The following is a 71,494-nucleotide window of genomic DNA, read 5'->3' on the forward strand; positions in this document are numbered from 1 at the left end:
GAATGTGTTTACATTGCAGCTACTAAAATGTGTTTACATACCTGTTTTGAATGGAACCTCCATCGTCGTGAGGATGGCTAAATAAATTTTTGCTTTTGAATGAGAACAAACATTTTCTGGAAAACAGGGATTGCACTCTGCATTCACTATAACACCAATATCATCAGAAAAATAAGTCTGAACATTAGAGTGTACAAACAGACATATATTCATATTTGAGTACATACCAAGTGCACACACATACTGAAGGCTTGCTGAACTGCATGATTACATTCTTGCTCACCAGTTTGATAAACAAGGACTAAATGGAGAGCTTTGGCTCCTCTTCAGACTCAGTAACTTTTGAGTTTCTATCATGATTTATGAATTTTGTCTTTTATATCCTGCTCTGGCAAACTGTGATGCTCAGGTAATCCTATTACTGCTCTTTTTATTTCCTTGTCTGATTACAGTTGTCAGTCCAGGGGCTTGAATTCTGCCTTCTTCAATTTTAAAATTATAGGGAAAAAAAGGTGCAGGGATATTAGAAATCCATTTAGCTAACCAATGCATCAATTTTTGGCATCATAACTAGTCTTCAAGTGACTTAAAAAACTCTATCTCCACAGGTCAAGTCTGTTCTGTAAACTGGGTAGACTTTCTGAAGGTGTCCAGTACTGCAGGCATCCCAATCTGCTCAGCAAAACCCCCTCACTGCATCCTGACCTTGCTGCTGGAAATGTTTCCCAATAACCATTAGGAACAACTAATCCAGACACCATTACTGTATGTGCTGCTCCATGGACATGGAGAACTGACCATTCCCTTCTTTTCCACTGCAGCTTTTTACATATTCAAAGGCCAATAGCCCATTTCCACTCTGTCCTTATGCTAAGCAATCCCAGTTTGTTCTTTCCTTGTAGGTTATGACTGATATAGATTTTTTTTTTAATTAGCAACTGTTCATTTCCTCTGTGCTTGAACTCAGACTTGTAATCAGAGTTTCTACCAGCAGACAGGAAAGGCACACAGATGAGTGTCTTCAGATTCCACCTCTTAGAGCTGAGATTTACCCCTCTGATATTTGTAAAAGCTGAGAAAAGCAGCAGGGGACCTGAAGTGGGATCAGCTGAAGAGGGGAATAATCAGTTATTGAATAAAGTGTGGTGTCTGCAGGTCATTGAACAGTGATCATAATGGCTCTTCATCCACAGTTAATTGTTACCTGCATTTAGATTGTCCTTTGCCCTCCCTGCTCAGTTGCATTGTACTATGCATATACATTTTTTACTGAAGCATTAACAATATTGTGAGGAACAGGATGGGCAGAGCAACTCAACATTTGTCAAGTTGCATGAAATAGTATCTAGAGTGTTTAATAAAATGATAGGCGGAGTCCATTTACTGTCTCAGAGTTTTGAAGAAAGGAAGTTTTTGTTTCTCAAGGTGAGCCATAGACTGTCTTTTGTGTGCATTGAGTATCCGTGAGATCCTGTCTTGTACAGAAAAAAAGTTCCTCTTTTATATGTAGGGGCTTTCACACTCTAGATCATCACCAAGGCTGACCCCCTGGCCCTTCCTTGTGCCCAGCACTGGACAAGTCTTTTCATTTTTAGCAATATTTTAATAACCAACAAATGGAACCGAAGTTTATTTCTGGGCTGGTCAGAAGCTCTGTGTCACAGCAGAAGCAGCAGCTGTAGGCAGTCACCTCCCAAAACCAAAATGCTGATGAGTCTTCAGACCTTGTCCTTGGGAATATTTAATTTTTGTCATCATATTGTAGAGGAATTGACCTGCTGGGCTGTGAGGGCTGGTGCAGAGGGAGGGAAGTGGCACAGCCCACAGGGGCTGACCAAATTCAGAGTCCTCCTCTCAATTACTCTACACCCAAACACCATCCTGACAGAGATCTTCTGGGTAAGCACAGAAGACAATCAATAGAGTAAGAAAACATTAATATATTCGTTTTCTAGATGGGGAGCTGGCTCATGGGCATGTAGATATCTATTCCAAAGCCACAACTTAATTTTCTGCTTATTAGCCCAGTGCTCTGACCACAAAATTGCTCTGGGTGTGAAAGTTCCCATAATGGTGAACCATCAGAAAACAGGGTCAAACCCTCATTTGCCTGATAAAAAGGAATGTCTGCAGGTTGGGAAGGCAGCTGTGGGGCTTGGAGAGCTGCTTTTGCAGTCAAAGGTGTCAAACAGTCTGGTCACTCAGAGTGACACTCAAATCCTTCATCACACCCTCCATCTTTCCTGTCCCCCATCCCTCTCAGTGCCAGCTTCAGTGCCAGCTGTCATTTTGCAGGATCACTCCCATAAAAAGGCCAAGGGATAAAGTGACAGGAATGATGCTCAGTCTGAATGGAGAAGTCCGTACTGATGGCAAGACAAATGTCCTAAAAGTGAAAACAGATATCAGAAATCCCGTTCTCCACCATGACAGATTAAATGATTCTGTGGTTCACTTAAAAAAAAAAAAAGTTGGATGCTGCAGACTATTCAAATCTGACACCATCACAACCACCTGAGTTAGTTTTGTAGGACCAGCTGTGAAAACTGACCATGGGCTTCCCCCTGGAAGTGAATGACAGAGAGTGCTGGACCTGTGTGAAGATCACCACACTGCAGAATGTTGGCTGTGGACTCACATTCTCTGGGCAGCTTTCAGAGTTTCTTCTCTAGTTTTTCATGTTCTGCATACTGAAATATCACTTGGAAGATGATGAATATGAACAAAAAATATACCAAAGGTATCTAGTCTATTTTTTGCATACTTTAAAATTAAAATTACAGGAAACCATGCAAAAGCAATTACCTTTTAATACATGATTCCCATCTTGCTGTCTGATGAAGAATCTGCTAAAGGCACCCTGCTCCATCTGCACAGCACAAGGCTTTTGCTGGGCATAAGCTACATCCCATTCTGGGATGGACAGCCAAAAATCATAGCATGCTTGGAAAAGGAGGAGAAGAAAACTGAAGTGATCTGGATCTAGGGAGTTCTGAACACCCTAATTTCTGCATGAGTAGATTTTCATATTTAATCTACAGAAGATTTTCCCTCCAGCAACAGCCACCACACAGAGGGGGACAGACACCTGCATGAGAAGAAACTTAGATGGGTACACACATTTTGGAACACCTCAGGGTTCCACTGTCTGAAGTAGCAGAGGATGTGGTGACTGCCACAGATGTGGAATCCAGCTCAGCTCCATTGGCACTGGGTGTGAGGACTGCACATGGCCCATGCTGCCTAATTACGAGTTCACCATCTGCAAACTTTCCCCAATATTTTGTATGAAGGAAACATTTTAACAAATGGGGATTATAGTGCAATTCCCTGGGCAGGAAGGGAGGCAGTGCAGAGCTGGAGGCAGCAGGCTCTTTATCCAGGCAGGTGAATCCAGGAGAGCTGTTCCCAGCCTCGGAGCAGAGGGTGAATCTCAGGGAAGATCAGGAGCAATGTTATCTAAAGCACCCTGCTGCCAATGCCTCCTTTCCCTCTCTGCTCTGAGAATTCCCTCCATACCCTCTGAGCTGGGCACTGTGAGCACTTACACACTCTCAATGCTGAATTTCCCCTGAGCTGACTGAGGCTTTGCCAAATGGGATTTTGTTCCCTTTTGGTGGTTTTTCTGTTAGCTTTACAGCGGGGATGTCACATCTTTTCTTTAGCTGGGCGTGTTACACTTGATTGCATTAAGGTGTATCTGATGGCACTAACACAGAGCAAGATTCAAAGCCTTGCAACATGTTCCAGCACAGACAGCATTATGAACTTACACACAGCTCTGTTTAGATCTCATATCGAATATCCTCTGGCATCAGATCTGAAATTCATTCTGTATGGCAACCAAAGAAACGCTCTATCTGTCTGAATAACAAAAAATGAAGAGAGAAAGAGCTTTGCTGTATCACCAGCTCCAATCTGGACAAATGGCAAACATCCCAACAGACAGGCAGCCCCATTGCTGCAAGCCCTGTGCTGTTCCCACAGCCCCCTCCCTCTCCCCACAACTTCTTTTCTTCTCTCCTGCCTGGGCTCCCTTTTTTCCATAGAGAGCTTTCCAGTCATCCTAACCCTGGAGTGTCTTTCCACCTTCTTGCAGATGACAATGGTCTTGTCCATGTCCTTCCACAGGTCTGGATGGTGATGGGATGTCTCTGCCTGTCCTTTACCCAACAGGGTTACAGTGAGACCATTAGCTTAGGCACAGGCAGCAAATTTGGTAAATCCAAACTCCTCTGTGCGTTCACAGTGTGTGAAATTATTATCTTCCCCCATTAAAAATTTTCCAGCTTTGGAAGGAGACCAGGATTATACTTCACTGAGCTGGTGTGTGCCTGTATGGACATTTTACATAATACCATTAGCCCCCAGAGTTCCCTGAACTCTCTCCAGACCTTCCCAATGGGATTCTCTGGTGTGGAAGGTGACGTGTAGATGTAAAACATCATTGTTGGCCTGTCTGTAAGTGTACAGTGGAGCATTACAATTTTGTGTTATAGCTCCTGAGCACCATTTCAGACAGCATGTTAAAGGAGCTGGGTCATTGCTTTGATAGCTCTGACTGTGAATTGCTCAGGGCTGCTCAAGCATGCGACCCCTCCGTGAGCCCCTCTGTGCTTGGCAGTGCCACTGGTCCCACACCACGGCTCCTCCAGCCACACCTCCCACCATGGAGCTCCATGTGCCTGCCCTCCCCAAGGAGCAGACCCAGCTGCCTGGTTTGCTGAGACCTTGTGTTCCTCTGACTCTCCTGAGAGGGTCCCAGCTGTCGGGGGTGGCTGCTGATCTCCCCTCCAGCCCCTCCTCCCCTACAACCTGGGGACCCTCACAAGAGTGGTACAAAACTCTTGGAGCATTTTGTAATTAGGAACTAGTTGACTTCTGATTGTGATGGCATGGGTTGTAACACCTGTATTGTCTCACCCTTCATATGAGACTGAAAATGGAGTCAAAGGTTTTAAAACACCTCTCAGTTGCCCCATCTCTGGGTCAGAAAAGGGCAAAATCGGACAGGGACCGGCAGAGGCCAGCTGAGCACTGAGTGTTTGTGGGCATCCAGCTCCAGCTGAGCAGGGATCATTTCTCCCTCCACCCTCACCAAGGGCAGTGCAGAGGCCAAAAGGGGACAGGAATGCACAGCCAGAGCTTTCTGGCAGCCACTTTGAGTGTAGATTAACTCAGTGCTTGCCCCCTTGCTAACTCCAAGCACCTTGGACCTCCCTGCTGCCCCAAGAGGCTCCCCCTTGTCCTGGGGCTGTATTTGGAGATGTTTTCCACATCCTCATGGCCCCACTGAAGGAGGAATTACAGCCATGGGTCAAGCTGTGCCAGCACCTCAACCGAGCCTGTCCAGGCATTGCTGAGGGCAGTGCTGTGTATCAGAGAGCTGCATAAACCAGAAAGTTTGGAGAACCCCAAGAGGAGGTAAAAGAAAGCCCTGTTAAATCATTGCTTTTCAAAGAACCTACCCTGCAGCTAGCTAACTGATCCTGTCAGATCTTTCCTAAGTCAGATAAGAAAAATAATCTGGCAGTAGTCATCAAAGGCAGAATGATGCATTAAAAAGTCCATTGTGAGGAGACCTTGGAATCAAAGGTAGAGGGTTTGCAGGCAAGACTGGTGGGACCCACAAGCACCAGCCACATGGAAATTTCCACTCCCTGTTGTAGGAAGCAGGTTTGCCTCGCTGCCTTTGACTGAGAGCTGCTTTCCCATTGACAGCAGACACCTCCTGACCTCCCTGTCTCACAAGGTGACTCATTTCCAGGGAAAGAGGGATAAAGAAAGGAAAGGCCATTAAGGCAATAGTCAATCCTTTGCTATTGTTTCAGCTTAGTGGGAAACAAGTGAAGGCTACATAAAGGTAAAGACAAGAGTCTTGATTTATCCTGATAATCCTTTCCCAAACTCCTCCTCTTGGTCCTGTTGGGACATGGCTGGGCCATCAGAGTGGTGATCTGAGCCAGATTGCCTGCTCTTGTTCTGACTTTTCATGACAATACAAAAAATAACCAACAACAACTACATGGTGATTTAAACCACTAACTTGCCCTCACACTCCCTTCTGAGGCTGATAAACAGGATATCACTACCTGCATTTACAGTCTGTGAAAATGGGATAGAATTGTTCCATGGGATAAAATTGTTCCATGAGATGCTTTATCCCTTGAAGCTGTGTGGTTCTCACCTGTGCACGTGTCTAAGCAGCAATGCCTGAGACAAAACTGGCCAAGGAAGATTGGGGTGCTCTCATTGAAGGCCTGAAGTGAAAAGAATCCAGGACAGAGCAGCAGAAATGGGAGCTCTGCAAACACAAGGTGTTGCCATAGGATGCAGCTCGTGTCTTGCCGGAGTGCCCATAAGCCAGAGATCTTGTCTCACTTTGCCATATGTCACACACTGTGCATAAATCAGGTTGGTTTTGGCTGCCTGCTACTCCTCTTATAATCTCTTGTGTATCTTTCCATGTGTAATTATGAGTCAAGCCCTTGGAGGAGAGGGAAAGTCATTAAATGTCTTGCTGGCATTTCCTTTGAGAAGAAAGTGCATCTGCCACTGGAGATGCTGGAGGAAGATGTGGGAAAAGGAGAAATACAAAGAGGTAGAGAAGCTACACCTCCAGGTTAAAATCCAAAGGTAAGGAAGCAGCTTTTGATTCCATTCACGACCTGTTTGGAACTCAGCTCCCATGAAGAAAAACCAAACCAAACAAACCACATGTCATGAAAAGCCACCACCAGTGGGGAGGAGAGAGGTTACAGATAATGGTCCATCCTCTCCTTCCCTCTGTCATGTTGGTGTTATCTTGGCTGCTGAACAATCTAAGATGACAATAACACTTTCTGCTTTGCATTTCATTCATCTCTGCTTTGCACTTGTGTCAGAATGCCAGATTCCCATTCCCAGCCTAAGGACAGGGTTTGTGGACATCACCTGTGGAGTGATACTGGACCTTCTAGGCCAGGCTGTGAGGGGTCCCTGCTGCTCCATGAGGGTGTGATGCAAACATGGGGATGAATAATTCAGGGCACATGTGTCAAAGCCATAAAAAGGTGTATTAGAGGCTCCTATGAAATTTAGCTAGGGTTATACACATACTGTAGTTCCTGTATCTGTGCCATTACAGGGTTTGAGTCCTTTGGTTCCATGCTGAACAAGAAAAGCTGAGGAGAGGCAGCTCATGGTGCTGATGTCCCAGATGTCACAGTGGGTAAATGTTGTGGGCAGTGCCTGAGGAGCTCTCCTGCTCCTGGACTGGTTGTCAGGTGTTCCAGTGGTTTTCCAAGGGAAAGGAAGAGGAACAGCCACATCAGTTGTGGATAGATAGTCAGGAGTCACCTTGCCTAATTGCAGATGTCTGTATGGAAGGTGTCTGCTCCTGAGCTGCCAGGCAGGGCCTATTTCATCAGTCAGATGCAGATATTGAATTAAAGAGGCTCTGAGAAATCCAGTTTCTCTCCCCTGATGAGAAGAGGAGCCTGGGGCTGGCTCAGATGGAGCAAGGGGCTGGGCAGACACCTGCCTGGGATCAGCTGAGTGTCACCCACTGGGCCCCTGAGCACACTGCACCTTGGTGGGTGCTCCAGCAGCAGAAATAATTTTCAGGGAAAAGGAGTCTCCATGTGTAGCAGGGACTGCTCAAGAAGCCTCCCTGGCTTTATCTGGTGTCCACACCAGATAAACAGGATATTGCTGTTTACATGTTGCCACAGAGCACCAGCACAGTTCCACAGTGCCTGGAGCTGGCAAGGTCCCACCTGCAGGGCAGACTGCAGGGACAGAAGCTGCAGAGGCTGCCAAGGGCCATTGGCATGAGCAGCTGCTCTCAGCCAGAGCAGGGGATTGCTTGTAAATGCCACATCCTGGAAACAGAAACTTTCCTTCACACAGGGTTCATGTTTACATTTTTCCACAAATATTTAAGTCCCTTTAAAAGTTGGTTTGGTCTTATCTTGCTTATCTTTTCTCACCACAAAATTTTCATGAGTAGTTATTAACTTAAAAAGCATTTTTAATTTTTTTTTTCCTAAGGGGGAAAAATTCAAAATTAAAATCAAACATTTTGGCTTAAAGTACCATTTAGTGCATTAGAACACTAAGATTTTGGGAAAAAAGTATTGAAAATATGTCTACATGCTGATGCTTTCAATTTATGAACATTTTTCAGGATATAATTTCCAGGAAAATGATGGTATTTTAGCTCTTCATTAAAGTTTTAGGAATAAATAACTGAAACAAGAGAATATCCTGCAAGTGGGAAATTCTGGTTTCTAAAGAGGTGTGTTCATGATTGAACCAACTATTGTGCAGAAAGCCATAGTCTGATTTGTGTAATGACCCTCACAAATACTATTGAGAGATCTAGTGTATTTCTACATAATTACAATCAAATAGTGACTATTCTCCATCATTCATAATGTCTTTCATTATGCTCTCAAAAGAGCTTGTAGCATTTATTAAACTAAAATGCTCTCACCCTCTGCTCCTTTTAAATATCTGTAGCTATTTTAAACTCCTGAGGGAAGGGATTTAAATTGTCAAAAGAAAAAAAAAGGATTTTAAAATAAAACAATTATTCCAACAGCTGCTGTTCATATTAATCAAGAATAGTTTCTTAGCTGAGTTTTTGTTTACCAAACTCACTTTTCCTTGCTCCATGCTAATTATGAGGATTGCTAGACTATGTATTTGGAGGTTTTGTTTGATTGTTTGTTTCCAAACAAGGTTAAAGTATCTTTGAGAACACTTGATAATGAAAAATTACCACCTCACCTTCTTACCTAAGTCACTGACACCTCTTTGCAGCATGCCTTGCTTTTTTACTCATTTCCACTCAGCAGGGCCCAGACATAAGACTAGAGCCCAACAAAAGAGCATTTAGCCAATGTTTTTTATGGCATTTCATCTTTAAAAACTCCAGAACTCAGCCTGAAGATGTTAAAACATGAGAGTTTTAGAGGTTTATTGTGTAATTACTTTTGCTCCGTAATCAGGGTAGAGTTACTTCAACATTATTCTACATGAGCATACGTGGGAAAATCATTCTAGAAGTGTCTTAATATCTAAGAGGAATATTGTCTTTACCATCATGCAATGAATCAGGGAAAACTTCAAACTTGATAAGAGTCACGTGGAGATTTTCCTTAATCTGGTTTTATATTATGTGATGCTTAGCAGGACATTTCTAGATCCCCCCTCAGGAGCATTAATTAGAACAAATGCAATTAGTCTATGGCATCCTTATTAAGAAAGAATTCTTACATTAATCAGTAGAAGTTTTGCTGAATTAAAGGATTGTCCCAGGTCTTGCCATAAGATAATACTGAGTTGGCACAGGAGCCAGAAAGGATTTAGAGGACAGAGCCAGGAAAATCTGCTGAACCACAGGAGGCTTGAACAGAAACTTGAGTTTTTAGCACCATCTTTATCCTGGGGTAGATCTTGTGTGCCATGGTTGACTTCAGATGCCTTCAGAGGAGTTTGTCATGGAGCTCATCTGCTCATGGAGGGCTCATCTGTACCAGCCAACAGGATGAGCTGAAAATTCCAACACAGGTGGGACTGTGACCTTCTGGGAGCTCCAAAAAAAAGGCATTTCTGGCCAGGTATCAGGACTCTGAATGTTGAGCTCTTTCCTGCACAGTTCCTGGGTTGCTGCAGGAAAATGCCAGGTGAGTGCACCCACTTTGCCTTTTGAGCTTGCACTGTGACCTGGCCAGGGCTCACCACAGGCTGTCAGGGAGGTCACACTTGCTGTAAATCTATTTTCATGAGCATTGAGACCCAAATTAGAAAAGGGAGAGCAGATACTCAGCATGTAGAGAGGGGTGCTGGCACACTGCTCTGTCCCATCTTCCCCCACAGAGCAGCACATGCAAGGTTGCCCTGAGTCTTGTGAATCTCATGAGAATTTATGAGGACACAGCTCTGCCTACCACAGCATCACCTGGGCTGGAGGGGACCACAGGACAACTCTGGTCCAACCTCCTGCTCCAGCCAGGCTCAGTGCTGAATTCAGACCATCTTATCCAGCAGTACTGTAACCAACAGGGCTGCAAGAAGATGGGGTAAGTTAAAAAATTGGGGTCTGGTAACTACCCTGCAGTTGGGATGCAGTTCAGCTTTCCCTGAGAGCATGCCTCTCTCTCTCTTCCTGCCTTCCAGGCAGATACATTTTTTATTAAGGAGGTGGCCTGACTCCAGCAGTGTGATCCCTGTGATAGGCACTTGCCCTGAGGGTGCCAGGATTGCCCTGAACAGAATTTTTGGGGCTGAGGGCTGAGCTTGCACTGCTTTCCTGTTCTCTCAGCACAAACAGCTCTTCTCTGCCATTTCCCTCGGAGCCCAGCAAAGAGCAGGAGGAAACTCATCAATCCGATGGTTCCATCCAGCTTGGAAAACCAATGCATGGAAAAACTTAGGTGAGAAAGACTGGTTTTGCTCCCAGAGTAAGGTTCTTGGGATCTCCTTGTGGGATTAAGAAAAGCAACTTTGTGCACGTGTGTGAACCCTACAGTGGAGGATCCCATTCCCCAAAAGGGTTAATGCACCCTCTCTTTTACCCCAGTAGCTTCATGGTCCTAACAACTTTCATTGTGAAGTGGGTGCAGGTGTGGGCTATGCTTTGTTGATCACAATCCCTTTTGCAGAGGAAGCTTTGAATATGTTTGACATAATCAGCTCACAGCCTTTGCCCGCACTCTTTCATAAACAGGCCATTTTCACATCCTTTTCATGGGATCCGACAAGCGGAAAAATAATTAATGTTACCTCAGCCTAACAGTGACCCAGCTTTGATTCAAAAGGACGGCATGTTGCATAAACTAACCATTTAATTGAGTGATAGAAAAAGCCCACATGTATCAATTCTGCCTTCACCTATTATGATTACTGGGGCTTTGCGAGGATTGTGCTCCCTCGGTCATAAAGCAGAGCTTAAATTCAAGCCCATGAAGTGGTTTCAGGAGGACTGATTGAGCATGAGCTGGGGATTATCTGTGTTTGTGGTGGCAGGAGATGGGAGCAGGGGAAGATGTGGGTGCCCAGCCACCGTGGCGCATGTTCAGGTTGTGCCCAGGTTATGTCAGGTGTCCTTGTGGGAACTGACAGTGGCCAGATGTTAGCCAGCCACAGGACATTTGGGATGCTGGTGACACTTCACTGCCACCTTGCCATGACCTCGGAGCCACAGCTAGCTGGGATATTCCACACTTGAGACTACGCCTAATGTGAATAGGATGGAGTCACTGTCGAGGCAAACCACCAAGAAGAAGTGTCCAAGATGAATTTCAGTTAAATTGAGATAGAGTCTAAGGGTAGCAGTGACTCCTCCAGAAGTCTTGTGAAAGGCAGGTCCTGCTTGAATAACCTGATGTCCTTCTCTGACAAGGTGACACGCTAAGGGGATGAGGGAAAGGCTGTGAATGTTGTCTACCTGGACTTTGGCACAGCCTTTGACACCATTTCCCACAGAGTCTTCCTGGAGAAACCATCTGCTGATGGCTTGGATGGGTTCACAGTTTGCTGGGTGAAAAACTGGCAGGATGGCCAGGCCCAGGGAGCAGTGGGGAATGGAGCCACATTCGCATGGTGGAGTGTCACAGCTGGTGTTCTCCAGGGGAACACTTCTGGGGCCAGCTCTGTTTAATCTCTGTATTGAGGAAGGTACCCTCAATCAGTTTGGAGATGACACCAAGCTGGGTGGGAGAGTTGATTTGCAGGAGGGCAGGGAGGCTCTGCAGGGGATCTGGACAGGATGGATGGGAGGATGGATGGGATGGATGGATGGATGGATGGATGGATGGATGGATGGATGGATGGATGGATGGATGGATGGATGGACAGACCAAGGCCAAAGGTCTGAGGTTCAACAAGGCCAGGTGCTGGGTCTGCACTTTGGCCACAAGAACCTCCTGCAGAGCTCCAGGCTGGGGGCAGAGTGGCTGGAGAGTGGCCCAGCAGAAAGGCCCTGGGGGTGCTGGTGACAGTGGCCAATCTGTGCCAGGAAGGCCATTGTCACCTGGCCTGTATCAGCAGTAGTGTGGCAGCAGGAGCAGAGCAGTGATTGTCCCCCTGTGCTGGGCACTGCTCAGGCCAAACTCAGAGGGCTTTTTCCAGCTCTGGGCCCCTCAGTTCAGGAAGGACACTGAGGGGCTGGAGCCACTCCAGATGATGAGCACACCACCCTGCATGGTCCCCAGCAGTAATTTCAACGCACGTCCTTGCTTCCACAAAAATGTACCCCTTTAATGTAGAGGGGAAATATTGTCCTTCCCCATAGTCTGAAGAGCCCTGATGAAGCCAGAAAAGCACTTGCTGAGACAAATGGATCAATAATTATGAAGCACATTACCAGCCTTTACCAGACATCCCAATTTGCTGGGGAAAGGACTCCTGTGCTCAGTGTGGGTGCAGCAGAGGACAGTGAAACAGCCACAGACCCTCAGAAAGCTGGAGACACATGGCAGGCTGTTTGTCACTGCGGTGATGTCAAATGCTGAATGATTAGGAGATGTAGGAGCAGGTACAGAAACCATCCATCCTCAGAAACCTTCAGTGTTCTCCCAGTGGGCCATTTTGTATCTCTGGCAAGTATTGTTTCTAAAGTTATCACAAATAGCAGAGTGGAGGAGCTGGGGAGCAACCATTCTACTTCAGCTGTTTGTATTTAATTTCACAGCTACTAACACAATCTTCTGTATTCCATCCCTGTCTTTGACTCTTCATACCCCTAGGTATTGGTCATGTTTCTGGCTTGTCTGCCATGCTATTCACTGCATCAATCTCTGTGTGTCTCACTCACTCCCTGATCTTTTTTAATGGTGTTTGATGATTTTTTTTTCTCACAGCTGTCCATGTCTTTTCCATGTTCAAGTACCCCCATCCAACCTGCTGGTGAAGGAGGGACTGAAGAAGCACTGATCTCTGGGTGCTCACGTGGTGGTGGTGGTACCTGTGACCACAGGAGCCAAAATCTGGTTCCTCCACTGGCCAGTGAACAGCCCACAGAGGAGGCCTCCACTGGGAACCTATTCAAAGGAAAGCTTGAAGGCACTACAGGGACCAGACCTAGGATTGGCTGCTCCAGCTCGCACACCTGTGGTCAAACAGGGCTGGGTGACCTCTTCATGCCTTGGGAACAGACATGACCTTTCCTGCCTTCCCTGCTATGGATACTGCCCATAAAGTCACCCTGCACAGGCAGGGCTTTCACTTCTCTTCCACTTAAAATCTGAAATTCTTTACTGTGACTGTGGTGAGACACACTGGGAATGGGTTTACTGGGAATGTGGTGTACTAGGAATGGGCTGCCCAGAGAAGCTGTGGCTGCCCCATCCCTGGAAGTGTTCCAGACCAGGCTGGATGGGGCTCTGATCAACCTGGTTTAGTGTAAGGTGTTCCTGTCTATGGCAGGGGCTGGAACTGGATGATCTTTAAGGTCCCTTCCAACCCAAACCATTCCATGTTTCCATGATCCATCCCCAGCATGGACATGCCATGTAAAGAGCATTCCAAGGTTTGCTGCTCCCAGCCTTTCCTCCTCTGAGCTACTGGCCCAGAACTCCTGTGGGGGAGCTGACTGAGAGAGGATTGTGCTCTCCCTGGAGATGTCTGCAGCAGGGCAGCTTGCCTGGCTGGGCTGGGTGTCCCTGCGAGCTCCTGGAGATGAGAACTGAGCTAAAAATGACCAGGCACAGAGGTGGGCAGCAGAAAAGAGGTCTGTTTCCATCTAGTGACATTCAAAACGTATTGTGAGGAAACTATTCAGTGTTTGTAACACTGCATGACACAGAGGAAGGATTTGCCTGGATCCCAGCGAGTGCATCAGTGGCAATCCTGCAGCCTGGCTGCCAGCTCAGGGAGTGCATGCTCCTCACACCTGAGTCACCGTTTCAGTCCCTAACATTTATATAATCAGTCACTGCATAACTCCCATCCATTTGCATTTGGGAAGACAAAAGGCTGCAGATTAAGGTGCCCTTTAGTGCCTAATTCTGCCCTCACAGGAATGGAGACAACACGGGCAGTTCCAAGGTGCTCCTCAGAGGGAGTATCCTCTGGTTTTTTTTTTCACAGGCAAAATCCTGGCTCTGGTGAGGTTTCATCCTCAGCTGGAACCAGAATGTGCTTTGAGGCATGAACTGTCTACAGGCAGTGCCATCACGTTCACCTTTATTTTGGAGGAGGCTACAGATTCCATGGCCTGAGGGGATGGAACGGCAGATCCTGCCAGCCCTCCTCACAGCAGGTATTACCTTACCCTGCCTGCTGGCTCCCCAGAGCACTGACACAGGAGGGTGCTCTTCAGGGTGAAGGTGTGCGTGGGGGGATCAGCCCTGCATGGAAGAGTTTTCACGTGAAATAAGATCAAACATCACTGCCACACCTCTACCTCCAGCAGTTTCAGCCTACACAAGCAAGGGGAACGTGCAGAGGAGCAGAGTCCAGGTACCGGTGTAACTTCTGTATAGGATTAGAGAGGGAAGGAAAAAAGTATGAAGAAGAAAGAAGATGAAAAAGAAAACCTACAAAAAAAGAAAAAGAAATAGAAAATAAAAAATTAAAATAAAAAAATAAAGAAAAAGGAGCAGAGTCCACGTACCAGTGTAACTGTAACAGATTAGAGAGGGAAGGAAAGGAATATGAAGAAGAAAGAAGATGACAAAAAATCCTACCAAAAAAAAAAACAAAAAAAAAAAAAAAAAAGAAAGGAAAAAATTTAAAATATAAAAATAAAGGAAAGAAAAAGGAGCAGAGTCCAGGTACTGGTGTAACTTCTGTATAGGATTAGAGAGGGAAAGGACGGAAAGGAATATGAGGAAGAAAGAAGATTAAAAAAAAATCTACAAAAAAAAGGCAAAAAAAATTGAAAGGAAAAGAAATTAAAATATAAAAATATAGGAAAGAAAAAGAAAGAAAAATAAGGAAAAGAATGTCTGGAGCTGAAAATTAAATTTGGCTCTCTATTAACATCCATGGACCTAATTGAATTTATTGCCCGAGTGCAAGAAGACTTGAAAAATATAATGGAAAAAGAAAAGAATTTGAAATTACCACATACAGTACATTTCAATACAGGTGTCAGGACTAGAAATGCAGTTAAGATTTGGAAAAACTTTGTAAACCCAGAAGGGTTTTAAGTCTAAATGTGATTTGGTGTGCCCAGTCCTGATTTTCTACCCCAGGCAGGTTTTGAAAACATAATGTGAAAGGATAGTTTGGGAGGGTCTTCTTCACCTTGATTGAGGAGGGTGGAGGAAAACAGAGTTCCCCTGGCAAGGAAGGAGGGAGATTTTCCCTTCACTTCTTTGGGCTGGTGTTGACTCTAAGCAGCAATGCCAGTGGAAAACCCGCACTGGGCAAATTTGCCTGCATCCTTCCAGTGAGGACAACTGGAGCAACTCACTGGTTGGGAGGGTCCATTGGGCTGTTCCTCCCCACTGCTTGAGCAGCATTTCACAGCCAGGGCCATTGAATTCCATTGCTCAGTGTCACTCAGCCACCCTGGGCTGCTTTCAGAGAAAATGAAGTTGTCCATGCTGTGAATGGCAGGATGCAGCCACGGGGATTTGCATCAGAACAGGGACTTGGCCTCATTCCTTCAACAATTGGAGAAGCACAGTGGCTCCTGTAGTTGTTGGAGCAAAGGAAAGAAAAGACCTCTTCCATGGGCAGTGAAATGAATGAATGGCTCCTGAAGAGTTTGTCTGATCCTGTTTAACCCCTCCTTCCCTCCCCATCTCCCACCTTGCAGCAGCACAGTCTGAAGGCCAGGCCTGGTGAAGGTTTCCCTGCCCTTCCTGCCCTTGTGATTACTTTAATCACATTTATTTTACTGTGGAGAGGGAACTGAGCCACCTAAAGCAAATCTCTCCATTGGCAGTAGGGATCTAGGGACAAATTAATCAATTCCTGAAGAAAACCTAAAAAAAAAAAATACAAGCAGGTGCACCACTCCAATTTCTCTATCAGTTCAAAGGGTGATTAGCTCAGATGTAGACATCTGACATTCTGTGCTGGAAACACCTGAAGCTGGTGAAACCAATCCCACTGTTAGAAAGAGCTGGGGAGTTTTGGTGGGGATCTGAGGCATGTAGGTGGGCAGGGAGGCAGGATGCAGCTTGCAGGTGAGACACTGGATCACACATGTCTGCAGGTGGGTGCCTGCAGGTGAGCAGGGTGCCCAGCTCCTGTCAGCAGCAGGGAAATGGGCTGTGCACACTCAGGGGAGCTCAGGGGCTGAGTCCCACCTGGATGCCTGACGTGAAGGGAGCTGGGGCAGTTCCTCTGCTGCAAACTGAAATATTTTCCTAGATTTATTAAGCCAACACCTCCTAGCAGCTGAGGATCCAGTCAGAGTGACTTGGCCAGGAAAAGAGATCAGTTCAGATATGGAAACTCAGGGAATGTTTCTCTGTCTGCTCTGGGGTGCCCTGACCCCCAGGGGAGCACTGACTTTCACCCTCATTCATGGAGAAAGTTTCCCAGACTTCAAGATAGACTGGAACCCACAAAAGTGTGAAATAGATCATAGAGAGTAGTGTAGGTGTATCACTTGGGGAGAAATTGGGGTTTTGGGATTTTTAGTATGCTGTGGATGGAAGCAAGATGGAGGGCACAGGGTGTCATCCTGGGTTTCCCCTTCATGCTTCTTCTTCCTTCTTCTTCATGGGTTTGGGTGGCATTTTGTAATTGGGCAGAAATGTCTGCACTGTGGGCTCTGTGGGATCAGTTATTGGGTTAAAAGGGAAAATAATCTATGTGTCAGTTCTTAATTGGATAGTTTAGTCTTAAAAGCCCTTGTAACAAGAGATTGTTGGCCATTTTGTGCCTTCTGATGAAAAGCTGCAGAACTCACAGTAGTGAGACTGTTTTACTGATCAGAAATAATAAACACCTGAGTCCAAACATAGAATTGCTGTCTCAAGTGCCTTCAATCCATACCAAGAGAAACCCACAACTGGGACCCCCACGTTCAGAAGTCATCCTTCCTCCTGCTTCCAGCACCCTCCTCACAAAAACTCAGGGCATCCTTTGAATTCTAGTGGAAACAGATTGCTAGTGGCAAGGAGGAATGCAGCATTCCTGCATCCAAAGCACGTCCAGGAGCCCATCTGTCCACCAAAATCTGGAGGAAAAATATCCCTCCATCCTCAGGAACAGGAAGAAAGGATGTTCCTGGAGCATTGCAGTGCCTTCATGGAGCTACACAAGTGCAAGCAAGGCTGCTGCTTGGAGAGAGCTCAAACTGGGTGGAATCAGATTCGTATCACTCCTGGATGCAAAGAGGTTTGCACTGGGGGTAGAGAAGGGACTTGAACTGCTGCAATTAGATTATCAGATCTCCAGGGCAGGATTCAGCTCATAAGGCATTTTAACCCTTTCTTCTAATATTGTGCTGTACAAACTAAATGTTCACACTGCAAAACCTGGGCAGATTTGTAGTGTGTGGAAAGGGATCACAAGTTTCTGGTCACTGCAGCTCTCAGCTGCTGGTATTGTTTATGGCAGGTTTAGCACATTTCCAGCTGTCCTGTGGTTAAGACCAGGTCTTACACCCTGTGAGAATCTCTTGGGAGAGAACCAGTCCCTGGATGTGCAGGTCACTTGTGGGATTTGGAGGGAGGAAGAGTAAATGCTGCAGGATTTCCTGGGCAGGGCCAATGTTTCCCCAGCAGCACCCATGCCTCCGTGTGAAGCCACTACTGATAAGATTTAGGCAAGAAATGCTGGGATTTGTTGTGCTTTCCTGTACCAGCAGAAGGAAGGGTGAGTTTGGAGCCATGCCAGAGGGTTTCAGGCTGACTCTGCAGGGACAGGTCAGCGGTGGAGGCATCGCAAAGCGTGGATTTGTCACCTCTGCCACAGCACTGTGTGACCTTTGACAAATCACTGTCCTATGATGTTCCCTTGCAGTGAAACAGGGCCTGTAACACTTCCTCAGTCACACTTGTCTCTTTGGATTGTCACCTTTTCAGATGAGGTTTCACACTGGGACAAGCAGCTGCTGTCTGGAATAGAACAGTGTTCAGAGTTATGATAAATGACCTTATCATTCATGACAAGCTCATTGCTGTGGCTTTCCCACTGCTCACTTATTCCCTGCCTGGGACAGTGAAAATAAATACCACCCCTTGTTCCATTATGATAAACACATTCCCTGATTCCTTAAAGGGTCTCCTTGGTTTCTTGTCAGGTCTGCTGCCCCACTGTGCTGCCAAGGAAAAGGGACAAATGCTGGAGAGGAGGAAGACACTCATTTTTTTCTCTATTGAAGTATGACAGCTCTTACTATCTTTTGACAACCTCTGCCCACATGAAGTCACACAGAGCTGCTCCCCATCACTCACATGTGCAAGCAGGGCAAGTCCCCCCTACCTTTCTCATCAGCTGAGAGATCTGTCTGAAGAGACTGTGGTTTATTTTCACTTTGCTTGTGAAAGCCACAAAACTCACATTGTCTTAACCAGGATGTAAATGTGTTTCCCTGGGCTTGAGGATGATCTCTGGTCCAAATGAGGGCCCTGATGAAGCTTCAGCAGGGCAAGGCCAGGGCATCTCACCACAGCTGTCTCAGGAGTGCTGTTCTCCTGCTGCCAGCAAAGGTCGTCCAACCTTCTGCCACTGAGACTTCTGATGGTTTTGATGCTCCTGACCAAATAATGATTTGAGCTCAGTTCCAAAACTGCTGCCCCAGGTGCTAGGGACAGTGGAGCTGCAAATTTCGGTGCACCACAGCTCTCACCTCCTGCCATCTCCAGCCAGGCTGCCCTTCACAAACAGCTTATTCTAGGAGAACAGGAGAGCAGACTGGATAAATAACAAACAGTATTTCCCTGAAACCAGAATCACACAAACAATGAGGCTGGAAAAGACCCTGAGATCATCGAGTCCATCCTGTGGCTGAGCACCATTGTGTCAACCAGACCATGGCACTGAGTGCCACATCCAGTCTTTCCATAAACACCTCCAGGGACTGTGACTCCAGCACCTCTCTGGGCTGCCAGCTTTTCCAGGAATGTGCTGTGGAGACTGTGTCAAAGGTGTTGCTCAAGTCCAAGCAGACACATCCACAGCCTTCCCCTCATCCACTGGGCAGGTCACCTGGTCATAAAAGCAGATCAGGTTGGTCAGGCAGGACCTGTCTTTCCAAAACCTTTGCTGGCTGAGTCTGATCCCTTGCCTGTCCTGTATGTGCTGTGTGATCACATTCAAGATGATCTGTTCAATAACCTGGGCTGGCACTGAGGTCAGGCTGACAGGCCTGCACTTCCCTGGATCCTCCTTCCAGCCCTTCTTGTGGATTGGTGTCACGTTGGCACCTCCAGCTGGGACCTCCCCAGTTACCCAGGACTGGTGATAAATGATGGAGAGAAGCTTGGTGAGCCCTTCTGCCAGCTCCCTCAGCACCCTTGGATGGATCCCTTTCCATCCCATTGATTTGTGAGCATCTAAGTGGCTCAGCAGGTCACTAAACCCAAAAGATTTACACTTCATGAGCAGTCCATGCACTGATCCTGCTGCATTGCTGGAAGGTGCTTGCACCGATTACAGCAGCGCATGGACAGGGATAAAATAAGTAGAGTAAAAAAGCCCATCCAAACTTCCTATTCCACCTCAAAGAATTTCCCCAGCAGGAGCTTTCTTCTCCCACGACAAAGGATGCTCATCTATGGATTAGGGCTGTGTCTTGCTTTGAAACCTCCATCTCTGGTGGTCATGTACTATTTGTAACCAGACACATGACCCCACATGACAGATGTCCCATATCTGCAGATATCCATGAATTACTGCCCTGGGGGAGTCTAAAAGCTTGGCCTAAATTAGCTCTTCAGTCACCTGCAGAGAGCAACTTGTCTGCTCCTACTTAGCCAGATTTTTTTTTACAGGATCTCCTGTAGGAGATCCCAGGGTGTCTCCACCACCTGTAAGGCACCTCCTCCTCTGGTCTGCTTTGAACCTGCTGCCTGACAGCTTCATTAGATGTCCATTGTCTAGACTAAAACATTTACATGAGTGAAAATGTCGTTTCCACCCAAGGGGAGTGTAATTTGTCCCCATTTGAGTATCATTCACTCTGCTGAAGGAAGCCCAAGCTTGGCTCTGCTCTGTGTTCACTTTGACTCCCCACACTGTTGTGGGGTTGAGGCACTACCTCTGTGTCCTCCAGGTTCACCCTTTGAGGAATGGTGGGGTGAGATGTGGGTTCTGCCACCCCCTGAACTGGCCTGGGAGGGAAATGGCCCAGCTCAGCTCTGCTATTCACTTTAATTAGATATAGATTAGATATAAATGAGATATCAATTAATCAGCACCCCTTCAAGGGTCTGAAGGCAGGTTAACCATCAATCCTGACCTGATTTGTCACTGTTATGGCAAGTGTGGATCAGCTGCATGGTGAGAGCTTTGCTTTGTCAATAAATCCCAGACACAATGGGCTGCAGGGAAGGGGAAATGATCCGAGGAGCTGGGGCAGAACTTCTGCTCTCCTGGGGCAGCCAATGCCTGGATCAGGCCTGCAACTTTCATTTCACAAATGTGCAACCTTTAGCTGCTTTTTCATGTCCCCAGGCAGTCTCATAGACAGCACCTGAAGTGTTTGAGAGCCTGGCTGATTATGGGTCTGCTCAAAGCCCTCTGAAGTCAGTGGGAGTCTTTCCCCTGACTTCACTGTGTTTGGGGCAGGCCCTGGATGACTATCCCTCAGGTTACACAGTTTAATCATCCATTCAGCAGTACACAAAGCAGATCACATACACTTTTAGCCTGCATTGTATGGTGTTATGAAACGAGAAGATTATTTGATATGATTCAGAGATAGCTCAGGTATAAGGTTAAAAAAAAAAACCACCTTTGATGTTTTACATCACACTTCAGTTATTCCTTGAGGGGCAAATTCTCGTCACCTTACCCAGGTGAATATTGCATTCAGTAATTTGGTCAAAAACGTTCCACCAACCTTCTTTTTAACAGAAATTATTGAGGGGCAGAAATTCAGCTTGATGGAGATTTCTGCTAAACAGGACAAAAAAAGAAAAGTCAAATCCATTTGCCTTTTTTCAGCAATGGGGAAAAAAAAAAAAAAGAATTATTAGTTTTGAAGGGATCTTCTAACAGGGCAATAAAACCAGTCTTTTTACTCTCCAAAACCTAAGGAGAAATACCAATTTCACAATTACTGCAATCTCCATCTGGCACAGCTATTTCTAGCTGAGGTGTCAGCCATCCATGGACGACCAGCCAGGCCTGATTCTCATCTTGACTCTCTTTAGTCAAGCCACAAAATGAGTCTTTGTCCCTCTTATTTTGTGTGCTATCAGAACAAGACTGACAGGAACAGCTGGGCAGAATTAGGTACATCACACTCAGAATCAGGAGATCTGCAGGGTTTGCAGGGCCTTGTCTCAAGAAGTCTGATGGAGATTTTATTTATCTCTAGAGAGGGCAAGGACAGGAATTCTTGTTTACAACACTGCTGTAACATTTGAATTATTCCTAAAAATTTTTTTTGAAAAATCACCCTTAATCACCATTAAAAAAAAAAAAAGGCAATAAAACCTTCTGTACAGGCAACAACACACGGCGGCCAAATTCCGTGGATTTGGTGAGCGACAGGGGCAAATCAAAGGCTCCACCTTCAGAGGAGCAGCAAACCACAGCCCGTGGCCAGTGGCGGTAATTGAAGCCCCACTTGTGCAGGAGTTGGCGGGCGATGAAACCCAGCGTGGATGGTTCTGTTCTGCCCCCGGGATCCCCTCCCAGCGCCCCAGCCAGGGCTGCTGCAGATCCCTTTGTTGGTGGAGCTGGGTCTCCTCTGGGGGACGGGCCTGATCCAGCTGTGCTGGCAGAGAATTTGTGCTGCAGCAGCTCAAGTGCAGACCTGTACCGGGTGGGTGCCTGCCCCTGCCTTGGCTGGCGCTCGGTAAGGGCAGCGCTGAGCGGAGCTGAACGACCCCGCGCTGGAGAAATGCCACACGTAGGAGCCAGCAAGCATCTGTGTTACTGATCCAGCCTCTGGAAATGCCTCTGGACTGTGCTTATTTTCCAGTGGGGAATGCCTTTTTTAGGGGTTTGTGGAAATCCAGGGCACTGGGAATATTTCTCTGTCTGCTCTGGGGTGCCCTGACCCCCAGGGGAGCACTGACTTTCACCCTCATCCATGGCAAAGTTTCCCAGAATTCAAGATAGACTGGAATCCACAAAAGTGTGAAATAGATTATAGAGAGTAGTGTAGGTGTATCACTTGGGGAGAAATTGAGGTTTTGGGATTTTTAGTATGTTGTGGATGGAAGCAAGATGGAGGGCACAGGGTGTCATCCTGGGTTTCTTCTTCATGCTTCTTCTTCCTTCTTCTTCATGGGTTTGGGTGGCATTTTGTAATTGGGCAGAAATGTCTGCGCTGTGGGCTTCCAGGGATCAGTTATTGGGTTAAAAGGGAAAATAATCTATGTGTCAGTTCTTAATTGGATAGTTTAGTCTTAAAAGATCTTGGAACAAGAGATTGTTGGCCATTTTGTGCCTTCTAATGAAAAGCGCCAAATTCACAGTAGTGAGACTGTTTTACTGATCAGAAATAATAAATACCTGAGTCCAAACATGAATTGCTGTCTCAAGTGCCTAAAATCCAGACCCAGAGAAACCAACAACTGGGATCCCCACAAGGGTTGTGTGTGCTGGGAGTGTGGCAGAGGTACCAGGCAGCTGAATTTGCAGTCATCAGCATAACCACGGTTTCTCAGTACCACAGCTGGGGAGGCACCTCTCTGGATACCTAAAAAAGAGTGGAGAAAACAAACAAAGATGAAACTTCTTGTGATGTAGCCCCACATTTCTCTTCACAGAGAAAAGCAAGGCACAATTCTTCCCAAGAATATTTCTCAGTTTCACATTGTCTGAACATCAGAGAAAGAAAACACAATTCTCATCATTTGCTGTGCCTGTCTTTGTGCAAAAGTAGAATGCAATAAGGAGATTGTTTACCCAAAGTGATGGAGTTTTGTTTCCTTGGCCCATCAGGGGCAGGTGTGTGCATGTGTCGGGACTGTGGGCTGACAGTCACGACATTCAGAGCAGGGAGTGCAGTTGTGTGCAAGGTTGAGTGCTTGGCAGATTCAGTTTTAGATGTACGGAACAATATAGTATAATAAAGTAATGAATTAACCTTCTGATATCAATGAAGTCAGAGGTGTAGGTGCTGGGGCAGCCAGCCAGCGCTGCAAAGGGAAAGGGAGTTGGACCATGCGCTTTTGCAAACAGCATTTCAACGTGGACACTTCCCAGGAGCTCTCCCAGGAAGACTGATCTTCTCACCTTTCGAAATAAGAGCACCCCTTAAGCACCAGCAGAAGGCAGATGCAATGTTTTTTCCCCCCATCCAGGAAAACGTTAGGTGGTGTAGATGGTTTGCCATCTAAATTCTGCAGGCGTGAACTGAATTAATGTTTTCAGAGGTTTCTAATCCTGAATGTAGAACAAGAAGTTTAAAAACCAGATGCATCATTCTCTCTCCCCTGGTCAGGGTTCCCAGCACAGCTATGTTGTGATGCTTAACTCTAGTGACCAGCAGCTGGGATCCGTGGGCCACCAGCTAATCTGCATGAAATCACCGCTCCCCTAGAGCCAGACGTTCTGTGAAGGGCTGGTTACGGGGTGATCCCCACAGATCTGCCAGAGCAGAGAGGATGAAGGCCTGAAGTTTGAGCCTTTCTCCCAAGCAAGGACATTTTTCGGCCGATTTTCCTGGGAGTGGGCTGTGCCCCGGGCTCCTGGGCCATCACCTGACCCGGGCTGGGGAGAGGCTCATTGTCATGGAGAGCTGCCCAATCCAGGCATGGCCTTGGCATTTATAGGGGACTGGGGACTCTCAGGGTGGGACAGCAGGCTAATTGCCTTTGTCTTCCCCCTCCCTCAATCGGGGAGTCTCAGCAAATCCCTAAACCCATGACAAAAGCCCTGCTGCTTTTAACTGCCTTTCATTAAACTCAATCCTCTTGCCCTCCCTCTCCCAAGACTTGCTAAAAGAAGTCTCTTTCAATGGCAAAAGGAAACCTAAAAGGCTGCCATTATCATTCACTGTCTCCTCTGCAGACTGGGTGCCTATTTGCTGAAATCTGCTCTCAAGTGTCCCTTGAGCACACCGGAGGTGGCTCCTCTGGAGGAGAGGCCACATTCCCTGGTTCCAGCTAAGGATGTGCTTTCCCTGGAAGAAGCAAGCTCTGGTGCAGCTTATGGCTGTACAGGTGCACTGGGGACAGTCACACCTGCCAAAGCCTCCCTTGAGCACATCATCATCCCTCAGGACCAGCCTGGAGCTCTCTGGTGGGTGAATCCTTCCTTGTCTGATTCTGCTCTGGCAGGTTCTGGCTGTGCCCCTGCCAGCTGAAGAGGCACAAACCCTGTTGAGCCATGGCATATTGCTGAGGACATACTGCCAGGTGCAAACCAGCCTGCAATACAAATTTGTCAGATTTGGGATTCTCCAGAGCAAAGGTTTACGGGCACTGTGCAGAAACACACAGCTGATAGAAGTGGGAACGTGTATTTGCCATTGGTTCTGCATCCTTAAACATTTATGGGTAATGCCTCTAGAGACACAGCTCTACAGAGATGGAAGATGGTAAATTTAAAAAATGGTGGCATTTTTAAAATAATTTAAACCAAAAAGAGATGGCATCTCTTCCACAGAGATGGAAGAGGGTAAATTTAAAAAAATCTGAGTGGAAGAACACGAGCTGGACACACATGAGTGTCCTGCATTGGCTCAATGCTTGCTAAGGTCTGAGAGCAGGCTGGCAGAGGGGAGAAGGGGTGCAATGGTCACTTAGATACACAAGTATGCAGTTCCTGGCTTACTTAGGGACTGGATCTTTATCTTTCAGAGGTGTTGGGAATCCCTCCACAGCTCTTAGATCAAACTCCAAATAAAGCCATTCCACACCTGCTGGGATTGAAGCAGGACAAGACTGACCACCTTGTCCTTTCCCTAGTGTTACTCTGCCCTTTCCCTCCCATTATCGCTGCCCCTGCATCACCCGAGATGGAATTAAAACCAGGAGGAATTACCCCTAAAGCCAGGAAGATGGTATCTGTGCTGGGAAGGGGCGAGGGGGAGGGGGGACGAGGAGTTGCCACCCGCCCACTGGTCCCGGCGATTGCACAAAGGGAATAATGGCCGGTGCCGGGGCAAGTACTTGGTCCCGATCCCAAGCACATGGAAGTCATCTGACGTTTCGTCATGGCTTCATTATATTTTGGATCAGGCCAGCGGTTTGTCTTGCATCACTGCCCTGTACGTTCTGCAGGTAGCCCTGCACTGCCAACTGCTCCGTGCTGTGAATAGCCCCAAAATAAAAAAAATCCCAAAATCCCAAAATCCCAAATAGCAGGGATGGCCCCAAATCACGGCACATGCCTGGGTGCTAAACAGCTGCAAGTGCACCTTAACTTCATTGCGGATGCCACATTCCTCACGAAGACACCTACATTTATGCCCTTTCATTGTGGATGGCACATTCCTCATGAAGACACCTACATTTATGCCCTTTCATTGTGGATGGCACATTCCTCATGAAGACACCTACATTTATGCTCTATCTGCACACAGCCCCTAACAAACAGCTCCTGAACACGGCAGGAACGAAGGGGTGTAGTGCAATGGTTACTGGATGATGGATTCTCCTTTCCCAGCAGCAGGAAATCAGGGAGGATTCCCAAAAGTGCTTCCTGGCCCTCTGGCTGACTGGTCCCACCTCTTCACTGGCCGGCAGTGTAAGCAGGTGCAATCCTGTCACACAATCCCATTAGAAAAACTGATTTGCAAAACGGACTGAGCCTCCTGCTAGTTGGCATCACGCTGGAACCAGTCCCGCCTCTTTTACTGCTGCAAGTTTTTATTTTTTTTTACCAAACGTTGTCGAAAAAGAACAGTTGCAATTCAGACCTCTGAGAAAAATAAACAAACAAAACTGACGTAGTGCCCTTACTGCACAGTGAGACTCCAAGAAACTGCAAACCAGCTCAGATGTGCCTAATTTGGGAGTAAAGCAGGTTTTTTTCCACCCTACTGCACAGAAGGGTGGAAATTTATGAACATGAAATTGTTCATAAATTTTTACACCTTTTATCCCAAATGATGTGAAAGAAAATCCTGTCTCCCACAGAGCTTTAAAATACTTCAAACATACTGATGAACAACCAGGCCAATATCTAACAATTGTTAATATTTTATTCCCAACAGCTGTTCAGCCTGAAAAGTTTCAGTAATACACTAAAAACAAAAACAAAACCAACAAAAAATTCAAAACAAATAAAACAACAAAAAGGGGGGAAACAAAGTAAAATAAATTTTAACAAAGTTTAAAACACATTATAAATAAGTACAGCTCCAGAGCATAATTTACAAATATAAAACCACATAGAAACTTATGTACAGAAGAGTTACATTACGTACAAATATGTATAAAAATACCCCAGTGTTTATTCTTGTGCTAAAGCTGCGTGACTAGAGTTATCTTTGGTACTAAGCTCAGGGAAAGAAGATTGTTTTACAAGACACAGCCCTGCTGTACAATATGCCAGACACAGGAAGACCCTCTGTGAGTTTGAGGAGGTTTTGGGTGGGTGCTTATACAGGACATTCCCCCTGTGCATTGCATATTGCAGGATCAGGGCACAAGCAAGAGCTTACAGAAGCAATTGCTGGCAGAAGAGGTTTTTTAATACATTGTACAAGGCACTTCATAAGAAATCTCTTCATTTTTTTCCCTGTTCTCTTCTAAGACTCACTGGATGTCTACGCTTGGCTCTTGCCAATACCACCTTATGGCTATGGTTTTTAAACTTCTTGTTCTACATTCAGGATTAGAAACCTCTGAAAACATTAATTCAGTTCATGCCTGCAGAATTTAGATGGCAAACCATCTACACCACCTAACGTTTTCCTGGATGGGGGGAAAAAACATTGCATCTGCCTTCTGCTGGTGCTTAAGGGGTGCTCTTATTTCGAAAGGTGAGAAGATCAGTCTTCCTGGGAGAGCTCCTGGGAAGTGTCCACGTTGAAATGCTGTTTGCAAAAGCGCATGGTCCAACTCCCTTTCCCTTTGCAGCGCTGGCTGGCTGCCCCAGCACCTACACCTCTGTCCCATCCCGTGTGTAGATGAGGCTGTTGACTGTGAAGTTGTAGTAGTGGTTGTACTGGGCTCCCTGGCTGCCGCTGCTGGGGTGGAAGGAGCTGTAGTAGGCAGGGGAAGGTCCCGCCACCCTCTGCAGCTGCTCTGGGGAAGGCACCTCCTGAGAAGAGCTGCTGGAAGGGGTGAAAGTGCCACTGCTCAGCTGTCCAGCAGAGAAGTTCCTGTGATGCAGGTCCCCGCTGAGACCCCCCGTCAGCCGGCTGCCTCCGCCGCTCAGGGAGCTCATGCCGCTGAAGAAGGTGCTGAGACAGCTGGGCGTGGATGAAATGATACTGGAGGGAGAGGAGCTTTTGGGATGGTCCCTGGCAGAAGGTGAGGGGTCCAGCTCTGGGGGTGGGCTGTTTCCACATGGTTTGCCTGTGGCTGGGATGGGTCTCTCCTCCTCGGCCTTCAGGCCCCCCAGAGAGGAGGCTGCAGAGGCGGCCACGGGCGCGTTGGGCTCCGAGCGCCGCTTGCGTTTGCGACGGAAGTTCCCGTTGTCAAACATCTTCTCACAGTTGGGATCTAAGGTCCAGTAGTTTCCCTTCCCTGGTGGAAAACAGGAGACACAAGAGAGAAAGTCAATTTCTGTAACAGCAAGCCCTGCTGCTGGCAGATAAGCAGCATCCTGGTCTTGTCCAGCTGGCACAGAACCCACACCCCTCCTGCACCTGCTCCTCCTCCCTCTGTTGTCCAGTACGTGGATCCAAAACCTGTCTCCAGGACATTTCCACCTCCATCCCTCCAGTGCCCAAGTGAACCTTAAGGCCACATAGAAGAGGAGAATCTGCCCATCCTAAAGCACAGATAGATCTGCACCTGTACCTCCAACCTGGCTAAAGAGAATTTGAAGAGAGGCTCCCCTTGCTCTGGCACCTCACAGAAACTGGGCCACTTAGAGCCATCTGAGCAGTGGTGACAAGGCAGTGCCCGGGCCAAGGCTCATGGAAAAGCTGATGGAGAGGTGGGCTGGCACAGTCAGGCACTCCGAGGGGACGGCAGGCCAGCAGCACTGAGCTGCGGGGGCTGCACACAAGCTGCCCCTCGCACAAGCCTTGGTGCGGGCACGGTGGTGCCATCAGCTGTCCCCGCTCGCCTCCTGCCCACGGTCGGGACGGGCGCAGTGACCCCGCAAGGTCCCGAGCTGCTCCAGCCCGGCACGTCCCGGCACCGCCGGGCCGGACCAGCGCTGTCCGGGCGCGCCTCCGCCCACTCCCGGGCACCGGCTGCGCCCCGGGGCCGGCCCGGGCAGCGGCGGGCAGGGAGGGGAGCCGTGAATCACGGGCCGAAGGAGCCGAGCCTTGCACAACCGGCGCTCCCGGGCTGCTCGGGGAGGGGGCGAGGGCTGGGGCCGGCCGGCCCCCGCCTACACCTCCCGCGGGCAGCGCCGGGCCGGGCTGGGCGAAAGGCAATGGTCACATCACAGAGCCCGGGTCAGGGGACGGAGCAGCGCGGTCCCATCACTGCGCTGGTCCCGAGGGGACGCGCAGCGCGGTCCCACCACAGCATCCGACTGGAAGGGATGGAGAGACGCGGGCTCATCGTAGCGCTAGCCCAGGGGGCACGGGGAGCGCGGTGTCGGGACAGCGCCCGACTAGAAGGGAACAGGGGACCCGCCGGCCACGGGGATGCTGCCGCCCCTCTCTGACGGCGGTGCCGGTATCCGCACGGCCGTTCCCCGCCGCCCAGCCATCCCTCCCGCCCGGCGCGGCACCTCACCGGGGTCGTCCTCGTCGCGGGGCACCTTGCGGAAGCAGTCGTTGAGGCTGAGATTGTGGCGGATGCTGTTCTGCCACCCGGCCTTGCTGCGCTTGTAGAAGGGGAAGTTCTCGGCCACGTACTGGTAGATGTGGCTGAGGGTGAGCTTCCTCTCGGGCGCGCTCTGGATGGCCATGGCGATCAGCGCCGAGTACGAGTAGGGCGGCCGCACCAGCTTCAGCAGCTCCTCCTGGCTGGCCAGGCTGAGCCAGCTCAGCTCCGCGCCGCCCGCCGACGGCGAGCCGGGCGCCGGGGGCGAGCCCACGAGCTGCCCGCCCCGCGAGCAGCCGTACGAGGCGGGCGGCAGGAAGGGCGCGGCGGCGGCGGCGGCGGCGCCGGGCGGGCCCTGCAGGTAGGGCGCGGGGCTGTTCATGCCCCACAGGTAGCCGGCGTTGGCGGGAGCCCCGTAGTCCCCCAGCGCGTACCCGCCCGCCCGCTGCCCCGAGGAGGCGGCGGCGGCGGCAGCGGCGGCGGCGGCCGCGGCGGCGGCGGCGGCGGCGCCGGGCGGGTGAAGGCTGGGCTGGGGGTAGACGCTGAAGTTCTCGCTGCAGTACACGGCCATGTCGGGGGCTTCCTGCGCGCTGCGGGGCTGCGGGGGCGCGGGGGCGGCCGCCGGCGCCGAGGCTCTGGGCTGCGCCTGCTGCAACTCACCGGCGCTCATAATCCCTGGCCATGCAGGGCGGCCGGCGCTCCCCCCCGCTCCCGTGCTCTCCCGGCGACACCCCCCGCCCCGCGGCCCCGGTGGCCCTGGACCAAAAACTCCCGGGGGGCTGCGGCGCGGCGCCCTTATAGGCGCTGCCGTGCGCCCGGACTCCCCGCCCGCGGCCGGGGCCGGGGCTGGGCGGGCGGCGGCGGCGCGCAGGGAGCAGCCAGTAGCGCGGCTCGGCGGCGGGCGGGAGGCGGAGGGGGGCAAGGCCGGGCCCCGACAGCGGCGATGGGGGAGGGACCGGCGGGGGAGCTGCGGGAGGCGCCAGGGATTTGGCTCCCGGCGGCGCGGGGGCAGCATCCCCCAGCCGGACCCACCCCCCGCCCGTGCTGTGCCCGTCCCCCCTTCCCAGCCTGGGGGTCTCTCCCGGCGCTGCCCGGTCGCCCCCGCACCGGCCTCCCCCTCGCCGGAGCTGTCCTGGCGCTCTGGGATGCCATCCCGCTTTGCCAGGGATGCGATCGCCCCCGATCCCTTCGGCCCCGCATCGCTGCGGCTCCCCCGACGGCAGCGCCAAGGGCTCGCTTAAACTCTGTTCGTTTAAACTCTGTTCGCTTAAACTCCGTTCTTGAAGTGTAGTTTTGCCGCCCGTCTCCCAACAGCCGCGGCTGAGATCGCCGTTCATTAATTTTAGATAAGGAATTGCCCGAAATTAAACAAACAAACAAACAAACCCCACCGGTGTCTTCGCTCGTACCGCGGGCGGAACGGGCTGGAGGGCGCGGGGCGAGATTTAGTGAATAAAAGTTATTTTCGCCTTAGTTCTCCGGGGCAGCCTGCACGGAAAGCGCATCCTTTTGCAGAGGAAAAGCTCTCGGTGTTCGTAAGGATCCCGACAACCGGGATCTACACAGGGGCCAGCTCCGGCAAATCTTCTGGTCCGGGGCAAAGCACACGTGTAACAACAGAAATACCGTCAATAGTGCGGGGTGATTTAGAGACTTTGTCTAAATACCAGGTACATGAGATGTACATTTCATTCCCCGTTCTTAAATGGAGTAGTTATTCAGTTTTCTGCTGGTAAAAATACCTCGAAATTGCCCTTTCCTGGTGTAAACACGAAGCGCTCTTTGCGAGCGCCGGGTGTCTTGGTCTGACAACAGGATTTGGGGCAGAGAGGGGCGTTTGGGAAAAGTCTTTGCGCTTTATGTCTTCCATAAAATAATTATAAAAGGACGTGTAAACCTGTGAAGCTTTCCCGAGCTGACTTCAATCCCAAATTTTCATGCCTTGTGTGATTTGAGCAGGGATATAATAGCCGAAGGATTTTCAACTTTGTATTTCGTTTTAAAACAAATGAATAAACGATTTTTGAGACAGAAAATAACTGAAAAGTGTTTGGGTTAAAGAATCAGGATTTGGGTTTTCTCCTTTAATCATAAAGAGAGGTGTTCGGGGGCTTTGTTGGTTTTTGTTTGTTTGTTTGTTTTCTTGTGTTTTTGTGTTTGTGCGTGTGTGGTTTTTTTTTTTTTTTTCTTTTTCTGTTGATATTTTGTTGCCATCACTCTTGCTTTTGCTGATTTTATTTTGCACCCCTTGGGAAAAGAGCTTCCCGTGCATATTTTGAATACCCAGAACAGCAGGAGAAAAGTTGGCATTACGTTTCCCAAGGTGCCTTTTCCCTTCTCAGCTTCCTTCTCTTTAAGATTTATAGCAGCTCCTCATCTTTTTTAGAGCAGGGTCGCGCTGGAAAATGCCGGTTTGAAGTCCGACGGGAGAACAGGCACCCAAAGCAAGCATTTTACAGAGAAATCACAGCTAGAAAAGACATTTAAAGGACAAGAAACAGGCAGACTTTTAAACAGCAATTTCCCTCTGGGTCTGAAGAGCTAAGCCGAAAATACCATTCTCTAAAATTGCAACAAATCTGTGTTTATCCGTTTGGGCAAAACCCCCGCGATCGTTGCAGCAGGAAGAGGAGCAGTCAGTCAGTGGTGTCTCCGTATCGCTCGAAATTGAGGTTTTTGCTCCAGGGATTTGATGTTTTTGGGCAAAGGCAGAGCCATCTAGAGGAGCAGCCCGGCTATGGCCAGGCGGGGAAGGCAGTTTCCCTCACAGGCATGGGGTGCTGCCCTTGAGCTTCCCTTAGCTGATTTCTCTGCCTCCAACGAAGGAAACGGGTTAGAAAATAATGCTGAATTAGCTCTAATAAAAACACGTGTCCTCAGAAAACTCCAGCTTGCTTTACCAAATAGTAAGGAATGTGAAACAAAAATAGCTTTAGAGAGGTTATTACATAGCTGGGATGGCATGGATATACAAACCAACACTTAATTTAAAGAGTGGAGAGAATAAAGCTTTGATGCTGTGACGGCTGTAAAAACATTTAATTTTCTTAATGCATTTATCCTGCAAGCAGCATGCAGGGTTGCCTCGAAACATCATCAGCTCTCAGTACAGACCTGTTGCTGCTCCTTTCTGCCAAGAGAGCATGAAGAGATCCAGCACTCTGCCTCTCTGCTCCCTAAATGCTGCTTTTTTTTTTTTTCTGGAGAGCTCTGAGAGATGTTTGCAGAAACACACCGGGGAGCTGGCGAGAGATGACGAAACACAAAACTGAAATCAGTTTCAAGGTAGGAGTCTGAGGCTACTGTCCATCTCTGGGAGCAGCTCTGGGGCTGGGTTTGAGCAGCTTTGTTGGCTCTGTGAGTGGGCAGGGAGGTGTGCTGGCTAGAGGAGCCTGTGGCACCTCGAGCTGGGCTGAGCTGTATCCCCAGCCAGCTGGGGTTAAGTGCAAACCTCTCCACCAGCTGCCTTGGAAGGTGTTTCAAGGCTTCCCAAGTGCTGCAGGAGAGCAGGATCCTCCCCATCCTTGCCTGCTGCTGTCCCCACCGTTGGCTCAGGTGCTGTGCCTGTCCTTGTCCTGCACACACACTTTTCCCCCTGCAGGAAGACACTGGCTGTGCCTCTGGGGCCCTGCTCCTCTGAACATGTAGGTACAGGCTCCACTTTCCTGCTGTGGATCTCAGGTGTGTGTGCAGCTGAACACAGAAACCTGAAAAGGCTTCAGAGCTGAGCACCCAGCCCAGCAGTGGGAGCAGTGGAGTGCTCATAGCTGCACCCACCTGGACCTCTCTGTGTTTCCCAGGGATGCTGAGCTCTGGGAACAGGGTGTGTGTTGGGAGAACAGAACACAGTAGCCCATATTGGCTTCTCTTGCCTTAACCAGGAGGACAGAGAAACCAGGATCCCTTCAATGGCTCCAGATCTCTGCAGGTTTGTTTTGTTTTGGCTGCATTTGCAACCTGAGCCTCCCTTTTTCCCCAAGGCTGGCAAGGAGCAAGGTGGTGACTCCATGGTCCACATAAAATCTGCTCAGTAAAAATTCTTTTCTGTCTTTCTCCAGAATGATCAGTGAAACTGGGAATAAGTTCTTCATCCTCAGAGGCAAGATGGAAAAATTATCTTTTCTCTTGAAGTACTCCAGTATCTCCACCCTCAAGAACTGTAAGGAATTGACTAAGAGCAGCTCAAATTAAATTTAAGATCTAGTATCCTCCCTTCCTTAGAGCCAAGCATTTTTCTCCCTATTCCTCCCTATTAATATGCTATAAGAACATCTCTTTTTTTTCACTCAACCCCTGATTTGTCCTGCAAATGGCTAACAGAGAATATCTGATGGTGTGCAATAGATGTTTCACTGCTGTGAATTTGGGAGGGGTGTTCTGTGTATGTGTATACAGGTTAAAGTAATTTTAATCCCTTACCTAAGGAGAATGATGTATATTCCTCCCTCTCTGTATCTAGTTATCTACTGGACTGAAGTTCTGGCAATCAAAATTTTGCCAGGTCTCCTTATGATGAGATCAGAGGTTTTCAAACCTTTTCTTGATTTTTCAGACCCTACCATGTTTCCTGGGGAGGTGTCCTCATCCCACCATGTTCAGGCTACCAGCAACAGGCTTGATTTGGTTGTGAGTTCAGAGTCTCTGTTAAACTCTGCAGGCTGCAAACTGAGGGTTAATGCTCTGGATTATTTATATTAATATTTTCTCAGTGCAATTCTATGTTGTTGAATGTCATGGAGCCATAAAACAAGGAATAAATCTTTGTTCATCACAAGCTGTAGATGCTGCAGCACTTTAGGCTGCTGGGAGCAAATCCTGGTTGAAAGGAGCAGTGTCTGCTCTGTGTCCACTTCTCACTGGTTTTTGTGGCTGCTGTGCTCTCACAAGTGTTTCTGTGGCTGACTGGAGCACTAATCCAGTTTGAGAAGAACACTCTCTTCCCAATCCTTTTCTTTCCCCCTTTTTCTTATCCCCTCAGGTTAGCTTTAGCCTGGGCCTGCCTAGCCCCTTCCTGAGTGAGAGCTTGTTAGAGACTGATTAGCTGAAGTTTTGATAAAAGCTTCATTGTCTGTAACCCCTGTAAAGTACCCAGAGCTGTGCTCCCAATAAAAGTGGGATTAAACAGACACCTCCGGAGTGAGACAGTTGCAAGTGGGAATTTCAGAGTTTTCAGGGACTGGGGGATGTGGCCAGGCTTCAGTAACTCTGTGTATCAGAAGTGATTTTACCAAAACCAAGAAAGAAGCCTGACTTTTGTGTTTTGGGGGGAAAAGGAACCTGGTGGGAGACAGAAGGAAGTCACCTGTTTGTGGCTGGATTAAGCACACGCTCCAGGGCTTTGGAAACATGTTTGCAGAAGTTCTCAGCACCCTGCATTCCTCCAGCCTCTCCTCAGGCTTGGGATTCATAAAAAGCATTTTAAAATCCTCACTCTGATCACACAAATTTAATCCTCCCTCATTTTATTTTTGCAACAGTAAAAAAGTCCACTTGGCAATGATGAGTCCCTGATTTGGTACTGTTGGGTTGTGTCTTTTCTGGGAGGAATGTTAAGCAAGGGGCTTCTGCCCTCCTGCCTAGAGCAAGAGATTGACCTGGGCTGAAATAAAGCATCTTTGGGCTTTTAAAATGGTTTTTTGTGTGTAATGGGATATTTGAAATGGAGCTTGGTGCTTTGGGCTGGTTATTCTACAGTGGTCATTCCTATAGGGTAAGGTAGAGGGCAAAATCTTTTGGTCCTAATTCATCTGAATGAGCCATCTCCAATCTGGAATGAGTAATGGAAACAGAAAAACATAAATTTATGGTCAGCTAAGGTAAAAATAATCTAAACTATTAGTAGATAAAGGCAGTGGCTGCCATCACCACCACCACCACAAGGAAATGGAGGAGTATTAAATTAGTATTTCTTTTCCATGTTTGTCTGGGGCAGAAAAAATCAGATAGTGTGTTAGTTTCAGGAGCTGGCAAAAAGAACATTTTGGGCTCCATTAGTAACTAGGGATTATGTTAAACAGCAGCCACATCAGTGAAATATTTTATGATCAGCCAGTCCTGGTAATTCACAGCCAAGGGTTCCAGGACTCTCTGAACCAGGACCATATTGTGTGGGCTGGCTTTTCATTTTGGGACACTGGGAGGGTTTTAGAGCACTAAGAAAGCTGATATTGGCTCATTATTTAAAAGCTTTGGACTAATGATTTAGTGATGCTCAGACTTCCAACCCTTCACTGTTAAAAGTAAGAAATGTATGGGTGCATCTCTTAATTAATGATTAATTTCCTTCTTAAAGGAAGACAATGAAACTGATGCAAGCAAGTGTGTGTAGATAGAAAATAGACCTTGTCAAAACAGTTTGCTGTTGTTCTCCAGCAAGGGGGAGCAACTCTTGATGTAACTGATTTCTGAAAGTGTTTGATTAGTTCTGTCTTGGAGGTGGGTTTCGCAAACTGAAATAAAATCACTGTAGTGCAAATTAAGTGGATCCAACTGGTTAAACCAAGATCTCAGAATTTCACTGTGCAAAATGAATACCTGAGTCTCTGTTGAGGGAAATTTGGTGGAAATTTGTTCATCATTCTGTTTCTGTCATTGATTTAGGGGGAAAATAAAGGATCACTGTCTACTAGTTGTGAAGGAGTCTAAAATTGAGGGTATGGATGTTAAATGAGGCAGAGAACAGCTCTCTGACACAGATCTATCTCTGCCTTGGAACAGGGGGCAAATTGGCAGGATGTCTTTTGATATTGAAAAGAAAAAGGACACATTTAGGGAAAAATTATTATATGGAAGAGGTGATGGAGTCTGTATCAAAAATTAATAAGTTTTTAAAAGCTTATTGTGGTTCTTGAGAACAATCAGCTGTTCCTTGTTGTGCTTTTGGGGTGAATGAGGCACAAGAATAAGAAATCATAATAACTCCATATTGATGCTGTATGAAATTGTGATGGCACCTATAAAATCATGAGTAGCAGGGTAAAATAACAGGGATGAAGTTGTTTATTATCCAGTTAAATACAATACAAATAACTACAGGATTTAAACTGTTTGTGAGCAGATACCACCGTACAATGTGCAGCTGTGCCTTGAAACTTCTCAAGGAATTCTCTTTAATGACTTAGTTAATTCTCTTTATGGACATATTAGGGATGACTTGTTTGTAGTCTATAAATATCTGAGCAAGACCTGGAGCTTGAGGATAAAGGACAAAGTCAGAGCAGGAATCTGGGGCCAGAACTGAAGCAGGACAGAGAGAAGGGGCTCAATTCAGCTGGGCACACAGAGATGGCTGACCACAGCGGCACTGTAAAGAAACATTTTGGAGTCTGTTCACTCTTCTTGGCTCTCTGGTGTCTCCAGCTTGGTCAGTGTCTGATGAGGGGAAGAGGTCCAGCAAAAGGGCTGCTGCTAATGGAAGCTGTGGCCAGCAGAAACAGGAGTCTGAGATCAGTTTGGGTAAAATCTCACTGCTAATGAGCCAGGGGAAGACTCCAGCACAATCCTGTGTGCCTTTGAAAATCAGGTGGACAGGCAAGGGAGTGACCCCACATGGAGAAACCCTGTTTTAAGGCAGTGATGTAAAACACCAGAGGGCATCAGCAGGACTCACACTTATAAAAAACCAGACCTGGTAAACTCCAGATTTTCACCCTACAGAAATCAGCCTTTCTGTGCAGGGCTGTGGACCGGGTTCCCTGACGCTCACAGCTCCATGGGCTCCTACAACTGATGCTGAGGAAGAACTTCCTTGATTTCTTGGAAGGATTTCAGGTGATTTTGGTACCAGTCAAGGTGTGCCTAAGCCTGACCTTGGGAGGGAACCACTGGTGTGCCCAGTGACTGACATTTGTGAGTGACTGGCACATGTCAAAAACCAGCAAGGGCAATACTAACCAGGACAGGCATGGCAAGGGCCTGCAGGCTCTCATGGGACTCTACATGAGCAAAAAGAAGAGCAAGTGCAAAAACTAAACAGTCAGCAGAGCTGAAAAGCTCTGATTGGCATTTAGGAAGACCAAAATTTGCAAGGAGAGGAAGAGCAAGACCTGGGTTTCCCCTGGGCTCTTCTGCATTAATGTTGAAGAGATCTCCTTGCTTTGAGAGAAGGACAGGCTGAAGAGATGGGGGAAATATTACCAAAATTTTTAAAGATGACCCATCAAGAGATTTAGAGATCCTCAGTGTTTGGGAGATTATAATGCCTCAGAAGGAGGCTGACAAGAAGATCTTGCTAGCAAAGGTGCAAAGAAGACTGAGAGAATTGCAATTTTTTGGCCTGGAGAAAAGAAAGCTCTGAGGTGACCTTATTACAGCCTTTCAGTACCTGAAGGGAGCCCACAGGAAAGCTGGAGAGGGACTTTTTACAAGGGCATGCCATGACAGGACAAGGGGGAATGGCTTTAAGCTGACAGAAGGCAGGTTTGGGTTGGATATTAGGAAAAATTCCTTTTTGAGGGTGGTGAGGCTCTGGCACAGGTTGACTGGAGAACCTGCCCCATCCCTGGAAGTGTTCAGTTCCAGGTTGGACAGGACTTAGAACAATCAGGACCAGCAGAAAATGTCCTTGCCCATGCTAGGGGTGTTGAAACTGGATCATTTTTAGGGTTTCTTCCAACCCAAACCATTCAATAATTCTGTTAAAGGCCGGGAGACTGAAGAATTCTGAGGGGCTGAGAATGGACTGATGTGGCTGTGGCATGGGTCACTGGCCCAACCAGGCACCTGCATGTTACCAGGAAAGAAAAGATCCCTTAAACAAGGAAAGGGCTCCTAGTGGGTGAGTTCCCACAAGGGGCCTTCCAAACCTTGTGCGTTTCCTGACACCCAAGCAAATTCCTCACTGTGCTCCTCGCTGGAGGAGTCAGAAGGTAAAGTCATTTCCACAGAGCAAGAGGGACAGTACAGCAAAACCAGTGCAAGAGGCTGATCCCTGGCAAGTTCAGAGATATCAAGGAGCACTTCATCTCTTCAGTTGCACAATTTCAAGAAGTCATTTGACCCGGAATGTTGCAATAGGTGTGTGGAGTGTCCTAGGGCTATGTGATATGTGTAAGAAGCTGCTGAAGAACATTATGAAGAGGTGAGGTCAGCAGTGCTGGTCAAGAACAAGCTGAACAACTGGTTCAACACCATGGCTGGTAGCAGACAGGGTGACTTGATAATTCACAGCAGCTTCTGGAGCTGCCTGTAGAAGGAGAAGGATGGAGTTACAGTCACCAAAGACTTTGGGCAAAGGCAGAGGATCAAAAACCTGAAGATGATCACATCTCCAGTGGTGGTGCCGGCTCCTCAGGCCTGCAGAGCCAGGTTGCTGTGTCCTGTGATCGATGATGCAGATCAAACATTGCCATGAGCCAGGCAAAGGCCAGGAGGAAGGGGAGAAAGGATGAGAACTGCACGGACAGCCACAGCTGGGTGGACAAGATGGACAGCCCTGTTTGTCTGGGACATTCTGCCACACAGCAGATCCCTCACAGAGATCTGGAGGAGGATGCAGCTGGCACGTGTGGGAGCAGATCGACTGAAACAGCCATGGAAAGACGCAGAAAAATTACGGAAGGAAAAAGTCAGGCTGCTCAGTCAGTCCCTGTCCTTGCTTTGTGTGCAAAGAAATGAATGGTCAGGAAGGGAAAAAAAAAAAAAAAAAAAAGAAAAATAAGACAGCTGGGGCTTGCAATGAAGTGTCACCAATTTTGGGAGTGTGCCAGGAGTGGGACAGTCAGCAGGAGGATGTGCAAAAAGTCATCTCTGTGAGGAAGCTCTGCTGCACGGATGGATAATCTCCCTGAACATACCCTGTCCTTTATTCTGGTAAAGGGAAGAGGGTTAAGATTCAGATGTTAACAGAAATTGGTTTATTGCTTTTCATTTGGATTTTTTGTTGTTAGTTTACAATTTTCTCAACAGAAGTGTGCACCCTTATACCCTGCATTTGCACCTGCCTCTTAATATTCCCCCACAGACCCTTTGGGTCCACAGTCTGTGGATGGAAGGGGTGGAGAACACAAAAAAAGGATCCTGTACTTGCTGAGCACAGAGGAGCACTTGGGAATGACTTGTAACTGCCCTTTGGGTCCACAGACCCTTTGGGTCCACAGTCTGTGGATGGAAGGGGTGGAGAACACAAAAAAAGGATCCTGTACTTGCTGAGCACAGAGGAGCACTTGGGAATGACTTGTAACTGCCCTTTATGGTCATTAGGCTGTGGGACAAAAAATAAAGGGCAAACATCTCTGAAAATGGAGATGGCAAAGCCAAGGGAACTGGGAGGGAAAAGGGACAAAGAGCAGATTTTTGCACGCAGCAGTTCCAGTTCATCTGCTGGCAGTGAAGCCACTTTGAGTTTCCAAACATGGGACCTGTGTCCCCAGGTCACTTTAATGGGCCAGGCAGAGAGGGCCCTGACAGACAGCAACCAACACCAAGTGTGTGGAAGAGGCAAAACCAAATTTCCACAGTCTCCTCTTGACAAGGAGAGCGTAATCTGGCTCTTTACAAGTCAGGAGATTCCTGCAGAGCGGTGAATTCACATCACATAGTCCCAAAGTTTTGGATGGGATCCCCTAGGACAAAAAAAAAAAAATTGTTCAGGATGGAGAGAACCAGATGATTTAATCTGGGTTGTAGGAAGGGTGAGTGAGATAGAGGTGATTGAGCAGCATCAAAGGGTGACAATCAATTTGAATTTCCCCAGAAGTGATGTTGATGCCTGTGCTGCTTCTCCCCGTGCTTTTTCTTTAATTAAATACTGAATGTTCCATTAGTAGTTGGAATAACATGCTGTTCTTGGGGGAAAGAAAACCCAAGTAATCCCTTTATCTGCTAAAATAGATGATTTCTAGTAGATTAAACAATGGCCTTTCAGCTAGCAGAGCATAGTTCAGGCCATAATTGAAGTCCTCTCCTTGGCCTCTGGTGGGTCCATGGCAGGCAGCAGCCCGTGGAGCCCCAGCATCAGAGATAACCCCAGTGACTCTTGTCTGCACGGAGTGTTTCTCCACATGAGGAGATTAGCCAGAGATAAAGCATATTACCTGAAAATAATAAGTGATTACAGTCCTGGACTGTCTCTCCACATTCATTTCATGCTGGTTAACCCTTGCAAAACTGGCTGCTGCTTGGGTTTGGGTCTTTAAAGAGGAGGGAGGGTGGAGGGACGTTTCCAGTGCCTGATGGAAAAGGAGGAATTTGGCCCTTTGTTTTGGCCTGTTTCATTGTCTGGGTGGGGATTTCTGGGAATGGCAGGAGGGCTGGCTGCAGCCCACAGTGCATGGAGGAGTTGGAGCTGTGCCCTGTGGGGTTTTTGTGTGATGCCATCACCCCCTCCTCCCCGTGCTGGTCAGCTGTGAGGACTTCAAACTCCCTTCAGTTGGACTCCCTTGTGAGGACTTCAAGTGATCTTCCATTTACCTGGTAGCAGCACAGGAGAGCCCTGGATGCCCAGAACAGACTCAGTGGCTGCATTTCCACTGCTGCATTGAGCAGGACCATGCCAGGTCCTGCTGGCAGTGACCTGTCCAGTGATTAGCAGGGACCAGGCATGTTTTGGGATTTACACTTCTCTCCCGTCCCCAGGCATGGCTCAGAGGCCATAAACTTCTCCAGTGGGCAGTTTCCATGGGGCCAGTCTGCTACTGGGAGTGCTGGCTGGGCTGTGTGGATGTGAGCTCAGAACATAGAACAGTCCCTGGTATTTTTTCCAGCAGGGATGTGGCTACTCTGACTTGACAACACAAAACCATTTGTAGCTTCTCTATTCATTCAACAGAGAGAGATCCAGAGAAATATAAAAACCTTGCAAGGATTTGATAGCAAATTTTAAACCTGCCTAGATGGAAAAAAAATGTAATATAGTGGTTTTCTAGAAATTCAGGTTGGTTGCCTAGGGAGGATGGAGATAAAGATGTAAAAGAAAAACGTTGAAAAATGCCTTGAAATCTGCTTATGGGGCTCTGTGTTGTTACCAATGCTGGGAGTGAGCTCCTGTGCTACAGAGAGTGTCCTGGTAGGACAATAATTTCCTTGGGCTCCCTGCAAATATTACAGATGAAGTCCTGGCCCCATTTGAGACACTGGGAGTTTTTCATTAGCACCACAGCCATTTCATTCATAAAAGGCTCCTTCCCAGCTCCTGTGCCATTACAGCATCCCCTGTCTGTCATCAGGCAGGTCTCCCTGAGTGAGGGGGAGCAGGTTCATCCTTCTTCTTCTAAATGCTCCATCAGCCACTCCCTTAAAAACTGTAAATAAAGGCCGCTGGGGATAGCTTTTCTGCTTGACCCCTCACCTGAAATGAAAATAAAGGTGACTGAATTTCATCCTGACGTGGAGCTCCTTCCCAGGCTGGCTCTTTCCCGTGGCTGTTGACAGTTCCCTGCCAAGCCCCATGGTTACCTTTGATTTTGCCCTAATGACATCTCCGTGCTTAGGGTGGCTCTGGGGCTGTAATCCCCTCTGCAGCCTTAGCCAATTTATGGGGTAACCTGAGACCAGGCTCTCTCTTCCCCGTGATTTTTCCACTTGTTAATACTCACTGAAGGCATCAACAAACTAAATGCAGAGGGTTTCTTTTGTTGCATGCCCAGGGTTGGGTGAATATCTGCACTCGCACCTGATATGAATCTTGGCCTTCAGAAAGGTGCTGCATGTTCTTGCCACATGAAAATGGCACAGGGTTTAATTTCCCCAAAGTGTGCTGCTAAAACAAATGCTTTGTTAGCAAAAGACAGGCAGTGCTCCAAGGAGCTGTTAAGAGGAGAAGTGAGGATTCAGCAAAGTGGGATTTATCCACAGTTTTGCCACAGATTTTCTGTGTGATGTGTAGCTTGCTTTGTCTCAAAGTGTATTGTCTTTAAAATCCTTCCAGTCAAAGTCTTGATGTGTCTCATGTGTTTAGACTGTAAGCTTTTCAGGGACAGGGCTTTTTTATTTGCACAGCAGCTTTTATAATAAGTCCCTGGTCTCTAGGGAACCTACCTGTGCACGTGCAATACAGTTTTAAAAGAGAAGGCTCAAATTCATCACAGTGAATGATCCTGGTGTTAGGAGAGGACACAAGTCCCCATCCCTGCTCCCTAATGTGTATTATTTGGCTTTTCTAAAGGAAATCTTAGGGCAGATGATTTACAAGGAAGTAGGAGGAGGATCCCTGGGGAAAGCAAACACTCGAGACCTCAGGGTGGGGTGGCTTTGGTGGCACACTTCTGCACTGGCCATCTGATCCAGGAGGTGCCCACTTCCTAAGCACAGATCAAAGACAAAAGGTGACTTCTGCAATGACATGCAGCCACCTCTTGCATTGCTTAAATTCTCTCCTCCTGCTTCTGTTTGATCTCACTTTACTTTTCCTGTCACTGGAAGCAGGTGGTTCCTTTATTCTCCCCGACAAGTTTAGATCAGCTGAACAGCTCTAATGGCTGCAGTGGGAATCTCTCTGTGGCACAGCCAGCCTGAGCCTTGGAGCAGTCAATGGAAAAACTCCTTTTCACTGCTGGTGGGTGTGGAGGGGGTCTGGATGAGCAGATTGAGAGTGGTCATTGTCCTGCCAGCCTTGCCTTTAAGAAGCAGATGTGGTTGTAATGTGAGGTGACACTCAGGGAAAGCCCAGGAGCTCCTCCAGGCCTGTGGGCACACAGCTGGAAGATTTTCATGGTGTGCTAAAGGTGCACATTTCCTCTTTATGTCTTGTTAGCAAAGGCTCATGCTTGCTACCCTGGGCTCTCAGCTCCATAGGGTGGCTCTGCTGACTGCTGGTGAAAATGTCCAGCACAGAGAAAATAAAATGTTCATCCCATGAGATGAATGTGATCACAAGTGACAGGCATAAATCAAGTCAATGTCATATTGAAACCAGAGATGCATTAGATCAAGAGACTCCCCAGACCTGGGTCACTTGTGTGCTCTGCTTTGAATTTTTTCTGTTTTTCCCATTTCTCTGCTTTACTCCTGTGAGCCTGTCTCTAATTTTAACCTGCTTCTTGCAGGGGGAAAAAGAAGCAGAATTTACCTAACAGGCAAGCTCTTAACAAAGCCTGGATACCTGATACACATAATGGTCCCAGAGGCATGTTTACTTTGGCCTGAGTGAGTGAGTGAAAACCATTTTGGAAGGACTTTTTCACCTCCAGCAACTTAACTTAACGAGGAGAAAAGTGATGTGGTTAAAGGGCTGTTTAAACAACGGCATTAGGGAGCAGATTTAGGCTCCCTGACAATACCCATATGTATTTGCCTTACACAGGTGCATAAATATGCCATGATTTATATCACAGGACACATCTCATAGGCAGTGATGAGATTTCAGCCATCCCCTGCTGATGGATGGTTTTTGGGGGATTATCAGGGACAAACAATTGATTGTTTTAGCAGGTTACAGCAGAGTTGCCCTAAGATTTGGAGCACCACGACTGAGTTCACCAGCTGCCCTTGTGGAGGAGTGTCTATGCATCAAGGAGTTTGGCTCTGAGGGCTCAGTCCTGTAAGTGCTGTAGGTGGCTGGAGGAGAGCAGCAGGGGCCTCAGATTTAGGCTGAAGGATGCTGCTGGTTTCTGCTCACAAGAAGTCATAAATGCCCCACCAATTTATCAAAAAAGCAGGAGAGAAGGATGAAATAAATAACCCATGGGAAATGTGGCCATGCTGGGCTGCTGCACTGCCACAAAAGTTCATGTTTTTACACCCAAATGGGTGGCTGACCTCCTGCTGACAGAATGGGCTGTCAACACTCCTCCCTTGAAGAAGAGTCTCCTCTTTGCACTTTGTGTCCTGGTGGTGATAACCTGAATGGAGATTCCCAGATTAAACCCTGCCTCTTCCACAGGCTGGGGGTCCTGCTTACCCATCACTTCCCTCTTTCAACATCCCCATGGGGGCAATGAATCTTATTCCTGGCCCAAGAGCACTTGTCAGGGGCTGGGCTGACAGGGAGGTATGTCCTCCCTGGCCATGTTTTTGTGCATGGAGTTGTTAATAGCTGAGATGGTTCCCCCGGGTCCTGCCAGTGCCCAGAGCAGTGCCTGGCACAGGGGCAGTGCAGACCTAGAGAGAACTCTTGTGTTTCACAGGTGGAAAAGACAGCAAAAATGGTAAGTTAGGGCCAAACTGAGGTGAAATTTATCTCTGCATCATGTCCTATGAGCAACTGCAGTCTTACTATGACTACAAGATTGACTTTTCAGAGGTACCTCTGAGTGCAGGGGGAATGACCAGCAGGATGCCAGGAGGGATCTGCACAGGCCAGGTACACAAATCTCATTGTTTTACATTACAGTTGAAGTCCTTGACTCCTACTTAAACTCTTCCTATGTGATTTTAAAGGATCTGAGCTCAGCCCTCACACATTTGGGCCCACTGGCAAATTCTCCCAAGGTGCCACTCAAACACATGAATGTCTGCCTTTGACTTTCTGGTCCTGGCTGATGCGTGCTTTGCTTTTGTGCAAATGTGGGGAGGCCAACAGCACCAGCACCCTCTGAATGCCTTCCTGGATGTTTGGAGTTGCCATTGCCTTGAGAAAGAGGGGCACTGCCATTCAGGGGAATGGTTTAAGCTCCTGACTCTGGGAATCTGAGCCATTGTCTCCCCCTGAGTATTGTGAAAATAAACCAATTATTTAAGAGTAATTTCCTCCTGCAGGTGTTTGTTTGGTCTTCAGCACTATCTTCTGTCTCAGGGATGTGCAGAGAGCTACACAGAGAGCAGCCATGCAGGGCACAGCTTTCTCCATATCTGCATTAGCAAAAAGGAGGCAAAAAAGTTCTCTTGGAGGCAGAGGAGCTGCAAGTTTGGTTCCTCTCCACTTCTTATTGGGGTTATGCTGGCAATTATCAGCCTCATCTTTTGATATATGGGAGGAAGAAATGGGAAACTGAACAGCAATAGTGGGCTGCTCCTGCATAAACCATTCTGGCAAAATGCCTTTTAATTTCATGTGAGCTGTGCCTGCGAGAAGACGGAAGGATCAAGCTATCATCAAAAAAGATTAGGATTTGAAGCCAGGTTTTGGAAATTGTCTCCTATCTCAGTAATGAATCAGACACCTTAGGTTAAATTCAGATCCTACTGAATAAGCATTTTCTTTTTTTGTGTTTACCAGGGCCAGGATTTCACCCCTAACTTCAAATATTCCCAAACATTGCTGTGCCTAGGCTTGGAGCTGGTTACCAGTGTTACATCCTAAAATTGTATTTCATTTAGTTTATACTTGTAGGGCCTGATTTTCCTCCCAATTATGGGGTTCCAATGCTGAGTTCAAGATGATGGGACTGTCCTTTTTTTACTCTGCTGTATTAGAGAATAGTGATATTTTCAAAGTGATTCTTCTTAATTTTTTATTATTCCAGGTAATTCTAGATTACAGGCTTGGTTTCATTTACATCAGAAACAGAATCCATTTTCTCTGCCCTGGAAGGAAGACACTCAAGGGCTTACTGATATTTGTGTGTTTGACTTTAAGGCAGAAGTTTGTTCCTAATTAATTGAATAAGTGCTTTAATCCCTGGCCTGAGGGCTTCCCATAGAGCATTAGCTGTATTAAGAAGGAAATGGAGTGTAATCCCTTTAATATAAGCACAGGAGAACACGAGAGTTTCACATTTCTGGAAATAGTTTCTTTCCTTGTCGTGTTATTTATTCTAATATAAATTTGCATAAAATGCAGTGAGGACAAAGGGCTTCTCCTCTTTCCTGAGACCCGTGCAGAGCTGTCAGCAGCACACAAGCCTTGCCAGAGCATCCTTGGGCTGCAGTTGCACACTGTAACAGTGTGCAGAGAGAGAAACAACTCGTGGAATTCAGCTCATTCCAATGGTGCCTGTGAGCACAGGTCTGTGACTGGCTCTCCTCCTGGAGCTGAGATCTCATCCTCCTGCCTCATCACCAGCCTTCACCACTATTTGCATCACTGTAGTGGCAGAGAATCTCATTTCTGAGCCAATGGCTGCACTAGGCTCATGTGCAGCTACAGAAATTGGACTCTTGGGTGAGATTCAGCTCACAAAACCCAAGTTTCTGGATTTATTTCAGCCCCAGCTATGTACCTGCACTGGCCACATGAATGGTCCTAAATGAGCCAGGAGGTCAGGAAGGATCTGCTCAAAGGGAGATGTCCTCCTTGTCTACACCCAAAATTAGGCAAGATCACTCTTTTGGTGAAATGCATCCAAACCTGGTCAAGGCTTGGTGTTTTTTAAGGACTAAATACTGCTCTGTGTATCTGGTGGGGTGTTCCTCTCTATTCATGGGACAGAGGACTCCATTTGAGCATCTCCTGCTGCCTCATCAGAGGAAGAGAATGGCAGCATTTGAGGGGGACAGTTCAGGTGTCCTCAGCCACCCTCTGAGCCCTGCCTGCCCTAATTCTGAGTGTTCCCCATCCTTCCATGCAGGGAGGTAAGGATGCTTTCCTTCTGCTCAGCACACTCACAAAGCAATGTCCTTTTCTCCTCAGTTTCCCCACCTTTTGATCACCTCTCCAGCGGGATTTGGGAGGGAGCTTCCAAGAGCTCACAAGGGGCAGCCTTTGTCCCTCTCCTGGCCACGTGTCCCCAGCATGGCTGGAAAAGTGATAACAGCTGGAAAAGTGATAACAGCTCCCCAGCATGATTGTTGGGTGCCTTTGCCTCCAAGAAACAACACCCACCCCCTCAGGCTCCCCTTCCTCCACCGGGGCCTCCAGGGTTCTGAAGTTCAGTGGTGTCACAATGGAGTTTTCCCTTGACCCTGGAAACACAGTGACCCCGCAGGCATTGCTGGATCCCATCACTGATGTTCCTGCTGCAGGAGGGGTCACACCTGCTCACCCCCTGGGTGATTTTGGGGTTGCTGCTGGTGCTGGGATGCCTCCATCTCCTCCCTTCTGAGTTCCAGCAGGCTGCATCCCCTGAGGTGTCCATCTCCTTACATCCTGCTTGGGTATATTTTACTTTGTTGAGGCTGGCTGAAATCAGTCATATTCTGCTAATCTGAGTATTTCAGCCCCATCTGAATCCCCTTCCTCCTGCCAGTAGCCAGCTCCAGGTCTCCAGTTCCCTTATCCCTTGAGGTGGGATGGAGGAGAAGACCTGGTCTGCTGGTTTTTAACTGAGGGATTTTTCTGGTCCAGGTTCCTGGGTCACCATGGAGATGATAAGAGATGCAAAGGCCTGGAAGGTGAAAGGACACACAGGACTCTCATCCTCACTGGTGTTCCAGTAGTGGGTTTGGCTGGGTCTGCTGGGCTGGGAAGATAATAGGAATTGGTGACAATGGAATTCTGCATCCTGGCCAAAGGCAAACACTGGTCTGGGAAACCCAGAGGGGGAAAAGAGTGAAATGTTAGGAAAAAAGGACTGAGAATATAAAATATATCCTTGCCCAAGGTGGGTGGCTGTTGGCAAGGCACACGAAGGCCTCCCTAAGATTCTGTGTGCTGCTGCAGTGTCCCCAGTCACAGGGACAAGGCAGCTCCTGCCAGGGCTGGCCAAGCCACCCCAGTGTGGTGGATGTGTTTGTGTGACAGGGGAGATCACAGTGACACTGCAATCAGAGCTCACCTCTGTGCTGGTGTTTGCAGGGGTCTTAGGATGAAGAAAGAGATGAGAATGTTGACTCCATGTTTCAGAAGGCTTGATTTATTATTTTGTGATATATATTATATTAAAACTGTACTAAAATAATAGAAGAAAGGATTTCATCAGAAGGCTGGCTAAGAATAGAAAAAGAAGGAATGATAACAAAGGCTTGTGACTGACTGAGACAGTCCAGACAGCTGGGCTGTGATTGGCCATTAATTAGAAACAACCACATGAGACCAATCACAGATGCACCTGTTGCATTCCACAGCAGCAGACAATCATTGTTTACATTTTGCTCCTGAGGCCTCTCAGCTTCTCAGGAGAAAAAATCCTAAAGAAAGGATTTTTCATAAAACATATCTGTGACACACCTCCCCCAGCCCTTGCCTTGCATTGGTGAGTTATCACTGATGAGTTATCATGTTTAATGCTTCAGCATAGAAACAGCTCTGGAGCCAGCCTGAAGGCTCCTCTCAGCAGCTTTCCTGGCTCCAGCAGTGCTCATGGTGCATGCTGAGGCACAAAACACACAGACGGTGCTCTCTCCCTAAAATCCTCCCCCTGTCTCCCTAAATCTGCACTGCAAGGATTTCTGCTGTCAGTGCAGGTGTCACTCTGCCTTTATATCCCCTGGCAGAGTTTTCCTCCACAGTTTCCCCAATGGCTTTGCAGAATGAGTACTGACATTAGCCAGCTCTTTAAATATGTGATAAGCACACAGCAAGCGTTACTGAGATGGAAGATGGAAGCATGTGCTGATTTGACCTGAGTGAGGCTGGACCTCAGCAGCTGATCAAAGTATTCCAGCAGCTCTGTTAGTGCTCTGCCTGGGGCCATTTGGGCACTCACAGGAGGTTTGGGGAAGGCAGGACGAAGGGGTTTGTTGCAAGGGAAACCCTGGAACAAGAAGAGCCCCACAAACCATTGCCAAAAGAGTAGGACCTTCCCAGCTGTCCTACTTGGGGCTTAACAGAGCAAGGAGTCGCCCTGTTGTGGCCCAGAAGAGCAGCTCATCCTCTCCTGAGCTCTGAGGGACCATTTTGGGTTTGTATCACCACGTTTGAAGGCTTCCCCGGAGGCTGAGTGCTGCCTTGTGTTTGCTCCTCTCCCTCCCAGCTGCCCCCCGCGCTGGACAAGTACAAGAGCATCTATCGCAAGGACTTCTGCTGGCACGACGATTATCACTCCCCCATCCAGGCACACGTTCCGGTACCGTGCTCCCTTCCCTGCCCTGGATGCCCAGCCCAGGCTGCCAGCTCCCCTCCCGGCCCAGCTGGGGATGGGGATGGTGCCAAAGGGAGCCAGGGCTGGCTGCTGGCCCCAGGCTGCGGTCCCCAGGCTGCTGTCACTGTCCCCAGGCTGCTGTCGCGGTCCCCAGGCTGCTGTCGCGGTCCCCAGGCTGCTGTCACTGTCCCCAGGCTGTGGTCCCCAGGCTGTGGTCCCCAGGGCTGTCATCCACCAGCAGCTCCCATCACGCCCAGATGCCCTCGGCTTGTGCCCCCGTCCCTCCTGCGGGAAATCCCCCCCCCCCGGCACCCTCCGCTAAAGCTGTTGGTGGGGAGCGATGCTAATTACACTCATTAAGTCAGGGCACTAACGAGCGCTGGCTGAGCCGGTGCCGGAGCCTTGGGCTGCGCCTGTTCCCCGTGGGGCTGCTGGGAACCCATCCCTGGGAGCCTTGAGGAGGGGAAATGCGTTTGGGATGGAGATGGCTCCTTGCCCTGACACGGGCTTGGGAGGACTTCTGTGGGGAAGCTGGTTTTTTCTTCTTCTTCTTCTTTTTCTTTTTTTTCTTTTTTTTTTCTTTTTTTTTCTTTTTTTTTCTCCCTAATCTCCTGGCAGTGCGAGCGACCCCCTGAGCTATTTAATCTGATTTGCCTCGCTCCGCCTGCCCCGGTTTAATTGCTTGTGGCAGCCCGGTGGGGGCAGCTGCGGTTTGCTCTGGGCCACTGCGGAGAGGGGCTGGGGGGCACCTTCGGCTGCGGGGCTGCCTGGGGCTCGTACGCTCCCCAGAGAGGGGGAAAACATTGAGGCTGGGGAGGAAAAGGTGGGGACAACAACAGAGAAATCACTGTGTGAGTGTGCCCCCGGGGCAGAGGGGCACTGCTGCCATCCCTGCCTGGGCAGCAGCCTGGAGAGCCCTCTCTTTTTCCCTCTCCTTTTTCCCTCTCCTTTTTCCCCTCTCCTTTTTCCCCTCTCCTTTTTCCCCTCTCCTTTTTCCCCTCTCCTTTTTCCCCTCTCCTTTTTCCCCTCTCCTTTTTCCCCTCTCCTTTTCCCCCTCTCCTTTTCCCCCTCTCCTTTTCCCCCTCTCCTTTTCCCCCTCTCCTTTTCCCCCTCTCCTTTTCCCCCTCTCCTTTTCCCCCTCTCCTTTTTCCCCTCTCCTTTTTCCCCTCTCCTTTCTCCTCTCCTCTCCTCGGCAGGGTTTAACCCCTGCCTGCTGGAATGCAGTTCCCAAGCCCTGCATCTCCATTTGTTTCTATTTTCTCTTTTTTCTTTATTTATTTCATTTAAATTTTGTTTTTGGAAGGCTGCACACTTCCTTCGAGGTGCTGGTGTAGGAAGGAAGAAAGCTGTGTCTGATTCTCTTGGGTTGCAGCTCCCTTTGGCTCCTTATCAATTCCCAAGACCTGCCAAAGAAAGCTGTCCCACTGGGTAGTGTGTTGATGAGGTGCTCAGGAGGCCCAGGTTTCCCTCTTGGCCCTGAGAGGATTTGTTCTTTTTTAAGAGGATAAAACAACAGTGACGTTTTTTATCTGTGAAATTTCGGGCACTAACCTACTCCCAAGGGGAAGGGGAACTCCTTGGGTAAAGGAAGAAAGCACTGGCTGGTGAGCCATCCCTGCCAGGGTCTCCTGGAGGCCCTTGTCCCTCTGGAGATACCTCAGGAGAAGCTCTGGCTGTCCTCAGTGGGGGAAGTTGGCACAGGGAGTTCCTACAGCCTCCACCTGTCCTACTGTCAGCCTGGCAAAGGGAAAACATCAGGGGATTGCCCTGGGAACTTCCCTGGAGTTTGAGGGACAAACAGAAACCCACGGAGATCCAAAACAACAACACACAAACCCTGTGAGGAGGGTCCTTGCTGGCCCAGCAGCCTGGAGTTGCTCACAGCAGGAAAATCCCTTTCTGAGCCCCTAAAAAGCATCTGGAGATGCAGTGTGCAACTGGAGAGGCTGGAGGCAGCAGCCACACCGGGATCCTCTTTAGCCTTTCCCTGACAGGAACCCTGGAGCCATTCCTGCTTTTGCCGGGGCTCCCTCCCTCCCAGGGCCCAGCAGAGTCCCAGGCTGTGAGATGGGCAGACAGAGGCAGCTGCGCTGGTTCCTGTACTCCAGTGAGAGCCCCAGAGCTGCTCTGTGGGCCCTGTATCCCCAGGGATGCTGACCCCACCCGAGCCCATGTTGGACGATGCTTTAGCCCCTGCCCTCCCCAGTTCCTGCCTCTCCATTCACACAGGACTTTTTTCTGCAGACACCTTCCTACCCTCCTCTGGAAGACCTCCCCAAGTGCTACCTGCCAGAGTTCCAGCCCTCTGACCTGTCCCCAAGATGGGCAGGGAAACTGGAGATTCTGGCCGAGCCCGTGCACGACCTGAGCTGCTGCTCGCCCCTTCCACCTCCTGCTCCCACGGATGGAACTGAGGGTAAGCCCTGACTCTGGCACTGCTGCTGTGCCCAGCTGCCTGAGGGCTCTCTGCTGGGCCTCTGCAGCCCCCCAGCCCCTGCTCTGTGCTGGCTGGGCACACAGTGATGGATGGCAGCATCCTGATGGTGCCTGCGTGCTGGGCTGAGCTGGAGAGGGGGCACACATGGGCACAGCTCCCTGTCACCAGGAATGTGCAGCCCCCAGGCTCTCGGGTTGCTGTTGGCAATGGCTGCCCCGAGGTGTGCAGGGCGTCTCTGCTTCGGCCCGCGCAGCTGAAGGAGTCTGGACCCTTCGCTTTTCGCTCTTGAGGTTGTTTATTAATTCTTATCTATAAAATTTTCTTTCTGCCCAGCCGAGATCTGCTCAGCAGGGCAGCCACAGGCACTCTGACCGCCCCCGAGGCGGTGTTGTCCTTTTATACTACAAACTACATAGTATAACATATTTACACTTAATTTACAAGTATAACATATATACACTTAATTTACTATATTTACAAGTATAACATATTTACACTGAATTCCCAATACCTATCACCTATGTCAGACAGTGCACTTCTACTCTAAACCAATCCCAAAGTGCCAGCATCACAGCAGAAAATGGAGAACAAGAAGAAGAACAAGGAGAAAGGCTGGACATGCCCAAATTCCTCCATCTTGTCCCCATAACCCCCATACCAAAAATCCTAAAATCTACATTTTCCCCCGGTGATCATTTTGTTATTACACTATTCAAACCTGTGTGACTTTCAGGTCCTCATACAAAGCTGGTAACTTGCTCCAAGGGTCAAAATCAAATCCCCAGGTGTTCTGGGCTGTGTGCCAGGGTCTCTGAGCCCCCTGGCGGGGTCCTTGGCAACTCTGGACACCCGGAGGGATGCGCTGAGTTCTGACACCAGGCCAGCCCAAAGCATGAGTGTAGGGAGCTGGGGTTTTAGAAACATCTTGGTGCATGAAGAGCCCTTTCCAGCAAGGGTCTCTAAGGGTTTTATCTTCACAGCTCTGCTGGGATAGAGGGACATGCAGTCAACCCCACATTGCAGGGAGGGAAAAGGGCTCTGGTTGGGTGTGAGGGGTTTGGGTGTTTCAAAAAACCCTTCTGCTAAGGGTACAGCAAGTGTGCTGGTGGCCAGCCCTCAGCCACACCATTTAACAGCTTGCTTGCATGGATTAAAATACTGAGGAAGACAAAAGGAGTGGTCACCAAGCATCATTCTGACATGCTCAGGCATCCCAAAGCAAAGATTTTTCTCTGAGTTCCTGCTCGAGAGACAAGAGGCTGTCATTGCTCAGCAGTGCTCCAGAAGCAAACAGGAGACGTGGCCAGGGATGTCCTCTCTGTTCCCTGAGCTGATCTCTCCCAGTGTGGGTGCCTGGATCTCTGGATCCTTTCACGATCAGAGGGGAGCAAAGACACAGCCATCTCCTGTAGCTTAATGCCACCCTGACAATGAGGTGAGGTGAGCCCTGGTGGGTTTTCCCTCTCCACTCAATAGAAGGAGAGTCTGGACAAGCAGCTCAGACAGAGGTGTCTCCATATGGACTCCACTTACCTCTGAGGGCTGCAAAGAGCTCCTTGCCAAGCCCATCTGAAGGTGCCTTATGCTAATGACCAAAACTCCTCTGGGATTTTCCCTTCCTGCTCTCCCCTGTGTACCCAGCAGTGCAGTTTGTCTCCCTCCCACGCACAGACCTGCTGCAGAGGGTTTTCTTTTAGCCATGTGGAGACAGTGGGCTCCTTCCCCTTGCTTTGCACCGACATCAATCCTTCCCCTACTTGAGTCAGGAACCACCAAAACTGATGCACCTCAGTAAAGCTCTGCTGAAGTGGCTGGGTCTCCCCTGATTTTTACCAGCTGGGACTCCAACTTACCCTATCCAAAGGGTAGGATTTGGGTGAGTTATTGATGGTGATTCCTGGCTAATTCACCTTCTTCTCCTCCCATGTCTCAGGGGCATTGGAGCTGAGGGAGCCACCACCACCTGCTAACGTGGTCACCTACCAGCAGTTTGCCCAGGATTTGTACAAGGAAGTGCTGTCCAATGCTGATAAATACAAAACCAAGAATAGGAGCTCATGTGTTTTACTGCAAGGTCAGTGGATGGAGGCTGTGGAAACTGCCCCATGTGAACAACTGGTGGCCTTCAGCTTGGTTTTATGGTTTTTAATATAATTCCAGAATAGACTGAGGAGAGGGTGAAAGGAAAATGAGTGACACAGGAAGGGTTCACAGATCCCCTGTAACCATCTGCCCATCCGTGGGGAGAAAGCAGGGCAGAGGAAAACAGTTATCTTCTGGAAGAGGTTGGAGTGTTGTAAATGGTGTTTCTTTCACCCCAGTTTCCAGACAGCCCATCCCAGGGACCACAGCCCTGCTCAATGTGGTCCCCCTGGAAATAATGCCATAAGACAGGAGCTGGGTTGCATTAAGAGCCTGACATGGCCATGCATGTGTGAGACACCTGTAACCTCAGCCTCAGTGAAAACAACAAAAATACTCCACTGATTACTCACTATAGGAATCAGTCATGTTTAAAATACCTAGAAAACCTCCCTACAATGGGTGGCTCTTCTCTGTGTGTCCTCCCTGCGTGTTCATCCCCAGTTAGATCTGCTTGATCAGAAGGACACTCTGTTCACACACAGATGAGACATCTCTGGAGAGGCTGGTGGGAGATGGGGCCTCTTCAAACCAGCTCCCACAGGGATTTTGGGGGAAGATATTACAGCAGATGTGATGGTCCTCAATTAGGGGTTAAGTGAGCCATGAATCTCTTCCTTGGCTTAGTCCCTGATGAGTGGCAGGATGGAAAAGAAAATAGACAGTATGGGAAAATGTATACCAGGTGATAAGTCAATATCCAGACAGGAAGATCACAAGATGTCACTTCCAGGTCTGCCTTGTGTGGCTTCCCTCACACGGGGAATAGAAAATAAGGGCTGAGTAATCTCATCTAAACGACCTTATCTACACCAGGGAAGCAATTCCTCCATTGTCCCTTGGTTAATCCCTTCATCATGCTAACTCCAACAGGAGTTCTGGAAGCACAAACAGCCAGTGGAGCTCAGGGGAAGGGGAAACACTCAGACTGTGCAGGAGACAGAGATCTAAAGAAAAGTCTTTAAATTATTTGGACTCTGTTTCACTAGACTGCTCTGACCTTGATTGGAAAAGTATCTACAAGCAAGATTTCGAGCCCCGGAGAGGAATCCATGCTGGACTGTACACAGAGGAGATAAGGCCTTCTCCCATTTTCCCTGAGGATTTCCGCTTCAATGAGTAAGGGACAGGTGGGATGGGAGGAGAGGGTGGCTGCTGGGACTGGGGGACAGGCTAGGAGTAGCTCAGGGAGGTTTTGGAGCTGCATGGAATTGGAAGGCATTTCTCAAATGTATTTCTCCTTGTCTGTGTTATGCAATGAGCCCAAGGAAATTCCCTCGGGGACAAATCCACTCCCAAAGCCTGATCAGCCTTTTCTTGAAAAGTTTTGCAGTGGGGTTCGTAAGAGTGGGGAGACAACTCCTGTGACAGGCTCATCCCTGTGGAAAGAAGATCCCCATGGGGCTGGGGCAGGAGGCATGTCTCATCATTTCCATGCCCAAGCTTCCCCTGGGAAAGGGCTCTCTCAAATCAAACAGGGCAGGAGCTGTTTGCAACGTGACTCATCTGCACACTATGAACCAAACAGGCATAAACTGCTCCTCAGCTCCCATTTCTCACTGGAAAGGCAATTCCTCCCCGCTGCCTCATGCCCCCCACCTTCCCCAAACACACATATATTTCAACTCTGCAGTGCAGATTTTAATCTGTGATCCTGGAGTTGTATGTGGGGTGGAGACTGTGCCTGTGCAATGGTTGGTCCAGGTGGGAGATGGATCCTGGTGACAGCCATGTGTGTTGTAGCATCTGCCCTGGTCCTGATGGACACAGGCTGTTCCCCTCTCCCCCATCCCACCTGAATGTGCTTTTGTTTGCCCCACATGGATTCCTGGCTGCGTGGCCAAAGACCTGGATGGGTCTTCTAAATTGATGCCAAAATTACCCCAGAGTAGGTGGTGTAGAGAAACCTGTCCCTGACACCTAAAAGTTATTCCTTTTAAAGGGCATCCTTGCAGTATTGAGGGATAAGCAAGATAAACAGCTAAAATGTCAAAAATAATGAGAACAAATGGCTTATTTTACAGTGAAATCAACTGTCATCAATCCCCAGACCTGTTGGTGAGGGGAGGCAGAAGGGGAGGCAGGTCCCTTGTCCTGGTGCACGAAGCACAGGGTGGAGGTGCTCTCCTCATGCCCTTCTCCACGTCCTCTGCAGGAGCCGCTGGGTGACTGAGTATGGAGACAGCTACAGCATCTTCCTGAAGAATCTGGACTGGTCCTCTCCCATCTCTGCCCAGTGGCTGCCCTTCGGGAAGGACGCGCGATGGACGCCGCGGTGGAAACTGGCCGGGAACTGAGCGCTGCCAAGGTGGCTGTGGGAAGCACCAGCATCATCCATGTTGGCCCTCAGGGCTGGGATTTCAGTGGGGAAAAGTATAAACAGCCCTGGGACCTGGTACAAACTAGAGACCTGAGAGTTTGGCTGCTGGAATGTTCTGAGCAGCAGCATTTGTCCCAGCTCAGTGCAGGAAGGGTGGGTGAGATGCCCTTCAAAGGTCCCTTCCAACCAAAACCATTCTCTGATTTTGTTCTGTCCCAGCTCAGTGCAGGAGGGTTGGGTGAGATGCCCTTCAAAGGTCCCTTCCAACCAAAACCATTCTATGATTTTGTTCTGTCCCAGCTCAGTGCAGGAGGGTTGGGTGAGATGCCCTTCAAAGGTCCCTTCCATCCAAAACCATTCTCTGATTTTCTGGGCTCCTGGAAAGTGATTTTCCAGCCAGATCTAATTAGGAGAATGTTTTTCACCATGAGGGTGGTCAGACACTGTCTGAGACTGGAGATGTGGGGAGTGGCATGGAGATGTTCCCTGGGTGACAATGCTGGCTCTGAGGAGCCTCATCTAGGCTGTTGGACCAGGACACCTACATTATTGCACATTTTTCTGATTTCTTTTAGGATGTGTTACCTATGTTGTTCTGTGATTTACAGCTCTTTGGCCCTCCAAGCTGCCTGTGTGATCCTGCTCGTCAGAGACCCTGAAAGCCTCAGAAACCTCATAACTACCAAACTCATCACTGTGTCTGTCAGAGGTAAAATGTTTGGAAAAGACTTCTTTAAGTGCAAATTATGATTAAAATCTCCCATGAACCTCAGCTTTTATCATTGTCAGGAAATGGTTTTTTTGAGGGGACGGTGGAGGTTACAGAGCTAAAATCACTCTGGCAGTTTCAATTTATGTACTTTAAAGAGAACTTGATGATAAAACTTTGACTCTCAGCAAGAAATGGTGTGTGTTGAACAGCATTGTTGGTGTTAATTTACTCTAAAACCTTGTGCTCTTACAGGGAGGGAGATATCCCGTGTTTTCCAGGGCAGCTGAGTACCAGCCTTGCAGAGCTCCTTCCCCTCCTTTACACTTAACAACTTATTCCAGGTTTTGACCATCAATTTGAGCTAATGCTGGGTAAAGGGGAATTGAGTTTGCCGTGTCCGTTCGGGATTTTTAGGTTTCTGGAAGGCTCAAGGCTGCTCCCAGCCTGAAGATGGCAATGGAGAGCTGCCGAACCCAGACCTGGAAAGGGCTGACAGCCCTTCTGCTGCGGCTTTAGTGACCTGAATGGGTCTTCTAAATTGATGCCAAAATTATACCAGAGCAGGTGGTGTAGAGAAACCTGTCCCTGACACCTAAAAGTTATTCCTTTTAAAGGGCATCCTTGCAGTATTGAGGGATAAGCAAGATAAACAGCTAAAATGTCAAAAATAATGAGAACAAATGACTTATTTTACAGTGAAATCAACTACCCCCAGACCTGTTGGTGACAGGATCTGTGTAGACACAGCAGCACACTGGTCCCTGCCCCAGGGAGTTCATCATCTAAATCTGCAGGATTTAGCAAAGTGGTGTCTGGCAGACAAGTTGATGATACAGGGGAGCTCCAAGCAGATGATACAGGGAAGTAGGATGGGCCAGTGTTTCTCAAAGCTGCTCTGGTGTGGGGCATTGCTGACCACAGCTCAGGCAGCATTTGGGATTTCCACTGTAGCTGAGTGTAGTGGACTGGTGGCAGTTTTGGAGGACAGAAACAATGAAACTACTTTAACTTAAAAAATAGGGAAAATACTTGCTTAGGTCAGAGAGGAGACAGTTTGACTTCTGTGAGGAAAATGAGACCATGAGAACTGAGATACTCTCAAGGGCAATATGTGCTTTTACACCACTTAAAATTTACCCTGTGGCCTTACTGATAACTTCCTCTCATAAAAAAAGCATAATTTTCCTGTCTCCCCGTGCTGAAGTTGGGCTCCTCAAACTGATTTCCTCTCTGCTCTGCTGGGTTTTGCTGCACTGGTGGGGGCTGTGTCTATATAAAGTTCTCAGAGCACATATACAAGGTAATATACTAGGAAAAAGCATATTGCTAAATTGTAATCACAACCACAAGCAGTGGGAAAAAATGGCTGGATAAGAACCTTGGGTTTGTGCTGTCAGGAACACTAATGAGGATGTTCAATCAGGCAGATGGATGCTGGGTTTGCTAAAGGAGTCCTTAAGTTTGTGCCAGGGAGAAGGAAGGAACCTGCTGATGTGGAGATATTTGTCCTTCCTGCTTTTTCTGGCAGCATCCTGGCTCAGGTTCTTCCCAGGTTTGCAGACCAGGCTTAGAGATGCAGCTTTTGAAAGTTCAGCCCCCACAAAGGATAGAGCCTTTTGCATCCTCATCTCCTGCCATTCCTCTTCCCAAAATTTTCTTTCAAACCTTGGTTTCTCCAGCCCTCATTGCCCCTTCCAAATAGGGGTCTGTGTGTCATGGCAGTGATTGCTGTTAGTGCTTTTCCCCCATCCCAGCTCCCTGGGAATGGGAATTGTGATGGTCCCAAGGCAGCTCAAACACAGCAAAAAGCTCTCACACCTCCCCAGGAGTCACTGCTGCATGCAGGGGACATTCAGGCTGTGTGCAAATAGATCCAGATGGCAGGAGGGAGCAGACACAGAATCAGGTTTTCAATTTTCATTTTCAAATTAAAGGATCCAAGGCTTTTCAGTGGATGGATCCTGTTCATGTGAGTGACACAGGGTTAACACTGAAGAGCACTGGGGTCAAAAAGAGTTGAGAAGCTCTAGATAACACTGGCTTTACCTGAACACCATCCATTTCCAGTCCTTTTTCTGCAGCACCAAGATGACACCGGCCATGAGCTCTACAGAGTTCCAAAAGTGATGCAACCAGGTTTCATAGAAGTAACAAAATCCAAGAGAAAACCCCTGAAACAAGACAGAGAAACAAGCAACAAGCTGGGCCTGGGTCAGGAAGTGGCTGGTGGAGATTAGGAGATGTTTTCCAGGATCCTGTTGCCTCATTTCTGCTATGGTTGAGCCATGGGCATATTTCTTCACAGTATTTGGTGCTTCCCTGTGTCCAAAACAGAGGAACATCCCTGGATGGAGGCTGCTCTGGTCTGGGGAGAACTCACTGGAGCCATGAGAAGGAAATCAGAAACATGTTCCCTCTCAGGACACTCAGCTGGTCCCATCACAAGAAGCACAACCCAGTGAATGTAAAATTTGCAGCTTTCCCCCCACCCTGCCCCAGCTTCTAGCTTCAGCAAAACCAGGTTTTTAGTGAGGCTGAAGTGATGCTTTTTACCTGAATGCCTTAGTGCCATCTCCTGGGTAGAAGGGGAAATTCTCATTTTGGAAGTGGAACTGAAGTCCCTTGGCTGTTCAGCCATTAGAATCCCAATGGCATCAGGGTCCCACACCCTGCCTGGTCCTGCTGAGCTGCTAAAGAATTGTCTTCCCTGGGATTCATAATGGAGATGTCTGTTCAGGGAAAAGGATGCTCTGGGTTCATCCCTCATCTTCATCATGAATTTGGAAGTAGCATTTTCCATCTTTAATTTTGTCTTTTCTATTTCCCAGCATGGAAGCACTGACTGAGCTCTAAATTTACTTCATTAGTCCTTTATGGAAAAATTAATTCAAAATTATCATGGGTTAATCCATTTATGACTTTCTCTATTTTGAATCTTTCTAGAACTCTCCACAAATGATCCCATTGTACATCAGAGGTGCAAAACATCCTTATTGAATGGCTAAATGAATTTCACAGCGCTGAAAGGCTAAAACACGTCTGTGGTCATTCTGGCCACCACTACAGAGCATCCACTCCACCAAGGAATGACTGAACCCTCAGATGTGTTTGATGCTGCCTGCACCTTGCATGGGAACAGGCAGAAATCCCACAGCAGCTCCCTTGGAGGAGCCTGCTTGGGAAGAACTGGTGACTTGTGTTGTAACACAGGCACAAATTTCCAGAGGTGTTTTTTACAAATGTAATTAGAGGATTAATCTAGCCCAGCAGAACAAAACATTGTGGTTTCCTGATGTGACATTTATAAAAGAGAAACACCTGCAGCAAATGCTTGGTCACCTCCACTGCTCTGCAAACAGCACTGCCCATGAATGTCACCTCATCTTTGAAGGCTGCAAGGACATTCAAGGGCTGATCCTCATCCCCATCACTGAGCAATCACCTTTTCCTCCTGTTTTGGACAAAACTCTTCCCATGGCTGCCACCCAACTCACAAATGTGCAATAAATCATTCAGCAAATGCTTCATGGTAGCAGAGAAGGAGTTAATGATGCAAATCCACACCTGCTGCAGCCAGGTCAGCCCTGCCCTTGGCTCAGCCACCAACCTGAGCAGAAATTATAAGCAAATTTGCCAATCAACACATTTTACAAAACAGATTTTGGTCAGGGGATGGTGGTCAAACAACTCTTTTTGAGTGGTAGATGATAGAGTCCAAAAGAAATGGAGAGAAGTGTGAAAGGTTTATTGTGATGGCTTGGCAATCCAGAACAAAAGCAAGTGCCAGCCACTCCTCCCATTTTCCCTAAAATCAGGTCTTTTGCTTCCCAACCAGACTCAGCTGGCCTCATGTCTGTTCCACACTCTTTCTGTGCTGTTTCTGTGGCAGCTCAGGTGCTGTCAGTGCTCAGGAACAGTCTGCTGGGCTTGAATTTGGGACACAACCTTCATGGAAGTTCATAAACCATTGAAAGTTCTTCACTGCCTTTATTTGAGCTTGCTTAGACGAAGAGGGTTTCTTTGCTTTGGTTAAAAGCCACATGAATCATCAATAGAAAGTGAAATGTGTTGCTGGATGGGATGACTCCATTTATGGTGTACAGATCCATCTGATGCTGCTGCAAGATAAAAGGGAGTTTACAGCTAGAAATGACTCCATGATGATGACAAGTCCTCTGCATGCACCTGTGCCCAGCTCAGAGGTGGGTTCCAAGTGCTTTGCCTCAGATCTCCTCCTCCTGGAAGGAACCACACTCCTGCTCTCAGGGCCTGGGGGAATGGCCTGAAGCTGTGTCAGGGGAGGTTTGTGTGGGATATCAGGAAAAGGTTCTGCCCCCAGAGGGTGGCTGGGCACTGAGCAGGCTCCCCAGGGCAGTGGTCACAGCACCAGCCTGGCAGAGCTCAGGGGGTGTCTGGACAATGCTCTGGGGCACAGGGGGTGACTCCTGGGGATGGGGCTGTGCAGGGCCAGCAGCTGGACTGGATGATCCTTGGGAGTCCATCCCAATTCAGTTCATTCTGTGATTCTGTGGTCAGCTTGAAAGCTGCTTGGTGGATTTGCCTCCATCAAATATAAACCTGGTAAAACTGTTAGAATTTTCCACTAATACTACTTTGTTTTTGTTTTAAATTACCAGCAACATAATCTGTAATATGTTTTGATTTTGCCCATATTTTTCAGTTCTCCTTCCATGAGTCCAAAACAAAATGTTTTGACCCAGGCTCATGCTGACCCACATACTTTACTTTCCTCTTCATCTCCTTGGTCACTGGACCTTGAAAAAAATTGGTTTTTTGGCTGGCCTGAGCCTTTCCTTTACCTTGCAGGTCATCAGGTCATTCTCAGACACATCTCAGCAGTTCTGGGATCAAGTGGCCTTTGTAGACCAGAGCATTGCTGCTCTCCCTGTAAGCAGTGGTGATCTCCAGCCAGGCCTATCCCCCTTAGGAGGAGCCACTCTTACATGGAATTAATGCTATATATATATATATATATATATATATATATATATATATATATATATATATATATATATATATATAGGCTTAATTCCATGTATATATAAGCCTATATTAAGCCTCTTTTTAAAAGAGCAATTGTTAAATGGAAACATGCTGTAATATTTGCAAATTCAGTTCTCATCCTTCCATGGAAACATCCAGCTGTGTATTACCCAGCAGGAAAATGATATGCCAGAGAAATATGAAAAATAAGTAGATTTTATTTCTCTATGGGATGGATATCAAGGGAGAACATTCTCATGGGTGATGTTTGATGGCTCCTGGGGGAGTTGCTGATAATGAGTCAATTAATTAAACAGGTCAGCAGGGCAAACAGTCCCATCAGGAAGCTCCTGCTCTAATCAACATGTGAGGGTATTCCAGGCTGGGAGCTGCTCCTTCCTCTGCCAGCTGCTCCTGCTTTCCATCACTGCTCCCACTGTGAGATCTCACTGGATTGATCCAAGAAATGTGTGTGTGAAAGACATAAATAATGACAAAAACTGAAAACAAGCACTTCAGCATTTTATTTCAATCGCCCTGCCTCAAAAGCAGATACAGGCTGTGATTGATGTGACACCTTTGCAATCACCTGCACCTTCTTCAATCCAGCTGTGACAAAAGCCTGCCTCACCTGGAGAGCCAGATCAGCTGCACTGCCCTGCAGGTGACACAGGAGCTCCCAAAGTCCCGTTGCATCTCTCACTGTGCTGGTGGTGGGTTCACACACCCTGAAAACCGCATCCAAAGGCTGTTGGGTTCCATGGAAAATTTTCCACTTATCTCAAGAGGCTCAGGCTTTGTAAAACAAGAAATTAGGAAAAAAATTAGAAGTAAATTTAATAAAAATTAGAGAGAGGAGACCCCTGATGTGACTCTTTGCAGTCCCACAGCTGGAAGTGCTCACTTTCCCCATTGCCAGCCCTGCACTGTTTCTGGCAGTGGTCACAGCTTCCTGCAATAAAATCAACAAACCCAATCTTGCTGCTACAAATACCAGCCTGGAGGCTTTAATTCTGCCTTAGGCTGGCTTTGCAAGGTGCTGGGGCTGAGTTAGGCTTGTTCACATGGTGCTGCTGCCCAGACTGGTGCTGAGTGCCAGGTGTGACAGGGCAGTAAAGATGGCACAATAACAGAATCCCCCAAAATTGGGGCACTGGCTCAAAATAGAGCCCAAAACCTTTGCACACCCCACTGAGGCTTTTGGAGGAGTGTGAATCTTGAGAGGTGGGGAAAATTGCATCAAGACTAGCAAAGAAATCAAGAAGAGGTGCAAAGCAGAAGAGTTGAGCAGCAGCTGATGTGCTTGGGGAATCAGGTGCCCTCTGAGCCTGTGCCTGTCCACTGCTGCCTTGGAACCCAGCCAGTGCACATACAAGAGGTGGTTGGTACCCAGTGTCGCTTTGTACCAGTTCCCTGTTTGCCTAATACAAAATAAATGGGCTTTTAAAACTCCAAATAGAGCTGTGCAAGCCAGATGGAGAAATGCCAGCTCTGATTCTTTTTGGTTTTTCATACAATTCTTTCTGATCCCAATACTGTGGTTGCAGGAAGAACATCCAAGCAACATTTCTGCAGTTCTTGGAGAAGTCTAATATCTGACTCCAGTGCTCTCTGGAGGTCACCCTGGTGAGACAGGGAGAGCATTGGTGCTGTGGCTCTGTGGGATGGAGAGCTTGGAGCTGCCCCAGAGCAGGGAAGGAGTGCAGGGTGTGGGAACTGTCCCATCCTGGCCGGCAGTGAGGTGTGGGGCGTCAGGTGAGTGCAAGGTTGGGAAGTTCTGTGGTTTCAGGAGCAAGTTGCTCAAGGTTAAAAGAAGTGTGGGAATAGTCTGAACTGAGTCAGGCCTTTTCCTTTCACTGGCACATTTCTAGCTTTTGAAGAAGAAGATTGAAAACCAGAGGAACTGGAGAAAAGACAATACTTGGACTTTTAGAAAATTGTAACTCTTTTTCCATTCATTTTGGACCTAATTTGGTTATCCACCTTTTTCAGGGCAGAATCAGCTGTCCCTTTAATCAACATAATCCTAACCCAGCTAGCAGGGGGTGTTTGCTGAAACCCACCTGAGTTTTCAAATAGTTTTGTGGCCAAAACATTTTTTCACCCTGAATGAAAACTGCATGGAAGGAGAGCCACTCTTCCCCCAAAATTTCACCTCTGGGAAGGAAGGGAAAAGTTCCTGAGTGTGAGCCCCAAACTCTCAGGCCTGCAGCTGGTAGGAAAAGACAGGTGGATGGATTTGGGATGCTGCTGGGGATGGGACTCGCACAACAGGACAGAAATCTGTGAGGCTGGAGATGAAACTCTCCATGAGTCACTCAGCTCTGCAGTGCAGGTGCTTTCCTGCCACTCTTCCCTCCCTGTTTTGACCACTCTTCTGGGGATGACCAATGTCTGAGTCACCCCTCATAAAGCTGCTCCTGGATTCACATTTTCCACGGTTGCTGCACATCCTGTAATAGATGTTTTCCTATTCAAACACTGCTTATTGGGGTGTTTTCTCCTCAGAGAAGGCAGCAACCCAATCCTTCACTTGTTGATCACTCAAAACTTTGACCAATATGTAGAATAAATAATCTTGTCTGGGGGATAGCACTGGAAGCTGGATTTTGGGGGGTTGGTTTGTTTTGTGTTGGGTCTTTATTATCTTTATTTATTGTATTGTTTCCACATTATACCAGACTATGGAGAATGGGTTTGAAAGGAATCCTGAAGGCTCTTCTGTGATGCTAAATCAGAGGGCCAGGGAAATCAGCAGAAGCTCTGGAACAGGGTGGTCCAAGTAACTGAATCTGTGCTTGGCCCATGACTCAGCAAGACAAAGCTGCTGTGGAGGATTAGTGACAATTGGTGTGGATGAAAGCCAGATCTGGCTGCCCAGCCTTGTGGCCAGAGTTTGGCTTTGAGCATTTTTTTGTTTTGCACCGTGTGGATGAGCCTCTGTGTGTGTCCCAGCCTGATCTCAGGCACAGCTCTGTGGCTGCAGGAAGAGCAGCTCGTGCACCCCACATGCCAGAAACCCAACATCCCAACTCCTCAGCAATCCCCTGTGCACCATGCCAGACCTCCTGCAGCCTGTCACCATCAGCCATTCTTCTGTCACAAATCACTCATTAATTCAAGCTTATATCTCCTTGCTTAACACCCAGCCCAGCTGCTGGCAGAGCTCTGCTTTGGGAATTCAAGTTTTAATAGTTGGCACCTTCTGGCTGCACACCTTACTCTGTACAGCACCTCTTACTGTGAGCCAACCTCTGCCCACCTCAGGATACTCTCCAGACATTGATTCAGAGATTTATTTAATGCTGTTTATTGTTTAACAACAACAAACACCCATCTCCTCCAGCCTGCACCGTGGAGTTTTTCTGGCAGCAGAGAGCTGAGAAATGATGAGCACATGTGTGACACAGCATGGCATGGACACTGCTGCATTCCCAAATGGGGACTGATGAGATCCATTAATGCCAGGAGCATCCCAGCAGTGCCTGCCCGCCCTTCACCCCCAGCTCAGCAGGAATTGCCTTGCCAGGCTTGGCCACACAGCACAGCCTGCTGTGACAAGGAGCAGCACTTCTGTGGGCAGGAAAGCTCAGAGCTTTCCTGGGAACACAAATCTCCACTGGCAGCTGCTGGGAAGGATGAAAGCTTGACAAGAAAGTCTCACAGATATGTGTGCTTAGCAGAAAGATTTTTGAATATAGAGTCTGATGAAGGAATAGAGATGGAAGCAAGTTTTGATAGAGAAGAAAAGAATTGCTGAGCCAGTCTCACTGGATAACCAAGGAGGCAAAGGGTGTGTGAGTTACAAGGGGTTTTATGGCTTAGAGCAAAGGATAAACCCACCCCAAACAAGAAGATGTTTTTACCAAGCAGAAAGAGAGCACAGGCAAACAAGGCAGCAAATGTTGCAAGTAGAAAAAAGGTCTCAGAATTTTCCACTGCAAGGAAACTGAAAAACAACTTCTAGCTTAAACTGTAATGTACTAACTTATAGTGATTGGAGAACAGTAACATGAATATGGTAATTATAGCAGTTATGATGGGCTAGAGATAAAAGTTAAGGTATAGATTGGTTCTTCTGTATGAAGATGCTCAGCAATGAAAAGTCTATAATGCATTGTGACCTAAACTCAGGGTCTCCAGGGCTGCCTGCAGCTGGAGCTGACAGCTGGAGGCACAGGCTCTGTCACCCACAGCCCTGCACTGCTGTAACCTCTTAGATAGAATAAACTGCATTTTAGAGAGCAGCCTGGAGTCCCACATCTCTCATTTCAGCTCTTACAGGCAACTTGTGGAGTTTTTTTGCTTTTAGTGTGGTTTTCTTTTTGGTTGTAAAAGACACTAAAATTATTTTTACTTTCAACTCAATAACTAACTACTCATGGCTCTCAGTGTGGGCTTTGTCATTTAATTACATAATACTACTTAACCAGGGTTCCAGCAGCAGCTCATGGAATCTGCATTTTCCCTCCCATTCCATGTCCAGGGTTACAGCACCTGGATGCTCAGAGGCCTCTTAGGGGTCCCTGGGCAGTTACCAACCACTTTCTTCAGTCAGTCCATTTATTAGGTTTTTTTATTTATATTAGATGTTTATTAGTTTTTTATTTATATTATATTTTTACAAACGGTGAGTTTCATAGTACTTTAACAAACTAAAAATGGAGCTTTATCTCTCTCTCTCTCTCTCTCTCTCTCTCAGGCTTTTTAAGGATAAATTGTCTAATTAAGAAATGACACTTAAATTGGTTTTACTTTTAACTCAAAAATGAACTACTCATGGGGCCCCCAATGTGGGTTTTTTTTATTTAACTACACAGTACTACTTAACCAGGGTTCCCACAGCAACTCATGAAATCTGCATTTTCCCTCCTATTCCTTGTCCTGTTCATGATCTTTTCCTTTTCCTTTTCCTTTTCCTTTTCCTTTTCCTTTTCCTTTTCCAGCTCAGCCAGGGCTGACTCCTGGTTCTGGGATCTGGTGGTGAGGGCCATGTCTGGGAGATAACATTGGGATAGTTGTGGAAAAGCATTTGAAAAGTTAACTCTGTCCATTTGTTCACCATAACCAAGTTTCTAGCTGCTATCAGATTAAAAAAAAAATGAAAACATTTGTTTCTCAATTTAGAAATATTATTTTTTTTCAGGTTTTCTATTTCTCAGTGTTCTTGCCAACTTGGAAAGGTTACCAATGGGGCCCTATTTAAAGGACAAAGGATGGTGAACAACAGAAAACTAAACATTTAAAAAGCAAACAGGCTTTTTTTTGCCTAAACACAGAGCTGGAAGGGTAAATTTAAAACCCAAGCACTGAGTTGAAAGAGGCTCTGTTTAATGTGTCAGAGTGTGAAATGAAAAATACAGACTGCCTCTTGCCACAGGTTTTTTATTCCACATTTATCCCTGCCAGGGATGAGGGTGAATCACAGGAGGAGGAACAGCCAAGGGTGACACTGCCACTGTAACCTACAAATGGAGAATTTCTGAAGGATTAAGGGGCCAAAGCTCTGGCTGTAGGACAGTGAGCCAGGCCAACAAAACTGAAAAAGGAACAACACTGATACTTCCAGTAATAGCTAATAGCATTTTTGAGTGCAGGGTGAGAGGAGAAACCCTTCTCAAAAGCTTGAAAAGATTGATTACATTGTCCTTTGTCTTTGGTCCCCCATTCAGCATTAAGTGCTAGCAGTATTCCTGATGATAATGGAAAATTTTGTTCCCTGCTGTGGGGAGAAAAATAGCACTGAAAGCCAAACTCACCTGGAAGACACCTTGAATATGGAACTTTTTATTAAGCACTGCAGTTTTTTTTTCTTTGTTAATTAATCTATTTCACAGTCTCAGGTAATCACTTTGCAACTTCTCAGTAGTCTTTCAAATGAACTTTATGCTCTGTCAGTTTGTATACCCCAAAGAGCATGGGAATGACAGAAACCTCTTGGTAAATGCTGCTGTCTTGCACTTCCCTTTCCTAGAAGGCAGTCACATTAAAAACATTCTTTGTTCTAAATGTAATTCTACATGGAGAATTGCTGCTGCTTTAATGCTAGACTCAAAGCCACTCCATACATTTTCTAGTTTGATGGAAGGCTCTCCTGGGCCCCTTGGGGCTGTGCTTTGGGTGAGCTCTGCTGCTCATTCCCCACCTCTGAGGACACATTTCTGCCTCTGCAGTGAGATATTTTCATTATTTTATGTTACACCATGAGCCAGTGAGGAGGTGCTGCCAGCTGTCTCCATCTGAGGAGTCTAGAAAATGTTCAAATACAGACATTTTCCTCCTTTGAGAAGATATGAGCCCTTTTTTTTTGTTCTTATACTTTTGGCCTTACAGAAAAGCAATTTCACCAGAAGTTCACCTGAGATTAATGTATCTTTATAAAATATTCCCATCCTTACTTTGGAGATGGTTGTTTTTCACTGTACACAATTTGTTTTCCAACAGAGCTAAAAGTATTTTTGTGATTTAGTGGCATTTTTTCATTTTCTATCAAAATCCTTACGCTAAATCAAGTTTATGAAGACTGCAAATAAGTTTTCCTATCTCTAATAACAAGCATGAAAAGCTGGATTTCAGACTCATCCCACCAATGGCAATGTTTTCTGTATCCTGCTGTCTCAGTGGTATGGGATATTTTGTGTTTTGGGGAAGCACAAAACAATAAGAAGACTGAAGATTCATTTTGTTTTTAAAACCAACACCATTGTTCACCTCTTCTAGACACTCCATACCAAAGTCCCCTCCCAAGACACTGCACAGAGGAGGCTCTGTAACAGTTTATTTTATTTTATTTTATTTTATCTTTCTTTATTGGCTCTCTCCAGGCTTTTTTTTTTGTTGTTGTTGTTTGGGGTTTTTTTGTTTTTTTTTTTTTTTTTGTTTTGTTTTGTTTTTTGCCAGGCTCTCTGCAGTTTTTTAGAGCAGTTTGTTTAAAACATGGATTTATGGATTTACCATTCAAGTGGTGGCACAGATCAATTACTGCAGCAGCTCCTACATTAACAGAATTGCAGATATTGGCCTGGCAATCCACAGAAGCACGATGCCCACAGATGAAACCCTGCTTCTTTTTAAAATGACAGCATTTCTGTCACAGGGAGCTGGGGAATAGGGTCAATACATAAATCAGCACAGTGGGAAAAGGAAATGGAGTTGCAAGGTTCTGCTCTGTGAGTTTCAATTCTGTGACTCATGCAATTCACAAGCAAAGGTCAAAAATGTTATTGGGCTTCTCCTTGTTGGAATACAGGGGCTGCCAAACTCTTACTGATTGCTGTGTGTCTTTAAAAAAAAAGAAAATAAAAGGAGACATTTAATATGCAAGATTCTCCTTCTAATGCATTTTAATTAAAAACTTAATTGGTTTGAGCTAAGTATTTCTGAACTCTGGTAAAGTAAATGAATATTTAAAGCTCCCTTGGGGCCATCCTGACAAGCACAAGCCAGAAAAACAGGATTTCCTTTTACAAAAAAAAAAATAAAGGCTTCTAACAGAGCACCATGTAGCACCAACAGGCAAAAGTCTGAACTGGGCAGTGGTGAGAAATCTGATTTCCATGGAGGTCTTTTCTCTTGCCAGAAACTCTTTTGGTTTTTGTCCCCCAACAACAGTTTTTATATTTTGTTTGGGGTTTTTTGGGGGTGGGTGGGGTTCTATGTGATATTTTTTGTTCTGTTTAATGGAGTAGCACTTCCTAAGCAGTGAGCTCACTGGAAAGCACTAAAATTGCTCTAATTAGAGCAATTTTTGGCACACCCTGGATGTTCATTAAAGAAGGGACAGGACACAGTGCTCTCCATCAATGCTCTGTGAAACATGAACTATATATTAAAAAAAAAAAAGCAAAAAACCAAATTATCAGAGAAAAATCTTCACGTGCATCTTCATCTTCTGCAATAATCTACATAAAATCTGATGAATTTACATAAAATCTGATCCATCAAGGCACCTGTTGCTAGAATGATGCCTTTTTTTTTTTTTTTTTTCTCCCCAGACCTGTGGCTGCCCCAACCCTGGAAGTGTCCAAGGCCAGGTTGGATGGGGCTTGGAGCAACCTGGGACAGTGGAAGGTGTCCTTTGCCCATCACCTTGGCTGCAGGAAGGTATTTATCCCCCAAGCTGCAGGAAGGTATTTATCTCTCCCAGTTACTGGAGCAGAGAATGTGAAATGTTTCAAATTCAGTGCTCGGAGCCTCCCTGGGCTGTGCCCATCACTGAGAGCAGCAGAAACTGGCAGCTCCTGGTTGTGCTGCTTGGGAAGTCTTTGCTGTCTGTGGTGGTGGTTTCAGATCAGGTTGTTTTCCTCATTTTATTCCTGGAACAACGTGGATTCAGCCTCCAGAGCCAAAGGACTCTGCTTCAGCCCCAGTTTTAATAGATAAGCACCAATTTTTGACTGTGAATTTCTGTAAATTCCAGCCACTTCCAGCTCATTGCCCAAAGGCTCCTGGGGATCCTCTGCCAGCTGTGATTTCTTTGGGCTGCCTCTCCTGCTTTTGGAAGGGGAGAGTTGCACAGCCTGAGTGGCCAAGAGCAGAGAGCAAAGCTTTGCTGCAGGGCTGCTCACAGGCAGCCCCAGACATGGCAGTGCCTCCCCAGGAGAGCCTGCAGGTCACTCTGACCTTCATCTGCTTTTGTGGATGTCCCTGGCTTGGGAAATGTCAGCTTTGTGGCTATGGGTGGTGTCAGATCTAAAGGGGGTGAGTGGCAACTTCATCACAAAGGTGAGAAAAATACAGTTTTGCAAAGAGAAGAAAATACATGAAAGCAACTTATAATCTGCTCTTGTTTTTTACCTGGTTCCTTTTTGTATATTCAGATTTTACTTTTTACCTTGGTTAAAACTGATTCAGTCAGGCTGCTAACATAAATAGCCTGGATACCAATTCTTTGAATCCAACCTATATTTATCTGGCATAGATCATATTTATCTAGCACAAGTGTCAGTGTCAAATAAACCAACATAGCCTGGCTTGTACAAAGCCAGACATGAAAAACAGAACAACCAAAAATGAGTTTTGTTATTACAGAGCAGGCAGTGGAAAGCAGACAGATTGTTATTGAGAGAGGAGGATTTTGGTGGTCCTGAGGAATCAGTCTGACACAGTTGTCAACAGAAATACATTTTTGGGTTTTGTTCCTAAGCTGTTGGCTGGGGACAGCACCTGCTGCACCATTTTATGTGAATTCCTGGGAAAGAATTACTGAGCTGGGAGAACAGGGGGAAGGAGGCAGAAAAAGCAAACATGAGAGAAAGCAATGAGATGATGCAGAGATCTGCTGGGTGGGCATGGCTGTCTGGCAGGGCCATGGGCACACACTCTCACCTCCCTCCCCAGTTTCTGTTGCCCTCATCAATGATGAAGATTTTCATTCCCTTCCCCACTTTCTTTATATCTGTTCCTGGAAAAGATGAGCTTCTGATGGATTTTTGTCCTGCCCCTGAAGAGCTGTGTAACCCAGCTCAAAGTTCATCATCCTAGCAGACAGGCTGTATTTTCTTCTATTCAGTCTCTCCTATATCATAACCCACAGATGAATTTCCCTCTCTCCTGCTCTTTCTGAGACCCAGCAGGTGCAGTTGTGGAGTGGCAGAGGGCACAGCTGGGCACAGCTGGGCATCCCCAGCAGAGGTGCCAGCATGAACACGTGCCCTTAGCAACCCACCAACATGTGCAGTGATTCCTGCTGCCCCCCAAACCATTCCAATTTTTCATCTGCCTTATCCAGCCTTGAATTTATATTCTATCCCTTCTCTTGCTAGAGAGAAGGGATAGAATATATACATACATATACATATACATATACATATATATATATATATAAATAATATCTGTTATATATAAGATATACTCATATATAATATATATTTTATATTATATACCTATATATAATATAGATAGATAATATATATTATACATAATAGATATATTATATCTATATATTATATATTATATACAATATATATTATATTGTATGTACAATATATATTGTATTTTATATATATAGATATAATATATATAGATATATATTATATCTATATATGATATAGATATAATATTATATATAATATATTATAACATCTATTATATATAAGGTATACCCATATATATAATATATATAATATTATATATATTATACATAATATATCTAGATATATATAATATATATCTAGATATAATATATAT

The 71,494-nt window shown here is 47.4% G+C and overlaps 1 protein-coding gene across 1 annotated transcript; it reads right to left on the reverse strand.

The window, feature by feature from the left end:
* Positions 1 to 27,126: 27,126 nt before the first annotated feature.
* On the reverse strand, positions 27,127 to 29,586 carry FOXI3 (forkhead box I3). The gene is made up of 2 exons (XM_066549247.1): positions 28,887 to 29,586; positions 27,127 to 27,716 (listed from the first exon to the last, which is right to left on the reverse strand). Exons 1-2 carry the CDS (start codon positions 29,584 to 29,586, stop codon positions 27,127 to 27,129), a joined length of 1,290 nt encoding a protein of 429 aa, XP_066405344.1.
* Positions 29,587 to 71,494: the final 41,908 nt, after the last annotated feature.

This window comes from Molothrus aeneus, chromosome 4 (genome assembly GCF_037042795.1).
Source record: "Molothrus aeneus isolate 106 chromosome 4, BPBGC_Maene_1.0, whole genome shotgun sequence".
NCBI classification, from domain to species: domain Eukaryota; kingdom Metazoa; phylum Chordata; class Aves; order Passeriformes; family Icteridae; genus Molothrus; species Molothrus aeneus.

What these genes read in the sequence shown, in the direction of transcription:
- FOXI3 (XM_066549247.1), bottom strand. Translation starts at nt 29,586, where the DNA reads ATGAGCGCCGGTGAGTTGCAGCAGGCGCAGCCCAGAGCCTCGGCGCCG. An exon ending in CCGCGACGAGGACGACCCCG is followed by an intron (nt 27,717 to 28,886) that starts GTGAGGTGCCGC and finishes GTTTTCCACCAG; the next exon opens with GGAAGGGAAACTACTGGACC.